This window comes from Antechinus flavipes, chromosome 2 (genome assembly GCF_016432865.1).
Source record: "Antechinus flavipes isolate AdamAnt ecotype Samford, QLD, Australia chromosome 2, AdamAnt_v2, whole genome shotgun sequence".
Classification (NCBI taxonomy): Eukaryota; Metazoa; Chordata; class Mammalia; order Dasyuromorphia; family Dasyuridae; genus Antechinus; species Antechinus flavipes.
Window position 1 is genome coordinate 263,198,434 of NC_067399.1, and position 72,089 is coordinate 263,270,522.

The window sequence follows — 72,089 nt, forward strand, 5'->3', positions numbered from 1 at the left end:
AAGCAAAATATAACAAAAAATAAATGAAATTTAAAATAAAATTTTTAAAAGATGGAATTAGATTTACATCTTGGAGGAAACTATAGAAAATGACCTGGGTTTGAATTATAATTCCCCTAATATATATATCTGATATATCTGGACCTAATTTTACTTATTTGTAAAATGGAAATAAAGGCTTTGAGTTGATTATCCCTTTCAATTCTATACCTACCATTCTATGATTTGTGATCCCTTGTGAAACAAAAGAGACAAGAGTTATGAATTTTATCTGGCCTTGTACTTTCTCAAGAGTTTCAGATAATTCTCTTGATATAATTCTTTTGTCATTTCCCACATTAATAGTGCATAAGTTTTCTATTTCTAATTTGACCCTATTTGCATTTTTATGGTGTTGGATTTTTTAGGACAAAAGATAGATGATGAGAAATGTTTCACACCTCCTTTTTTACAGAATTGTGTCTTGTCCTTCATTTCTTTACTTCTCAGGCCTCTATATTAAAGTCTTTGAATAATGTTAATGTTTATTTTGTTCTTTGCACTGTTTTAGTTTATTGTATCGCCATAAAATATTTTAACTTTTGCTTTCAGGTGCTGATTAAGAGAATGTATAATCAGGTATTCTTTCCTTTTTTGATTTCCTTTCCACATGTTTCTTTTTTGTTGCCTTTAACTAGACAATATACTTTTCAAGTTTTCTGCTTTATCACCAAATATTGACATAATTTTCCAAAGAATTTCCAAAGTATCTTTAACAGCTTTCAAGTCACACCTGTCACTGTTATTGTTACTGTATATTTTTTTGGATTTGTTTGGATTAGTAGTATCTTGAAAATATGTCTCAGTGCTACAAAACTACCATAATATTGTTCATGTAAATACTTCTTTTACTAATGGCAATCATGACATCTCTTTGACTCCAAGTCTTAAAAGAATAACATCATAAATATTACAATCAGATGATTACCATATTGAAAATGAGTCTTCCTTCATATGGTATTAACTCCCAGATAAAAGATATACTATCTATTGCCAGACTCTTTTCAAAGTCTTACTAGCCTTTTAAAAATATGGATTAACTCCATGCCATAATGAGACATATAAGTAGAATTTTTGTGGAGCATGATACTTTATAATTTGACAAAGTTAAATTGATTCTCCTCAAAACAGTCTCTATTATGAAATCTTCCCAATGAATAAAACTTTACTGTCACTTTAACATGAACAATAATCAACAAAATAGTAAATGTAATATGCCTTAAGCTAGAATGCAGAAGATGCTTTATGTTGAGGGGGGGAAAAGTTAGAGTTTTGTTCTCTGAATGATATCTCTTTTTTATTTCATTTATACAATTCAATAACTTGAATCTTTTAATAAATCATTTCATTGATCCTTGACTTGACACCAGAGAATACTTCATTACCATGTTTCTCGTGGTATATTCAGCTTCCCAATCTTCAGCTCTCGAAAAGTCACACTGTCTACTGTTTATGTTCTTGATTCCATATCAAAATAAAGAACAATATTTTTCCACCAAAATTTGCTTTATTTGGAGTATGATGTTTCTCATATTAACATTTTTTCCCTCATCACTCAAAGCCTGAATAATTTTTGATACTTCTTAACCCATTGTCTCCAAAATAAAAGAAGCCACCAAGTTCAATTGATTTTTGTCCCTGCCTCTCTGTTCTCACTACTACAAATGGAATTTAAGATTTTCTTTCTTCTCCCCTTATTTTTCTTCCACATCCCTATCTCTAGTGTCCTCACACTTCAGTTTGACTTTGTCACCCCATCTTATATCCCACCTATTGCTAAGGCCTTTCAATTTTATCATTATAATATTTCTTGAATTTACTTCTTCTCCCCTCTAATATTGCCACCACCCTGGTTCAGGCCCTCATTAGCTCATATTTGACTATATTTGGACTATAAAAATTGTCTATTAATCTTCCTGACACAAGTCTCTCCCTAATCTAGTCTATCCTCCATTTAACTGTCAAAGTGATCTTCCTAAAACTCAAGAATGACAATATCATCTACCACCACACCCATTCAATAAACTTCATTGGCTACCTATAACCTACAGAATCAAATATAAAATCCTCTGTTTATGATTCAAGGTTCTTCATATCATGATCCCTCATCTTTCCAGTTTTCTGACACTTTATTCTTATTTTCTGATACCATAAATTCTGTTATCTACTGACATAGACTTCCTTTATATTCTTCATATAACACACTATCTCCTAACTTCATGAATTTTCTTTGCTATTTCCCACATCCAGAATATTCTTCCTCCTTATCACCACTTCTTTAAGTCACAAATAAAATTCCACCTTGTTCACTTAGCCTGTCTCATTCTCCCTCCTTCTAATACATTCTCTCTGCTGATTATCTCTAATAAATACTGTAAATATTATATTGTCTACATATTGTTTTCCTTGTTAGATTGTGGCATCCTTGAGAGCAGGGACTGTCTTTTACTTTCTTTCTAACACTTAATTACAGTGCCTGGTACATAGTCAATGATTAATAAATATTTATGTATTTACTGCCTTTGAAACTATAATTTCATTCAAGATTCAGTCCATATGATATCTCAAAAGATGCCCATCCTAATTCCCTTACTTATTAATGTTTACTCTCTCTTCCTCAAATTATCATTGATATTTTATTTACTTAGATATTTACTCCTTGATGGGGTATTTTTACCCCTTGTAGGAAAGAACTATTTTTATTCTTATAATACACTCTTTATAATTCTTACACTCAACATATCCCACAAGCATTTAATTAAGTACCTACTATGTCCCAGATACATGATAGGCTGTTAAAAAAAAAAAAAAAAAAGCTTGCTGAATTGGATTGGGTAATAATATAACAGAAATCTGAGATCTGAAGGAATAATGAGTTTGTAGTTCAGAAGTACAGTGTTCCTCCCAAGCCCACAACAGGACTATCATGAACTATAAAACATGAGGCAAACTTTGACTATACATGACAGTTTTGAAATAGGAACACGTATGTCCAGAAAAAGCACAAAACTAGACATATTCAAACACATACTCTAGAATATACAAAAGAGAAAATAGAGTCATGAGGCCATGGCCATAAATTTTTAAATGGAATAAAGACTAAGAGAGAAAAAATACTTCTAAATATAAAATTATTATTTTATGGTCATAAATAATCCCCATGAGGAACAAAAACAGGAAGTATCTAAGGCAACTGATGTCACAGTGGGTGGATTGTTGGACCCAGACTCAAGAAGACGAGTTCAAATCCAGACTCAAAACCTTACAGTTTGATTATGAGCAAGTTACTGAATTTGTTTGCTAAAGTTTCCTTAGTTATAAAATGGTGATAATAATAGCACTAATCTTCCATGGTTCTTATGAAGATCAGATCAAATAATATTTGTTTTAAAAATGCATAATACAGTGACTGGCACAAAATAGGAGCTATATACTGCCTATTTCCTTTCTCTTCCCTTTCCTTCCTCCTATCTAAGGAAACTAATGTGATTAGAAAAATATTCTCAAGAAACTTGTCATACAAAATATATGAAATATGTGAAGGAGCCTGGGTGGAAATGCACCAATAATATAAATATTCTCAGAATTTTATTGATTTGATTTACCTGAATTTTAAAATGTGACAATATATATTTAAAGTAAAAGATACATAAATATAGATATCTACATGTGTGTGTATTTTAGATAGAGAGGTAAACAAGACAACAGAAGGAAAGGTCAATAACAGTGCAAATTGAGAATTAGGCAAACCAAAAGATAATTTCAAGAGCTCTTCATAAGAATGCCAAAACCAACAATAAGGTCTTTAAAAATACCAAATATGGGGGCAGCTAGGTGGCACAGTGGACAGAGCACCAGCCCTTCAGTCAAATCTGATCATTCAGATTCTGATATCAAATCTGATATCAAACACTTAACACTTCCTAGCTGTATGATCCTGGGCAAGTCATTTAACCCCACTTGCCTCAGGGGGAAAAAACAAATATGTAATACTTGTGGTAGTTATACTTTAATTATCAAAAAATAGATTTACATCCTTTTTAAAGGGAACAAAAATGAAAAGGGAGTCGTTTGTTTTTTATTAAGCAAATTACAATTTCCTAGAATGAATAATGCCAGAAGGATAATGTATTAAATTTAATGAGAAAGGATTAATAATTACTCATAACTTTCTCTTCAACTTGCAGTACTTGAAACTGATAGCTAACATCACTTTCTTGAACTTTCTATTTTTTTTTTCTGTTTCTACCCTTAACTTTTCATCCTTCTTCACTATACTATCTATGCTCTTCTCAATTTCATTCGTCTTCAGAGTTTGACTTTACTCTATATTTAAACAACTTCTAAATTTTTATCTCTAGTATCAGTATTTCTTCCAGTTTCATACTTATGTTTCTAGTTGACCACTGAGTGATTACTACTTGGAAATCTCTCTAGAACCTCAAATTTCACCTGTCCAAATACTGGCTTGTGATCTCCTTTGGAAAATAAGCTCTTTCTTGTTTCTTTCAATGAAAAAAGTTCATGTTACAAAGTCATCTAAGAGATCTTCCTAAAATTCCCAATTTGAAGGCACAATCTCTTCATCGCCACTTTCATCTCTTTGTTCCTGAATGTATAAATAACTGGATTCATAAAAGGAGTAAGAACTGCATCAAAAATGGCAAGAAACTTATCCAAGTGTGATGTAGGGTGTGGCCATGTATAAACAAAGATTAGTGGACCAAAAAACAAAATCACAACAGTGATGTGAGCTGACAGAGTAGAGAGAGCCTTGGAAGAACCACCTGAAGAATGCTTCTGAACAGTGACTAGGATGAAAATGTAGGAAATGACCAAGATACAGAAAGAACCCAAGGAAATGAAGCCACTATTGGCAGTGACCATGAATTCCAGTCTATATGTATCTGTGCAAGCAAGTTTGATGAACCGAGGGAGGTCACAATAAAAACTGTCCAATTCATTAGGGCCACAAAATGGCAGATTAACAACAAAAGCCAGCTGGACCACTGAGTGGATGAAGCCAATGGTCCAAGCAGCCCCCAGGAACACAGCACACATTTTTGGACTCATAATAACCAGATAATGGAGAGGCTTACATATGGCAACATATCTGTCAAAAGCCATGGCTATAAGCAACACCATCTCAACACCACCAATCAAATGAATAAAGAACATCTGAATGATGCAGCCAGAGAATGATATGACCTTGCGTTTTTTGAAAATGTCATATATCATCTTGGGGGAAGTGACTGAGGAAACTCCTAAGTCAATGAAGGAGAGATTGGCCAGCAAGAAGTACATGGGAGAGTGCAAGTGATGGTCAGAAGTCACTGTGAGAATGATAAGGGAGTTTCCCAACATGCTTGCCACATAAAATATAGAGGAGAAAACAAAGAGGAAAAGCTGGATATACCAAGAATTTGAGAGTCCCAGGAACACGAATTCAGACATCACAGTGTGATTGGCTCTGCTCATTGTCTTAGCAGCATTGCATCTATAGCCACCTTTAGGAAAAGAAGGGAGAATCACAATTATTTTGAATAACATTAATATTTCAGAATTCAATTCAACAAATATTTAGTAAGTGCCTAGTCTGTGTGACAAAGAACTAGTTCACATGATGAAAATTAAGTCTTGCCTCAACTTCTCACAGTAATATAGCACTTTCTCTCATGGTTACATGAAACCTTGAGGACACTGCCAAAGAATACTGTTTTTAATTAGCACCATAGCCTACTATAACATTTCTCCAGTTTTTGTGTAATATAGGACTGATGTGAGGAATTATCTGGAGGAAAAATTTGGGTAATGAAATAGAGCAGAATGTGAGAAGTAAAAGGAATTCTCTTTTTTTTTCAGCCGGTACTACTTATCTATCATAATGCACCTAAATTTTCTGAGCTTTGTAAAATTGGGAAAATAATAATTGCATAATCTACCTTAAAGCATTGTGAGAAGCAAACAAACATTTTAGACAAGTATACATGAGGACATGGTCCCTGGAGCCCCTTATTCTCTCTCTTTCTTCTTTCCCAATCTAAGCTGTCAAACTAAGGATTTCCAGAGCAGGTAATCATAACTCTGTTGCTATAACTTTCAACATCCCAAGAACAACACTGGTCGGGAAGATAAACTCCTTTTATTTCTTCTCACAGCTGTAACTGCTGAGACATAATCATTGTGCTTCCATTTAACAACTCAATCAACATGACAATATTAACTCAATCAAAAGCATTTACTAAACAGAATACAAGTCAAAAATAATTAACAATAACAATAATGATGATGATGATGATGATGATAGTAGATTAATAGTCACTACTATGTGCCAGGCACTGTGCAAAACATGTTTTATAAAAATTATTGCATTTATCCTCACAACTTACCTAGGAGATTAGTGCTATTATTATTCCCATTTCAGATGAAGAAACTGAAATAAACAGAAGTTGAAAAAATACCTTGCCTGGAGACACACAGCTAGTAAGTTTCTTAGTCAGTATTTGAACTCAAGTCTTCTTGGCTGTAGGACGAACACTCCATCCAGCTCCCTCTACATTCTATCCATAAACTGAACACATAGTTTTCCACCAATGTACAACATTTATCAGAGAAAGTGTTGATATACTTACAAAATCATTTAAGTAGCATAAAAAGGGAATGTGCCCAGAGAAACTCAAAACTTTGAACCATTAAACCTTAATGTTATTGCCTTTGCAGAGATTGTACAATAGTATTCTAATTGGCTTGGGCCATTCATATTCTGAGTATCTTCAATCACTATATTGAAGATTTTCAGGTCCATTTCCCTACTAGACAATAAATCATCTAAAGTATTGAAATGTTATGAATCTCTTAAAAAGAAAACAGAAACCATAAACCTGATAGATGAAGAGTCTTTCCATATCTACTACTTTGACTGGCCTCTGGGAAAGTAACATATGATCTCAGTCAAAAGTAGCTCCCCAAGCATAAGATTTTCACAGCTTTTCCTGGTCATCTCTAGGCTGAGTTCTGAAAGGTTTTCACCTCTTAAGTTGTAGAAGATAATGTAAAGAAAGAGATAGAACCTTTTCCCTTTAATCAGCTCTACTAAGTAACAAAACTTTTCATCCAGTTGGGTCTTCTCATTAATATCTCTCTTCTGAACCATAACTCAACTCAGCAATCAGCAACCAATAACAGGGCAGTCTCTGAAGTATTACTGTGATCCAACTCTGAAGTCTCTTTGTGCACCTATTTCTGAGAACCCTTCTTGGACTCATTAAAATGTGTATAATCTTTACCAATAATACAACTCCAAAATAGAGTCTTTTATGAAATGACTGAACTCTATCTCATAATAGAAACCAAAAATGGTAATAAGTATAAGGGTTTTCAAATTTTCATATTAAAACCTTCATGTCATTATTGTATAAATTAGATGTTAGAAAATAGAACACTAACTATCTTTATTCTGAATTTCATCTCAATGGAATGCTTGTTTAATGTTTCTCAAATAACTATCATTGAATCTGTAAACTGTCCCAAAGAGTCCCAAAGGGAGCCATCTTACACACATAAAATGTTTTATAACTAAGAAACATTATGTAAAATGTGAACTATTATTGTTTCTGTTGTTACTATTATTTTGCTCTGTTGGTTTATATAAGGATGTGGAGAAAAAAAATATCTGTTTTAATCTAGCAGTTACAGTCTAGCCTAGGGATCTAGCTTAGGGATTGTGAGATGATTCAGAATTATGGTCCAAGGAAGTATGGGGAATGGAATGACTCAAAGAAAAACAAGAATGCAAGTGTAGTAGATATGAGCTGCTCATATAGAGAATAAGGATAAGAACTATTTTTCATCATTTTTACTCTTCTACTTTAGAATTTTTCCAGTATTTTGAAGAGCCTCTCTATAAATTCTGATGACATTTAATATCTCAATGTCATTGTTTCTTAACCATATCTAATCCAAGAAACACTTTTATATCCATACTACTGTGGTCTCACTTTATAATTGCCAGTCACACAGAACTTTGCCACCTCAAAAATTCTCAACTCCATATCAAACTGTGCATACCCTTTGATCCAGTAGTATTACTACTGGGCTTATATTCCAAAGAGATAATAAAGAAGGGAAAGGGACCTGCATGTGCCAAAATGTTTGTGGCAGCCCTTTTTGTAGTGGCCAGAAACTGGAAAATGAATGGATGCCCATCAATTGGAGAATGGTTGGGTAAATTGTGGTATATGAATGTTATGGAATTATTGTTCTGTAAGAAAAGACCAACAGGATGAATACAGAGAGACTTGGAGAGACTTACATGAACTGATGCTAAGTGAAATGAGCAGAACCAGGAGATCATTATACACTTCAACAACAATACTGTATGAGATGTATTCTTTTTTTTTTAATAACTTTTTATTGACAGAACCCATGCCAGGGTAATTTTTTACAACATTATCCCTTGCACTCACTTCTGTTCTGATTTTTCCCCTCCCTCTCTCTACCCCCTTCCCCAGATGGCAAACAGTCTTATACATGTTAAATAAGTTACAATATATCCTAGATACAATATATGTGTGCAGAACTGAACAGTTCTCTTATTGCACAGGGAGAATTGGATTCAGAAGGTATAAATAACCCGGGAAGAAAAATAAAAATGCAAGCAGTTTATATTCATTTCCTAGTGTTCTTTCTTTGGGTGTCACTGCTTCTGTCCAGCCTTGATCAATTGAAACTGAGTTAGATCTCTTTGTTGAAGAAATCCACTTCCACAGAAATGAGGATGTATTCTGATGGAAGTGGATATCTTCGACAAAGAGAAGATCTAATTCAGTTCCAATTGATCAATGATGGACAGAATCAGCGACACCCAAAGAAGGAACACTGGGAAATGAGTGTAAACTGTTTGCATTTTTGTTTTTCTTCCCAGGTTATTTTTACTTTCTGAATCCAATTCTCCCTGTGCAACAAGAGAACTGTTCAGTTCTGCACACATATATTGTATCTAGGATATACTATAACATATTTAACATATATAGGACTGCCTGTCATCTTGGGGAGGGGATGGAGGGAAGGAAGAGAAAAATTGGAACAGAAGTGAATGCAAGGGATAATGTTGTAAAAAAAAAAAAAATTACCCATGCATATGTATTGTCAATAAAAAGTTATAATTTTTTTAAAAATTCTCAACTCCAAAGTTGTCCTTCCAACTGCAATCTTTCTCTTAGCAATTCCATATTCTCTCATTTCTCTGAGATCTGCTCTTCACACACATTGTCATTTCAAGTTGCCCACTCTTCTTCAAGTTCAAATTCTGTTTCTGTCTTCATTTACCAATGCACTCAATCACTATACTATGGTAGGCTGTTTCAGTGATTCATTGGTCATAATTCCAGAATCCCTCATCTCCAGACCTCATGTCATATTCAATGAACTAATTCTTAACTCTGAATCCCCTCCATCATCTAAAATCATGCAGATTTATTCATAAGAAATTTTAGCTGTATAATCTTATCTATCTAAGCCCTCAGTTTTGCTGTATCATTCTTCTATACAAATCTTATTACTTTGCTAGTTGATTCACCAAAAAATTACTATTACAAAGTAATACAATTACAATGTATTACAATACTTTTCATATTTTCCCACCCTCTAGCCCTACACACTTAGTCACAATTTCTCCACACTCAGCCAGTCAATGAGCATTTATTATCTATGGTGTTATAGGCACTATGCAAAGAATTTAGAAAACAAAGAAATGCAAAGTACAGAGCTTCCTTCAATAACTCACATTCATACAGAGGAGAGAATATATAAACAACTATGTAGAAACAAAATATATACGTGATAAATGGGAAATAATTAACAGAGGGAAGGCATTAGATTTTAAAAAGACTGAGAAAGACTTCCTGAAACCAAAAGAAGATGAGAATAAATAACCTTCTAAGCATAGAATAAAGAAAGATAAAATTCCCAGAACCAAGAGAAGATCAATCTTGTTGAAGGGACAAGCAAGGAAGCCCAGTGGCTCTGAACCAAAAAGTATATCATTAGGGACTAGAAGCAAGAGGTAGGGGGAAGGGAGGGGTGGTGGTGCCACAAGTATTAAGTATAGAGTTTATTGACAGGTAAGAAGAATGACATAATTAGATCTGGAGGCTGAAAGGAGGATGGACTAGAATAAGGAGAGTCTTGTGACAGCCAGACCAACTAGCAAGCTATTGCAATAGTGCAGACAATAGGGTGGTAGTGCTTTTAGAGGAGAGAAGGTGGAATATTCAAGAGATTTTGCAAAGATGAAATAGATAGGTCTTGGCAACATAATTAAACATGGGAGTGAGGGTGAAAGACAATAAGAAGGATGACACCTAGATTGCAAGCCTTTAGAGACTAGGAGAATGACAGTGCCTTCAACAATAATATCAACCTCTGGAAAGGGTCGTGGTTTGGGAGGAAAAAGAAGGCGTTCAGTTTGGAACATGTTGAATGTAAGATGTCTACTGGAGTTTAAGCTGTCTACTGAACATCCACTTCAAAATGTTTGATAAGCAATCAGAGATACAAGACTGGAAATGAGCAAAGAGCTAGAACTAAATAAGTAGATTTTAAAATCATTAGCATAAATACATTCACAACATAAAACTTTGCCACTAAATCACTAAGACTCAAGTCATCATGAATTGTCATAACTCATCTCAATGCCCGAAAATGTCTCATTGTTTTCAGCCATTCATCCCCAAATCTTTCTTCAACTCAGACTCAAATAGATTAGGCCATATTAAATATCTGTATTATATAATATACATATACATATATACAAATATGAAAAATACAAATAAAGAGAAAATAGTGATAGATATGCTGTCTCCCATTATCTCTGTTCTGTCTCTTTTGTTGATTTCTAGGCAAATTGGTTGCCTTATTGGATAGTGCTGGGACTAAAGTCAGGAAGGCCTGAATCCAAATCAAGCTTCAGACACTTAGCTCTTTAACTCTGGGAAAATCATTAGAACTATATGTCTCATTTTCTTCAACTGTAAAATGAGGATAATAATAGCACCTACCTCCAAAGTTTGTTGTGAGGATCAAATGAGATAATAATTATAAAGTACTTAGCACAATGCCTGACACACAAGAAGAAGAATACAAATGTTAACTATTATAATCCTTTTCTTGTCATTTCTGTAAGCTGTGTTCTCCATGGTTATGTTCTTGCCTTCTTTCTTCTCTCTAGAGTCTTCTACTTGGTGATATCATTTATATCTTGGCTTTAACTCTCGTCTCTGCATAAATAATTCCTAAAGAAAAATAATAATGAAGACTAGAACTCTAAATAACAGTGACCAATTGGGACTTCTGAGCATGTGATGATAAAGTATCACTTTTCTATCATTGACAAAGGTAGTGGACAGTACACACAGAATGAGACACACTTTCATACATATCCATTGTATTGGTTTATTTTGCTTCGGTGCATTTATCTGTTATGAAGAAGGGTTCTTGGAGAGGGGAATCATTGGAAAGTGTTAGTGAGGATTAGAAAAGGAAGAGGATTAATTTAAAAAGTAATGATTAGAAATCACATTATTCTGATACAAATGTAAATTTTTTTTAAATGTGAAATTGGGATAACATATATAAACCTCCAATCCTAAATTTTCACTTGAATCTCAGACCCATATCCCAAAATGCCTATAGAATGGTCCACCAATTTATCTTCTGTCAACTCACCTCCCAAACATCTGTATCCCAAACATTTGTGTTTTTACCATGTCTCATGTAGATTCATCTAAAGGCTATTGTCATAGCCCCCTAATTAGTCTCCCTATTGCATGTCTTTCCTTCTTCCAATCCATCCTGAACATCACTGCCAAATAAATTTTCCAAGTGTACAGTTCTATCCACATTATGCCCTTATTCAAAAATCTTAAATTGCTTTTTGTATTGCCTAATGAAAAGGGCCAAATTAGTTAGCCGATTATTCATTGCTCTGCAACCTGATTCCAAGCTACTTTTTCTGACTTTTTTCCCATCCCACCCATCACAAACTGGACCAAAGTAGACTAAATTCCATTTCTTTTACATATCCCACAGTCCAAGCTTTTTGACTTTGCTCAAAATGATCCTTAATCTTGGAAGATCCTACTCATCACCTACCTCATCTCTACTTGTTGAAATCATTTTAATGCTTAGCTCAAATACCATTGCTTCTGAAAAATTCTTACCCAATATTTCTGCCAGTAAATGATCTCTTACTCCTCCTCTAAATCTTCATAGTATTTTGCTGAATCTCTCTCATATACTAATTTCTTTCTAGTTTGCATTATACTTATTTGTTTACAGAGAGATAAAGTGAGATATTCATAGTTAGTAACTATTTTCCATAGTAGATAACAAGATCCTTGAAGGTAGAGAATAATGACTGCATATTTGGATCTTTCTCATTTGCTAACATATATTAGGTGCTTCCTTAACTTCTCTAAGTTTCAGTTTTCTCACCTATAAAATTAGGAAGTTGAACTTGGCAATTTTTAAGATATCTTACAACTTTAAATCTATGATCCTATGAACTAATAAAACTAACATGATAGGTAAGGTCCAGTGGTAGAAGGTATGAATGATTGAGAATTTGAATATCATTTGGAGGACAAGAGGGATCAATTGAAAGTTATTAAGGAAGGAGGTAACATTATCAAAGTAATGCTTTAGGAGATATAACAGGAGTAACATAAATTTTATTTCTTCTATCTCAAATACCTAACACAGCTGCTGGCATGGAGTAAGAGTTTAATAAATCCTTACAATTTAATTTGTTGATATAAAAGGATAAGGCTCTCTTTTTCACTAAAGTGAGAGAGTGAGAAATGAATAAGGGTAAAGGTTTAAATCAATTTTGAAGTGGCAATTAGAATGTGATGACAAAGAAGAGGAAGATTAGTCAACTCTCAAGAAATGGTATGAACCTCTTAAGAGGTTGTTATTAATTGAAAACTTGGGGGAAAGGTTAGGTTTAGGATTGTGAGGAATATGGAAAAGATTTAGAACAAAGATTGGATAAATGAAAAGAAAAATTTCAGAGACAAAGAAAACTAATTAGAAACAAGAGTCAAGTTGACTTTGGATAATGTGAATCTGTAGAAAGTTCAGTCATCAGGTTTTTATGATTTTCTCCAACATATTAGGCAGTGTGAAAAGGAAACAAAATTAAATTATAGCAAGGATCTCCTAGAATTGAGAATTGGCATGATAGGAAGTTGAAGGAGGAAAAGACTTTAGTAAACTAAACAATTCAGAGCTCAGTATGGACATAATTAAACATAAGGATGATGAAGCAGCTTACGAAGCCAAGTCAATACAAAACTGACATGCTTAATTAGGAGAATAGGAAATGACAGATATATCAGTGAAGAAGGGCAATAACTGAGGAGTAGAGAGTGGATCTGTGATGTCAACAGTATAGGGAACTTCCAGATGAAGGAATTCCCCCAACCAATGCATATCACCACCTTCTCTGCAACTTACAATATTTTTATTCATTTCTTTTATTTTAAATTTGATAAATAGAAAATAAACTGAAAAATCTATCTAAAACTCTGCAACTTGTAGCCTTAGAGAATTGAGTGATTTAGTGATTTTTCTAGGGGTTACACAGTCAGTATGTGTCAGAGGAAGGATTTGAAAGGTTTTCCTGGATTCAAGGCCACTTCTTTTTAGTATGTGAACTACCTCTCAAATGGGTAAGAAAGAATGGAAAATCCTAATTCTTGTTTAATTGTCAAATTTTGATTCTTACCATTTAATCCTGAAACATCTTCCATCAAGAGGAATCAGCTTCATTTTCTAAGAATGTTCATAATTCAAAATCTTCATTCTATCTTCCAATTGCCATTCTCAACTCTTGCTTTTCCTTCCCTCCACTGCATTATATGCTCTCAGAAGACAGGCCTACTCAGTTTGTCCTGTGCAAGGAGTAATCCTATCACTAAAATTATCTTGACATCATGGGAACATAGAATATCTTTCAGTCTGTTCTTCATGCTGGAGTATTTATTCTTGTCTTTCCCACCTACCACCTATTTGTACTACCTCTGAATATGATATGGTAGCATTGTCCAGAAGCTTGGGAAATTCCAAAAGCTTAGCTCATTCCATATGTAATGACCAGAATTAGTAAGAGATATATAAAGTGTTTCTATAAAAAGAAAGACAGCTAATTATCAGGACTGAAGAGAAATGGCCAGATGATGCTACAGAAAGTGGGATTGCTAATCTAATGTTGTTTGGCCAAGAATACTGTCTCCCAGGGAGCTGTTTTCCCCAGGTAATCAAATGAAAAGGCTATTAATAAAGCATAGCTTAAAAAAGTGTAAATGTGAAAAAGACTTGATCTTTTCTTGATCTATTTTGAAACCTTTATTTTGTAATGTGAATACTGAGGAAATTTTTTAAACTTTCACACCTTTTTCAACAGTATTTTATTTTCCCAAAAGATCGTTTTCAACATTCATATTTATAAAAAATTGTTTTATGTAACATTATTATATCATGTTATTGGCATAGCTGATATTTAGTCAAGAACATCTTGACTACATTTCAAACACTTACTACCATGGACAAGTGACTTAGACTTTGTCTTCCTCAGTTTCCTTACTTGTAAAATGGAGATAATAATAGCATCTATCTCCAAAGATATTTGAAAGGATTAGATGAAATAACATTTATAAAATGCTTAAAGTACTCTGTAAATGTTAGCTATTATTATAATTATCATTAACTATTATAAATCAATGATCCTTTCGTCTTAAAAGTATGGATAAGTTAAAAAAATAAATAAGTAAATATTGTTTAGTTGGACAAAGATGAATTTTTATCTCTGTGCTTTATCTGGAATTTGCCTTTCAAATATGGCAGCACATTCTCCCTGTACATACCTATGTGGCTACCTGAGGAGGATGATTTGAATAACTAAAAATAAGGAAGAATAAGGAGAAGTGAGGCACTTCGGTATGGTTCATTGGTCATGGAATAAAGAGAAGCTTCACTGCTTCTACCTATCTGTTAGTCTAGTGACATTAGGTACAATCAACAACAACCATGAAAATCTTTTTTAAAAACTTCCCTGACTCTTTCAAATTATATTTTCAGATGTGCTATATTGAGTTGTTGTTGTTATTTTACTTATAAATGTATTTAATTTCAATATAGAACTACTGTAGTGTACATCAGTGCTAAACAAAATTGTGAGAGAGAAAGTTAGTTTGCCTTGGTACAGTTTACTTCAAGATCTTTCTACAGAACTTAAAATCTAAATCTTTCATTCTAATGTCTCACAGCCCAATATAGATTACACAGAACATTCCTTCCCTGGAAGAACCAGTCTAAGAATTTTTCTCCTTTCTTCCTACCTTTCTCTCTTCCTATCATATCTTCCTGTATCCATCCCTTTTTCTCAGATCATCATTTTCTATTTTCTGAAGGGTTGAGTAATTACCTATGTTTAATCCCTCTTCAAATAGTAACCCTGAAGACAGTTACAATCTTTGCACTGACTTCTTTTTTCCGGGTTTACCAGTCCCATTTCTTCAACAGATTCAACAGATGAATCCAAAGTCCTTCTATCAAACTGGTTGCCTCCCTCTAGCCACCTTCTAGGTTGTCATTAGTATAGGGAGATGACCAGAAATGAATACAATAATCCATATTCAACATTACTAGGACAAAGAGACTATGACCTCTTTCCTATGAATTATGTTTCTCCTAATGTTGTTTAATAATATTGGATTAGTGCATTAAATTCCCATTATATGTCAGGCATTGTGCTAAACACAGGATACAACAAGAGACAAAAGAGGCCTCAAGGAGTTTACAATTCGATGAAGGAAGAAACATGCAAACAAATATATAAAGATAAGCTAAACAGGATAAACAAGGAATAGCTAACATAGGGAAAGCATTCAAATTAGCAATTATGATCTCAAAATAGGCAACAGCAAAAATAGACTCAAAAGAGATCAATTAGAAAACTATATTTTGCTGAAAGGTACTGACAGGGGTGTGAAATTGTGTTCCCTTTAATCTGTAAAATTAACACTTCAAAATTATGTACCCTTTGATCTGTAAAGAAGGGAGATTCAAGTCTCAGGCCCTCCTGGGAGACATATCTCCCCAGACAAGTTAAGTGATGTCAACCAACTGGGCCATTTGTAGGGCAAGCCAGATCTCTATTCAAATTCAGATTGAGAATGCCATCAAAGCAATTTGGGAGATCCTGTCTGATCAGCTCAGGCTGCCCCAGCCTCCTGCCAAGATCTGTTTACATAATAGGTTTCTGTTTACTCGTTTCTTTGCAAAATGTCCAAAGCAGGACTATGCTTTGTCCCTGGGTATAGCTTCCAGGACCCTGCCCACTGAGAAGACATTTCCCTAATAGGGCTTTGCCACTTAAAGAAGTCAGTTTCTCAGCAAAAGCTGACTTCTCATCCAACAATTAACTTCCATTTTTGCCACCTAAAACTCTTTGAGTTGTGAATTCTTTCACAAAAAAACCTGTGCCTCCAACCAGAAGGGGATTTTCACAACTCTCTGCATTGCCTCTAATCTCATCAGTACCATAGACAATGAACCCCTGCTGAAGTTAGTGCTACCCCTTTGAGATGGACATTTGAAGATGAAACAGGAGTTTGTACTCCTTTTATAGTTGAAAAAATTCCCAGCAATCTGTGGGAAAGAGACATATTACAACAGTTAAGATTACAAATGAGTACTTCAGTTTTTAAGGCAGGGCTGCTGTTGAAGGCCTGCCACACTTTCACCTGTTCCTATTCAATGGAAAACTGATACCCCATGTGAATAGAACAGTAGCCCTTAGCTAGTGATAACATTCAGGCCTTATTAGATATAGCACCGGAGCAACTTGGCCAAGGACACTTACAACCTTCTCTAAATCCTTGGAATTCCCATGTATTTGTTGTAAGAAAGAAATCTGGAAAATGGAGGATGTTGACTGATTTAAGAAAAGTAAATGAACAGATGGAAACTATGGGAATTCTTCAGCCTGAACTTCCATCTCCTACTCAATTGCCTAGAGAATGGTCTCTTTGAGTTATAGACATTAAAGATTGTTTCTATTCTATTCCTCTAAAGAAGGAGGATATGAAAAGATTTGCCTTTTCAGTGCCCAGCATTAACTTAGCTGAGCCTTATAAAAGATATGAATGGACAGTTTTACCACAGGGAATGAAAAATAGCCCTATTAAGTGTCAAATGTATGTTGCTGCAGCTCTTACTCCAGTATGAAAAACTTTTGGAAAAGTTGTGTTATTACATTACATGGATGCTATCTTGGGGTGTATACCTGAGAAGCAAATATTAGAAGCATGTCTACAAAAGACCATAGAAACACTAAGGAACTACAAACTGTATACTGCTCCAGAAACAAATCTATAAAATAAAGAAATAGTGGGGGAAGGATGGGTGGATGGGGAAGCAAAGGGTAAGGGTGAAGATTCATGGGTGGGGGGAAGTTAAGTAATAGTTAGCCAAGTTATGGAGCAGAATTTAATGAAAGAGTCAGCAGGGGTAGTATAGATATGTGTGTATGTGGGGTATATGTTGTGTGAGTGTGTATATGTGTGTGTATATCTACATATGTAAACATAAATATATATTTTCTTAACTGTAGCTTGCTTGAGGGTTGTGGGGGCAGATGAAAGGGGGAGGAAAGAATAAAGTAAACAAGCAGAAAACCAAAGAACAATTTAGAAGGAAATAAAGAAAAAATGGACGCTCATGAATATAATTGCTTATACTAATATATATACTTTCTTGATCTGGGAATTTGTTGCTATATATTTTGAATCCCCCCTAATGTTCTGCTAGGTACATGACAATGTTCTCTTTTCTTTTACTTTATTTTGTTTTGTATTTCTTTTCTGTTTTTTCAAATAAAATATATTTTTTTTAAAGATTATAATACAGTACCAAGAGTGACAGATTTGGAGTCAGGAGAACAGCTCTTAGCTCTGTTCCTTAATACTTGTGTGATCTTGAGCATGTCATCTCACTTCTCTAAGGCTCAGTTTCCTCATCTGTAAAATGATGTGATACAATTCTAAATCTATGTTCTTCTGATCCTGAGAGATTCATTTTAATTTGCATATTCTGTTACACAACCCTTATCTCAGTCAAATATAATTTTTATGTCATGCATTTGGGGTGGGGGCATATTTTAAAATAAATTATCTATCTTTCATTTTAATTAGGATATAAAATCATCCAGGCATTATGGATCACTTCTCTCTACTGTGACTCTGTCTCCATTCATTACTTAGCAACCTTCAACATTTTGACCTTTGGGGAAACTGCCATTACTCTATAACACAATTACCAGATCAAGCCAATCCCAGAATGGTTATTTCCAAATCTCAGCAAAATCACATGGTCACTAAAATTATTTTATTTATTTTCTGCCTTTCCTAATAGAGAAAAACTATACAAGATAGTTAAATTTTGTGACTTAGATCTATGAACATGTTCCTGATTTAAGTTTTATCATAGAAGAGATGAGATAGATATCATCATTACCTCTGTGAACCCTTTCCACCTGCATGTCTTTTTCTGCTTACCTACAATAAGCAAATATCATTTGAGTACCCTTAATAACCAAAGCAGCTATACTAAACACTGTGGGTGATTAAAATAATGTATAAAGCAGGATCCCAATCCTTAAATAATTTAGACTGCTTGTGATAACAATATGTATGTATCTAGCATATGCAAATACAACTGATAAAATGAAATGTGCTTAATGTCAAATGTTAAAGTCACACAGATAGCATGTTCTAGAAAAATTTAGGAAATTCCATAATCTCTCTCTTGCCCTTCTGGTTTGTAATTTATTTGCCCGTGGAATGGTAGAAAGTTAGATATAAGCTACCTGAATTTAAATGAATTGTCTAAAAATTGTTTTGCCCTTAGACTAGAATTTGTGCTTGAAAATCAGTTCTTCAAATGCTTCCATTGAAACAATAAGATTGCTATTCATTTCAATCTTCTTGAGCTTTGGGATAAAGTGAAAAAAGCCTCCTAAGTTTGAAGATATGGAACCTGAATTTAAATCTTTACTCTGGCACTTACTCATGGAGACTTCAGATAAATTACTTTATCTCTGTGGGTCTCAATTTCTTCATCTATAAAATGGGATATTGAAAAACACAAGAATTAAGCACTTACTGTGTGTTAAGCACTTTTTAGCACACTGTTTGACACATAATAGGAACTTACTAAATGCTTATTGATTGATTGCAAAATGTCCCTTCCACTCCTTAATCTTGTGACATTAGGTCTCTTAGTCACTAAGAACCTTTTTCTCCATGTTCCCCCAACCTATCCTCCTTTATTTTCCTTTCATTTTTTTCTCATTCTAAATCTTCAGCTCAGTTTTCATCAATGTATTTACATTGTTTCCTTTGCTCTCTCATTCAGTGTTTCTCTCAGTTCTTACATCCATGAATTGTGGTTCTTGTATTTATTTCTTTTGAGTTTTCAATGTTTCAACATTTGTCTTTGCTGAATTCAATTTTCAGATACATTATTTCTTCTGATAGCACCTGATATTGAGAGTGCACATCAAGTAATGATGTATTCCCTGCTCCTTCCCCATCCAATTTACACAAAGTTTTTGGAAAGCTAGAGATGTAGGAAACACTGGCATTTACTCCTCATCTTGGAAATAGACATTCATAAATAATCTGCATGAAAAGTAAATGCTCAGGAATTGGAGTCATTTTCAAAGGTAAAAAATTGTTTTATTTTATTTACAGCAAATTAAGCAGGAAAGATTAAAACTAGAGGAAATTTTCTATGTAAATTGTCAAAGTAATGTGAATAAACAGGGTTGAGTTTCTATTATCAGGTGAGGAGCATGGTCAAATGGTGGTAGGTATAGTAATATATGCTATTGGGTTATTGTAATGAGTGATCTATAATACATACTCTATTGGTAATCCTCAGGTATAAATAAATCCATGCTTTTCAAAGTATGAAAAGCTTTCCATTCAGAATTTCCACTCATTGCCTATTTTCTTCTGATTGCCTTAGGTAACTTCAGAGCTGGCTATATTGATGTAATAGATGAAACAAATCAATCTGTCGTTTCTGAGTTTGTACTGATGGGATTCACCAATTCTTGGGTGATGCAATTTATTCTCTTTGTATTTGCCTCTGGGTTCTGTTTGGCAAGTATACTGGGGAATGCTCTGATTGTGCTAGCAGTGGCCTCTAACACCCACTTACAATCCCCCATGTACTTCCTACTGGCCCACCTCTCTTTCATTGACATGATAGATCCTTGATGGTGAACCACAAAATGATTAGTGACCTTTTCAGGAAGCACAAATTCATTTCCTTTGGAGGCTGCGTTTCTCAGATATTCTTTATCCATGCTGTTGGGGCTACTGAAATGGTGCTTCTCATAGCTATGGCCTTTGACCGATACATTGCAATATGTGAACTTCTCCATTATCTGACTATTATGAACTTAAAAGTGTGCATTTCTGTTCTAGTAACTTGTTGGACAATTGGAATCTCTCACTCTTTCTTCCAATTGGCCTTTGTGATAAAGTTGCCCTTCTGTGGCCCTAACAAAATAGACAGCTTTTATTGTGATCTTCCTAGATTCATCAGATTTGCTTGCAGATACTTACAAACTGCAGTTCCTAATTACCACCAATAGTGGGTTCATCTCTCTGGGAGTCTTCTTCATTTTAATCATTTCCTACATTGTCATCCTGGTCACTATTCGGCAGAACTCTTCTGGGGGATCATCCAAGGCCCTCTCGACAAGGTCTGCTCACATCTCTGTGGTGATCTTGTTCTTTGGTCCATGTATCTTTGTCTATGTGTGACCATTTCCCACATTTCCAGTGGACAAATATTTTGCCCTTTGTGATTCAGTTACCACTCCTTTCTGAACCCCACTATCTACACATTAAGAAACAAAGAAATAAAAATGTCTGTGGAAACAGACAGTGTCTGTGGAGCAGATATGTTTTATATTGGTTTGTTTTTCTGTAATGTCAATATGAAAGGGGCTTGCAAAGATGTGTCCCACCTATCCTTCTCCCTCTTTTGTGCCAAATAGATGCTTCTGATTGATACTGAATATGGGTATGTTGCTTACTCTCCACTGTATATAATTAAATCCCAATGTAAAAACTACAATTTAGACATGGAGATGATACTTTTGACCTAAGATATTAGGCAATATTCCTCATTCAAGTTGGTTTCTGCCTTATTATACAGCCTAATTAATTAGAAAGGTTGGGGTTTTTTTCTCTCTGTTATCTTATCACTAGCATGATTTCTTTTTATTTAAACCAAATAATCACTCTTTTAGGAAATCATTTTTTGGGGGGAGGGGAAGATAGTTTGAAATATTTTCTTCTTGAGTAGATACAGAGTAAAGAAGTTGATTCTAGTTTTGAGAAATGTGGTTGAAAAGAAAAGGTAACTACAAGAAATATTTTAGGAGCCTTATTACATATGCCATATTATGTATAGGACATATTCATATGTGATACTATCATAAGGGCTAATTCAAAAAGTGAAGATTCACTTAAGGCAGTAGAAGTGTACTAACATGGAATGTGGTAACTTGTTATGTCTAAAAGGCCCCAGTTATACTTAATTAGGCTCCTCAGTCATCATCTTGTCAATCATCCAACCACATTTCTCATTATACCAGAGTCATGCCTTGAAAGATATAACTTTTTTAACCCCTGAAACTGCTCTGGGTTTCATCTTATCTTGGCATGGTTCATCAAATATAGGAAACCCCAGCCATGCATCTCAGCCATCTTCTCACTAACTATCTTGCAACCTTACGTCAAAATTATTGCCTAGAAGATTTAACCCTTTCAGTTTCAGAATCCCTATACTGTGGCTCCCATCATCTTGATTGCACCATGAGGCTCTCTATATCTGAGACCGCAACTATATTTCACTTTATGGCCTATCTATATTCTCTTCATATCACTCTGCATATGTATTTTTCACGTTTTCCCATCAGTACTGTTAAGGAGCCATGATCAAATCAATATTGCTATTGCTGCAGGAAAGATAAAGTCATACTTTTCTATGGTTCTACTCACCAGCTAAATCAAAATACTTGTCCCTGTCCATCACTTCATTTCTGTATTACCTCCCCTTATTAGAATGTCAACTGCTTAAAGGCAAGGATTATTTTTATTTTTGTGTTCACATACCTAGTATTTAGCACAGTGTTTGGCACATAGCAGGTACTTAATAAATTCTTTTTTTCTTGTACCTCTTGAAACAATGATAAGATAGGTCCTGTTTGATCCTGTATATATGCAGTCTCTATTCTTTGGATCATCCCAACTGCATAAAGGCTATCTGAAATTGATGGGTTTGTCTATTTTCAATACTTGTATAATGGCATACAACTCATTTTGCTGTGTTGGGGTATAAAGTGTAATAAATACATTAGAGATGCCCAATTGTGGGAAATATATGGCCACTTTATTTTGCTTGGTGGCATCAGTGAACACATTAGGGCCTTTAAGTGGATGTATTTTTGATTTTATAGGACAATTTATAGGGGGAATATCCAATACCATTGTTCATAGCATAGCAACTGGGTCAGGATTTTTCCTGCTCTTACATTTCCTAACAAAATAGTCCAGGTTTCCTAGTAGCTATTAAGTAATCTAACTTATCCTTGTCTATGTTAAGCCATATAATTCCTATTTCTCCTGTTAATTGGATAATTCTGAACAATATTTTCCTTGTTATTTCTGCTGTCATGTCAAAGTATGGTTCTAGTGAGCTTTTTGTCTTTGAAATATATAACCATTCGTAAATGTCATTGTTTGGATGTTTAAATTCTATGGGTTGTACAGGAGCTAAAATAACAGAGCCATGTAACTTTTTTGTGGAAGTATTGTCTGAGTGTTTGCTTTTGCTATTATTCATATTATCTGCTTTATTCTGTTAAGAGTTTTAGGAGTCTATGTCCTTCTGGAATCCAACCAAGTATCACCCTCTAGCATTTTATACAAAGGAAACATCAGAGCATTGGGTATACAAGCTCAGCGCCTAAGCCATGAAATGTCCCCAATCAATTTTTGGACCTGATTTAATGTGTGTACCTGGATCAGTCCAGAATTCAGGTGGTTTTGATATACACCCTCTGACTGAACAGTGAAATCCAAATAACTAAAAGGGAAGTATCTTTGAATTTTTTCTGATGATATTATCAAACTTAAGTGTTTTAATTCTCTTTCTGTCATTTGTAACATCTCCTCCAACACCTTAGGCTGAAGATAACCAGCCAAAATATAATCTATGTAATGGAGGATGACTACATCGGGATAATGTTTCCTTATCTTGCTAATAGCTTTATCAACATACTATTGCCATATGGTAGGGCTGTTTTTCATACCTTGTGACAATACCTTCCATTGAAATCTCCTCACAGGTCCTTGAAAATTGTATGTTGGTATTGAGAAAGAAAATTTATCCCTGTCCTCAGGGTGAAGAGGGATAGAGTAAAAGCAATCTTTAACATCTATTATCCATAAGGGCTGTTCCCTGGGGATCATGTTTGGGGATAGCAAACATCTCTGTAAAGAACCCATGTCTTTCAAAACTGAGTTTACTTGTCTCAAATCTATTAACATTCTCCATTTACCAGATTTTTTTCTTTATAACAAATACAGGGGAGTTCCATGGGCTATTTGTTTCCTCAATATGTCCTAATTCAAATTGTTCTTGTACTAATTGATGTAAAGTGGCTGTTTTTTCGTTGGTTGGGGCCATTGCTCCACCCATACTGGTGTCAGTATCCAAGTCATTTTTGGTACAGTGGAAGCCACAACAGCAATATCCCCTCCTAAAAATGTATAGTGATTTTTATTCCTAATTAATATAATATATCCCTACCTCATAAATTAATATGTAAACTATATATTATTAAAGGAAAAATGGTTCCTATCCTATCATCTTTTTGCCAATTTACTGGTTCAGGGGACATCAAAGCCTCCTTACTGCCTCTTACCTCTGCCACTCTATTGTTAGCTGAAGTCATAGGCCACCAAGGGGGCCATTGGGAAACAGCCACCACAGTCCTATTGGCTCCAGTGTCTATTAATCCTTTAAACTTGGTTATTCAAAGTAAGAGTTAGTATCAGTTGAGTGAATGTGATAGCCTTTGTAAAATGTGTTTGTACAATGGCCTCTGAATTTGGATCCATCTATGGGCTAATTCAAGATTATTATCTTCTGCTTTAACGGTACATTCAGATGAAATGACTATTCCTTGAGCTATACATTGTCCCTTGTTAAGATATGTTTCAATATTGTCAGTGTTAATCATAGTTACAGATACAGGCATTTCATATATTTGTATGACTGGGATAGTGGAGGATTTATAACAAGTATTTTTAGTTGTTTTCCTCTTTGATACTGTTGAATGGGCACTTCACAAACAGCATGAGGGGGTAGGTGGTAATAACCATTGCTCTGCAACAATCATCATTACAGTTCTCCCATAACAAAGCCTCTAATATCCTATCTACACCTCCTAAATTTCCCATGATCTTAGCTAAAGCATCCTGTAATCAAGCAACAAAATCAGTGAAGGGCTCCCCAGTTTTTCGTCTTATTTGGGTAAAGCTTTCCTTTTCACCCTTTTCTACAGGAATCCTGCTCCATGCTGTTCTGGCACATATTCGGAGATATGTCTCTTCAGTAAAGAGAATTTGATATCCAATGTCTGTATGAGCCCCAGTGCTGTTAAGTTGCTCAAAGTATAACTTCAGGCTTGCTCCTGGGGCAACCTAAATGGCAGCCAACCACGTCTGTTCTAAGTTCTGTCATCCAAAATACTGTCTGGCCTGGAGTCAACACTGCCCATGCGAGTGCTTTCCAATCATTAGGGCACAAAATTGCCCATAACATTGTTTCAAGTTGTAATATAACAAAAGATTCTATGGGCCTATATTTATGAATTGAGTCCTTAAGCTGGGTTAGAACTTCAAAGGGAAGTGGTTCGTGTCTGTGTCTTCTCTATCCTGAGTTAAAAGGGTCATCCTCCTCTATAACAGGATATAATTCTTCCCACACCTCTATGTCTTCTCCTTGATCTCTAGCCTTTTTGAAGTGAAGATAAAGAATATAGCTAATTATCTTTTGCTTTTTCTTCACTGTTACTGTGGTCTTTGTTTTATATTTCTGATCCTGCTTTTTCATTTTTTTACATTAGGAGAGCCTTTGAAAGGCTATAGGTCTGGATAGACACAAAAATAGGGTTGGGCTGAAGCTGGTGGGGGGCGGGGGAGGCCATTCAAAATCATCCCACTCAGGCTCAGAAGAGGAACATCTACTATTAAGAGATGGGCAAGTCTGTGCTCCAACTTTAAATTTCCTGATCTCCTTTTCTATTTCTTATTTCAGACTTTGTTTAATGAGATTATAAATAGTAAAATGATTTTTTTGTATTTCTCCTGGGCATTGTTTATCATAAGCTGTTAGCTGTTCACCAAAAACAATCCCTCTATCACAATTATAACAGCCTTCCTAACCATGGAGAAACTTTGTAAGCAATCTCCAGAAATTTCCTAATGTCTCCTAATTCAACTGTGTACCCCTACTCTTTTATATATTTATATATAAGTTTCTCTGTCTGAAGGAAATAGGGTGCCTATTTTCTGCCCCATTGGGTTACTTAACCATCTCCGCCACACTGTGGTCCAGAAAAACCGCAGTTCCTCAGGCTTTCCCTCTGAAGTCCTCGTAGAGGTTGTCTTGACCACGTAGCAGTACTGGACCATGAAATGGTCACTCTAGCGCTGTTCCAAGTTCCTGTCCCTGTTCCTAGGAGCTAGTTGTTGGGGCCATCTTTTAAGAGCTCATGGCAGATGAGTCCTTTGATCTCAGAGGCGAAATGAATGAGGCAGGAGACTCATAGAGTGTGAAAAGAACATCAGTTTATTATGTTGTACAGCTTTGCTGATATACATTTTTGCAAGCGTGATCAGTTCATGAACAGTAGACAATCCCCAATCACCATTCAGAGAAGCAACTTGTGGGCTTTGCATATGCATGGCATCTGCCAATGAGAGGAGAGCCAATCCAGCGATTCAGCAGCTCATTCAGAGGCAAGAGGCCCTGTTCAGGCATCCCTGCTCATTGAGCCATTGACTGTGATCCTTCAGCTCACACTCGTTCCCATGATGACAAATCACTGCTCCTTGCTCAACAAGGGAGTTTCTGCAACTTGGCAGAAAACTTATTGTGCACCAAAGGTCAAGTTGACCTCAGTACTCCCTCTTGGTAGAATCCCATAACCGAACAGGTCATGTGCAACTCTTTGTGACCCCATTTTGGGGTTTTCATGGCAGAAATACTGGACTGGTTTGCCATTTCCTTCTCCAGATCATTTTACAGATGAAGAAACTGAGGCAAACAAGGTTAAGTGACTTGCTCTTGATCATCATGAAGATGAGTCTAAATCCAGTGCTCTATCCACTCCACCACCTAGCTATCTGAAATACAGGATAATGATTTTATAATTTAAGTACTGTATAGCAACTGAGTTACAATAGGCAGTAGGAAATAATCAGTTCTTAGGATCCCATGGTAATTCAATTCCAAGAGATTTTCTAAAATAAATTAAAAAAAAAAAAAAAACAAAGGTCATTTGTCAAATGAATGAACAGTTTTATGATGGAAGACAAGGAAGGAATTTTGGTATCTGAAAGAATCTTTAATATAAATTAAGGTAAATAATATCTTTCACTTTAGGCAGTTTAAAGCAACCCTGCAGAATAGATAAAGTCAATATAATATAAAGACCAATCAAGTTGAAAAGATGATTTAAAAATTGGGCATTTCATAAAACTCCAAAGTCCCATAAAGTGTTTCTGTGCTTTTTTACCTCTATATTTTCCTTAGATAATTTCTACAATTGTACTATCTTCTCTTTCAATTCTACCAGAATCCTACTCATCTTCCAGCACTAAACTCAAGACCTATTTGCTTTGTGAAATTCCTCTTGAATAGAACAGACTTATTAATGATCCCAAACTGTGTGAAGTAGGATTTGAAACTAAGACTCCATATTCAGAACTCTTTTCACTCTTACACACTATGTCTGGTTTTTCACTGCATGATCTCTAAGGAACTATATATCTCTAATTGTTAGCAAAGTTTGGGAGACAGTACAGCTAACTTACTGAGGTAGGAAGATAGATAGCTGTTCTAGTCAATACATCTATGAAATACAATAATTTGTTTACCATATGTATAGTCTATAATGGAATAGAATGTTTCTGGAAAGCCTTAATCTGAAATACTTTTATCCATAGTTAAAACAGATCTCCTTTGTAGGGAGAGGGTGTTGATACTAGCATATCTGAGAACAATCTGATGAGTTGACATGCAATAGCAAAGGCATGGTCATAGTGGACACAGGCTTGCCAATATTCTGCAAGTACAGCCACACCAATAGAACAAACAGTTCTTCTAAGACCTATAGACCTGTTTCACTAATAAAGTTGAAGGGTTGAAGGTATGCAGAGATGGTGAGGAGTAGTATACTAAGATAAAGGAACTCTTGGAAATCATACTGTCCAGGGTAATAATGGTGCATAAACCTACAGGGAACCTTAAAGGAAAACTTCTAAAACTATGGGTCATAATCCTACACTGAGTCATGTAACTGAATATAAGAATCACAAAATTATGATTTATTATCAGTAAACATTTGATTTGTACATTTATTTTATATCCACAAAGTCACATAAAAATTTCTCTGGTGAAAAAGGATTGTAAGTGGAAAAAGTTTAAGAAGCCCTGCCTTAAAGCACAAAACACTGTGAGAACTGCATAAGGGTTTGGTTTCCACAGTTATGAAATTTGAATTAGAGATATATAGAAAAATGAAACTTAAATTAGAAAGATGAAACCTAAGAAATGGAAACTAGAATGCTAGGATGGAACAAAGAAATAAAAATTAAAAAGGGAAATATAATCAGGGATGGGGAATTGAGACTTGCAAATAATTGTAATGAAACATAGAGAACCACTTATTCATGGGAAGGGGGAAGCTAATAATGTAATCAGAAGAGGAGACTTAGACTCATATGGGCAAATTAAGCTCTTCAAATAAGGTAGCACTCAGTCAAAAGGAAATGTGAGGACTCTCCAAATAAAGTGAACACCAAGGGAGGAGTAATGATATCATCGGGGGTGGAAATTAACATTAGAGAATTAATCACTCCTAATAGATTGTGACCACTAGTACTCAGCCAATGGAGTATCAAGGGAAGGATCTTGGTATTAAAAAAAGGGACAAATATTGATTTCAAGTATTTATATTGGATACTACACCCACCTCTGCAGTTGTGTAATTAAAGACTTTAAACTTCACCCCACCCTCCCAAGTCCAATGTAGTAATTTCTCCCAACAACATAGTCTGGATATTGATATACTTCTCACATTATAATTTGTTTTCTTTAAATAATACATCTATAATGGGATTATTAAACTGGAGACATTGTAAAGCAATGACTTCTGATAAATAAGCATTCAGGATTAGGAAGAGACAGTTAATGGAAATGTGAAAGAGTACGTTGAGTGAGAAATCCATCTATAAGACACCCTATTCTAGGTTATCATTGAGCCTAAAAAAGATAATAGGTCAATGGCTTTTTGATTGGGAAGTGAGAATGGTCTCAGAATGGTAACAGTTCATAAGATGGCTGGGGTGGCAGAAAAGCTTGTGAATTTAAAATTCAGAGAATGGAGACTACAATCCTGTAAAAATTGGCAATACCAGATTTTTTTTAATATCCCTAATCATCTTGGTCTGTCACAACTGAGCATGCTTGATGCTGGAATGATATAGGATATCCAAGGGTAGAAAGAGAATAGAAAAGTTCCAGAATAGAGTCTTTCTGTATACCCATAAATAAGGAGGGTAGGAAATGAATGATGACCCATCAAAAGAGACTTAGAAGGAATAACCAGAAAAAAATTAACAAGGATGAAATTGAGAAGATGATGTGTTCTAGCAGTTGAGAATGGTTTTAGAACATACACAGAAACAGGAAGTAAAATTTTAAGTTCTTTGAATGGCTATTATTCTAAGGTGTCTTAAACAGAGAGGGAATGAAGCATTATGACATAAAACTGAAAAGAGTTTCTCTTTCATGCAAGAAGCCATAAGAAGATATCTCAGAGTTTTGAGCAGGGGAGATACATAGACATATATCTTGGGGAAATTACTTTAGCTGATCTGTGAAGGGATATCTTGGGGAAATTACTTTAGCTGATCTGTGAAGGGCAAAAAAAAAGTCTGGACATTAGATGCACAGGGATGAGAGAAAAACCTAAGTACTTTCTATGTTGTGCCCAACATCATCTTGTACTGTGGTATGTGGGAACTGGTTACAACAGGAGGCCCGCCAAAATCAGGAGAGAAAGCCCTCACACTATGTAGAAGATAGCTCTGACATTCATCATCCTTTAATTTATGAATAATCAAATAATAGTTGAAATTTGATATCAGATAGTTAAAAGTTTAAAAATACTTTTACATATTAACATCATGGGATTCTTACAACAATCTTATGAAGTAGAAACTACTGGCATTATTGCATTTCATATATAGGGAAACCAAGACTCAAAAGAGAAAAGTAGCTTGTGTAGGGGTGAAATATGACATTACATATGTCATAAAACTTCACTGATTGGCTTTGTTGAAATGTTCTTTTTTTTCTTTCTATTTCTTTTTATGGGATAGTTTGCGAGGTGATAATATTTAATAAGAATAATAAAAATTACCAAATATTTTTAAAGCTTACAAATCACTTTATATGTGTTATTTCACTGTATCTTCAACAAGGACCTGCCTCTTTCAGTTTTTTTTAATCACGTGAAATTGAATTATCTAGGAAATTCCAAATTATTTCTTTTTAATTCTCTGCACATTATTGCTTCCCAATCTTTCTTCAGAATCTGAAATGCAAGATATCATCTTAGGATTCTTCATAATAATTCAATAATTCTAGACTCATTCTTTTTTAATGTTTTTTATTCCCATCCCCTGCTATACTGAACTCTTCTTTATTAGAATAAAACAAAAACAAAAACAAAACTTTATATTGCTTCTTCCAACTAGCATCCTCAAGTGTCTTATTGTGATCTATTATTTTTTACTTTTTCTTTCTGAACTCTATTGACATTAAATCTTTCTTTTTAGTTGAAGTTAATACCTCACATCCTACTTAAACTAATTTCTATTACCTTCTGTGATTTTTTTCAGCATACAATTTAACCAACAAGACTTGCATGAATTAAATTCCTTACAACTCTTTTTAAAAAATCTCTCTTGCCTTTCAAAAGAGGAAGTTTTTTTTCACTGTCTTTGCTAAGAAGAAAAATACTTTGATCTTTTTTCAAGTAATTACTTCCCCTCCCCCCCCCCAAAAAAAGGCTTCTATTCAGAGTTAAAGTAACTATTCTAGACATAAGAAAAAGAAGAAAAAGTGTAACAGAGAGTAGAAAGGATTCAAGTATTTTCACTAAGGATTCAAAAATCCTCACCAAACATGAGGATTAAGTAACAGAGAGAAATAGGATATTAAAGTACAAATAAGAAGAAAACCTTAATGGCAAGCAACTTCAGTGTTATAGAGTCATGAGAAAAAAAAAAAAAACAAACATTTGCCCTATCCAGATTTCAAAGAAAATGGATACTCAACATTGTGTGACATTGGGCAAGTATTTTAATCTCTCTAGGTTATATTTTCCTCACCTATAGAATAAAAGCATAAGACTAATTGACCTAAGATCTCTTTTAGCTTTAAATCTAACAATCTATGATTTTAAGAAATGATTTTGATAAAATATAATGAATATTGTTTAATCTCTTAGGTCAGAAAAATTATCTTCTGGCTTATTATACAAAAGTTTAATTATGAATTTTACACAACAAGCAATATGTTCATATCCAATGTCAACCAGAAGTCTCTATTTGGCACTTTAGATCAGAAGTTAAAAAGTGAATGGGACATCAACTTTCTTAGCTATTTACATATTGACTTTACAGAAAGGAATTCCATTAAGTCCTCAGATTTTGGCAAAGTACATAGTTCAGTGCCAATGCTAATCACACCACAAAAAATTTAGGAAATATTTTATATTTTCTTGGTGCACACATTTCATAAACTCAAGAAAATTTGGTGTGTCGTATACATTAAAGTTCAATACTGCAGCCAGGATTCCATATCTCAATTGTAATTATTCCAAAGGCAGAAAAACCCTAAAACCCCTTAGTAATATAAGCAAGGCATTAAGAAATTACCTGAGAACTCATCACTGTCATAAGTCTTGATTTCATAAGATTCCATAGTTTCCCCATGGCCATCTTCATCTCTTTGTTTCTTAATGTGTAGATAGTGGGGTTCAGAAAAGGAGTGATAACTGAGTCAAAAAGGGCAAAATATTTGTCCACTGGAAATACAGGAAATGGCCATACATAGACAAAGATGCATGGACCAAAGAACAAGATCACCACAGAGATGTGAGCTGACAGTGTAGAGAGGGCCTTGGATAAGCCCCCAGAAGAATTCTGTCGAACAGTGACCAGGATGACAATGTAGGAAATGATTAAAATGAAGAAGCTCCCAGAGAGATGAACCCACTGTTAGCGGTAATTAGGAACTGCAGTCTGTAAGTATCTGTGCAGGCAAGTCTGATGAACCTAGGGAGATCACAATAGAAGCTGTCTATTTTGTTAGGGCCACAAAAGGGCAATTTTATCACAAAGGCCAATTGGAGAAAGGAGTGAGTGATTCCAATTGTCCAGGAAATGATCATAATAGATATGCACACTTTTAGGTTCATAATAGTCAGGTAGTGGAGGGGCTTACATATTGCAATGTATCGGTCAAAGGCCATAGCTATGAGAAGCACCATTTCAGTAGCCCCAACAGCATGAACAAAGAAGATCTGAGAAATACAACCTTCAAAAGAAATGAGTTTCTGCTTCCTGAAAAGGTCATTAATCATCCTGGGAGTTGCAATACATGAATCAATTATGTCAATAAAGGAAAGGTGAGCCAATAGGAAGTACATGGGGGATTGTAATTGAGAGTCAGAGGCCACTGCTAGCACAATCAGAACATTCCCCAGTATACTTGCCAAGCAGAGCACAGAGGAAAATACAAAAAGTATAAGTTGAATCATCCAAGAATCGGTGAGTCCCAGTAATACAAACTCAGAAACCATAGATTGATTTGCTGCATCCATTATTTAAATCAGTATGACTAGTTCTAAAGTAACCTAAAAGGGAAAAGAGTGGGGGGGGAAAAAAGAATCAGAAAAAGAGGAGTAATTGGGAGAATCTAAGAAATGTGCATGGGCTTTTATAATTATTGCCTCATAACAAAACTGTCAATAATAAAACATATATTAGGAATCATCATTGCTACTCAACTTTCTTCTCAAAACTAGGCATTGCTATACATGCCAACTCCTGCCCATAGTTCTCAAGCCCACTGCAACACAAAATAGACATTTATCCCTAGATTCATGAATGCTATTTTGACAATCATTTTAGAATGATTAACTCATGGATTTAGATATATGTTGCCCAAATTTAGTTTCACATATTTATAGAATTCATGTCAAAGAAAACTTGGAAATTGAATCAAGTTAAATGCTCTCATCTTAAATGTATGAAAACAGGTTCACAGTGGTTATCAGCCAAAATTTGACTTAATATATACTCATGATATGTATTAGTTCTACCCTTAAATAGACATTGAAAAGGATTTTTATCATGTTTACTCTTTAAATATGTGTTCTTTACAGTTTATTAGTTAGGATAATTGCAGTATAGAGGGAAATATGGCAAATCTGGTGCCAGAAAACTTACATTCAATTCCTAATTCAATCACAGCTATGAGGGGTTAGGTAATTAAATTAACTCATCTTTCCATCCTTTTTTTTAATCTACAAAATCAAGAAAGTATTATCTGTTTTACCTAACCATTAGCAGGAGTTCATAATAAATATATTATAAATTATATAAAATTTTAGTTCAAATTTTATTATCGTAACTATAAGTACTCACAATTTTATAGTGCTTTAAGGCTTTTGAAATGCCTTCCTCACAATGACCCTGTGAGGAAAGAAGTATAAATATTATTTGTCTACTTTTATACATAAGAAAAACTAAGGAGACTTGACCATGATGACACAAATATTCCAGACAACTTTCCATTTCTAATTCCCTGAATCCAAATCAGATCTTGTCTTATATACCCCAATAATATCAATTTTGTATTTAAGATCCCATACTACATGATGGAAATGATCCTTTTAATATATTTGACATAGAGAGGCACTTAATATCACCGTATTTCTTACAAAAATACTAAGACCTACAGATAGGAAAGGAAGGTTAGATAGATATTTATTTCATCTATTTGCCACCTACTAGAATAATATTCAATTCAGTCTTCATAAATGATTCCTCAACTCATGAAATTTCTACTTTCCATTTGACTGCCCCTCTCTAATCTGCTGTTGCTAAAACAATCTTATTTTTCCCATCTAGAAAGAGTCCAACTTTCTAGGTACTGGTTTGGTATAAACTATATGTGGGATTAATTTCCAAACTAAGCAAGTAAATGCAAGAATTTACTATGCCTTCCTCCTTTCTAAAGCTCTCCAAAACTGGAAGGAGCAGAAGTAGCCAATAGTGATGAAGTCAGGTAAAATTATAAAGAGGGCAAATGGGACAGAAAGTGAAAAATTAGGGTTGAACAACAGCAAAAGCTAAAAGTCTTATTTAGGAATTCAAAAAGAGTGAAAACTATAGAATAGAAGCTATAAAAATGAGGTATTTGACTACAGAAACTAAAAGAAATAAGAAACATTGAGTAAGAGATTGAGTGCCAAGGTAAGGAATAAAAAAAGTTAAAAGATAAAAATTAAGAGGAAGAGGCATAAAGAGAAAAGAAAAAAAATGACATCAAGAGGTAAAGGATAAAAGCTGATATAATGGGGGGAAAGAAACATTATATTATGGGCAAACATTACATAATTTAGATATAGCAATAATTTTTGAGGGGTAATACAGCTCCCTAATTTTAAGGTCACACAGTTAAAGTAGGGGGAAATTTTGAACTCTACAGGAGTACATATTTGAATAGAGATCCTATGTCTTCAAATCTAAGGTCCTATTCATTTATACTTCAAAATTCAGGAAGATAGAAATTAAGCTTAAAATTGCCTCACTATATGCCTTATAACCACTGGTTGTGGTCACATTATAAATTCTTTAAAGTTTGGACAATGTTTAGGCCTCTCTGTGTCTCCCCTAAAGTCCATCAGAGAATTTTTTACACTAAACAATAAATATTTTTTACTCCATAAACTGAATGATGAATGGAAGTAGAGGCAAACAAATGAGGAGAAAAGGGAAAAATCAATAGCATGTTAATTACAATACAGATTATAGGGGGGGAAAGAGCTACGTAGATGAAGAAAAGTTTACAAAGATGTTACTGGTAGCTGTTTTACCTGATTTATGAAGGGGCAGCCATATTTTCAGAGATCTAATGATATCAGAGAGATTAAAATTCTCTCTTACAATAAAATATCTTCTGAAAGAAAGGATTCTCTGTAGCTTTTCCTAATAGTAAAGGTGGGTAATTAGCCATTGCTGAGATGTGGGAATAACCATTCTGGGATTTACTTGACCTGGAATCATGCCATTAAAATAATGGTGGTTTTTCCCAAAGGTAAAAATGTTAGGAGGCTTCCTAAATAATGAAAGGAAAAAAAAAGAAAGAAAGAAGAGAAATGACTCCTGAGACTTGGCTGATTTAGTGAAATGAGAAGAAATTCATCTGGTGTTAAATAAGCCTCAATAAGTGGAGGACTAAAAAATAGAGTTGACTAACTGAGATAAGCATTGTGAGAAAATCATTGGTGAGAAAATTGGTGGACAAAAAATAACACAATATATGATTTAAAAGTAAATAAAAAGAATATCCACTCTGACCCAACATACATGACCAAATAACCCTTTTAAAATATCTCCAACAAATAGTATTCTCAAAGACTTCAAATATTTTAACTTCTCCCTTGTAGTGTCATTTCCCTTCAGCCATATAAAAGATTATAATAATAAGCAGTGAATTTGTAGTTCTAAATGACAGTGACCCAAGTGATGATACTGCAGAGATTAGAAACTGCCAACCTAAATTCAAATAAATATCTCCTAGAACTGTGGGTTTTTCCAGGGGAACCAAGGAAAGAGAATAAATAATAATAATAAATAATAAAGAGAAGAGGATTTTTCTTAGAGGCCTTTCATAATTTTCTTCACCAATTTAGTGATTTTTCTTCACTAATATCAATAAAGAATAATCCCTAGAGAACATTTAACAATGCAATCTAAAAATAATGATAATTATACAATTTCCAGAATTCAGGTGTGTACTTTATGCCATTTAATCTAGAAAATGAGAAAAGAAACTACATAGTTGTTTCAGCTTTAAAAAAAAAAAAATACCCAAAATGTGGAGTCAGCACAAATCGCAAGTTAATCTTAAAAAATCCACCCTAAATAAATTAGAAGCAAAATAATGTGTTGATGTTGAAAGATGAGCAAGATGATTTGGGTCAAGTCAAATGAATGAGCTCCAGTGTGAGTAGACCCCAACTTAGAAATAGGTTAAATTTATTTTCCAAGTTGGTTCAAATAAAAAAATAAAGAATATTAAACACTGCATAAGCATAAACACATTATCTAACATATTTATTGTTACTTTTATTTTCATCTATACAACATTCAAATCTATTGTCTTAAGCTCTCTCTCATCTCTAAACTTCTGTTTCTAAATCTGCGATTGAAAATTCCCAATTGATCCCCCTAGGAATTCAAAATCAACAGCTCTCTAAATCAAACTCATCTTCTTTCCGTACAATTTCTTTTTCTAGATTTTTTTCTTGTGGAAATTAGAAGTTCTTCTCATCGAGTCATTTAAGAGATTTTTCTGAAACACACAAGCTGGATTCACACTCTTTTCATTGCCAATTGCATCTCTTTGTTCTTTAGTGTATAGATGACTGGATTTGGAAGGGAGTCAGAAATGCATCAAAGATAGCAAGAAATAGTCTAGATGTGATGAATTAAATGACCATGCCTTGAAAAAGATAATTGGATCAAAAAACAAAAGTGCCTCAATGATGTGAGCTGAAAGAGTGAAAAGAGCCTTAGAAGAACCACTTGATGAATGTTTTTGAACAGAGACTAGGATGAAAATATAGGATATGATCAAAATGAGAAAGACACCTAAAGACATGAAGCCACTGTTGGCAGTGATCATGAATTGGAGTGGGTATGTATCTGTGCAGCCAAGAAATAAAGGAGATCACAATAAAAGCTGTCCTGCTCATTGGGGTCACAGAACAACAGGTTAATTACAAAAGCCATTTGGACCACTGAGTGGATGAAACCAATGATCCAGGCAGCAGCCAGTAGCATTGTGCACATTCTTGGACATATAATAATCAAATAATGGAGAGACTTACATATGGCAACATATCTATCAAAGGTCATGGCTACAAGTAGCACCATCTCAACACCACCAATCAAAACAATAAAAAACATCTGGGTGATATATCTGTGGGGAAGTGACAGAGGAAATCCCCAGGTCAATGAAGGAAAGGTTGGCCATCAGGAAGTACATGAGAGAGTGCAAGTGAGAGTCAGAAATCACTGTAAACACAATGAGGGAATTTCCCAGCATGCTTGCCAGATAGAACACAATGGAAAACACAGAGTAGAAGCTGAACATCCCAAGAATTGGTAAGTGCCAAGAACACAAACTCAGACACTGCAGTGTGATTCACTCTGTCCATTGATTCAGTCAGCAAGGCAACCTGTGAAATTTAGGAAGAGAATAGGATAAAGAAGAAGAGAATAAAGAGAGAATTCAAATTACTGGATATGATAATAGTGCCCAAGAATTCAAGTCAATTCAATAAACACTAGTCAAGGGCCAACAATGTGTAATACTATGGAAATCTGATAACACATCTTTAATGCCTACTATAATTCAGAAGTTTTTTGTGAGAAACATTTGAGTTGGGGCAGCTTGGTGGCACAGTGGATAGAGCACCAGCCCTGAAGTCAAGAGGACCTGAGTTCAAATTTGACCTCAGACACTTAACATGGCCTAGTTGTATGACTCTGGGCAAGGCACTTAACCCCAATTGCCTCAGCAAAAAAAAGAAAAGAGAAGCATTTGAGTTAATGTATACAAAGGTGTATATAAATAGAAAGGGATGTATCAAGATATTATTTATAATTTTTTTTATCTTCTCATATCATTGCACTCCTACTTCACATAAAAACAAAATAATTAGGTCTAGCCATTGGATCTTGTTCTAGAAGGTAGAAAGGGACTTATGAGGTAGGACAAAAAAAAAAATATTGAGATAATGAATCCCATGTTGTGGTAGCATTATCTTAATTCAATGCATATTTCCATTACTCTGAAACAAATTACCAAATTTTACATAGTAATAACTTCAAAAGATGAGATTTGGGTATAAGATTTTTTTATTCTCACTAATCTTGACCTAGCTATTGTTGTATATTCTTTATTAGAATTATTTATTAGAAATTAGAACAAGATGGGAAGTAAGGGTAACAGACAACTGGTCAGAAAAAGATGGCAGAGGTCTATTTGCTGGCACTTGGGAGAGGATTCTTTTTCCACACACTCTGATTAGAATCACAGTCCTAGGAGGCAGTTATAGGATGAAAGAGAGCACTAGCATACCCAAAGCTTGCAGCCACAGTGGAGCAGAGATCCTACTCATAGTGCCAGAGCAAAAGAAAAAACAGTGTTTATGGTCGTTTGTAGACAAGAAAAAAGACCAGGAAAATAGTAAACACACTATACTACTTGTAAGAATTGAAAACATACAGACCATCAGAACTAGCCCTAAAAAATGATATACAAAACCCCTGAGGCTTGGGACACTAAGCCTTCCACCCTGGAATCAGAGGTTAACTTTAGCAAAGAATTAAAAGTAAAGAATTAGTCTGGGAAAATGAACAAACAAAAGAAGAAAAATATCTCAATCCCAGAAAGTCCTCTTGGAAGATCTGACTGAAAAAAAAAAAAAACTCCTTAAAATTAGAATTTGGCAAATGAAAAATAATTACTTATGAGACATCAAGAAACAATAAAGCAAAACCAAAAGAATGAAAAAAAATGGAAGGAAATGTAGAATATCTCATTGGAAAAACAACTGATCTGAAAAATAGATCCAGGAGAGATAATTTTTAAAAGCTAGTAGGGAAAAAAAAGGACAAATGTTGGTAGGAATGTGGGAAAATCAAGATACTAATCATTGTTAGTGTGAACTGATTCAAATATTACTTTCAGTCAGTATACTCTTAGTCTTAATCTCTAGAAAAAACACAGTATGCTAGAAAGTGCACTAGCTGAGAAATCAAAAAACCCAGGTTCAAGTTCTTTTATTAATACTGTTAGGATGACTAAGAGTACCGTGTTTCCCTGATAATAAGACCTATCCCAAAAATAAGCCCTCCCCTTACTGTGTAAGATTCCTCTAAAATAAGCCCTCCCCCGAAAATAAGCCCTATTGAGATTGCTACTGTAGTGAAGGTGATCCCCTGCGCTACACGCTACATTATGGTACCCTCTGTATGCACCGCCTCACCTCCCACTCCTTCCCCCTCCCCAGGTGAACGCACGCCGCGCTCCGAGCTGCATCCAATCAGAGCTGCAGCAGTGAACGCGTCATCCTGTTCTTCCCCAGTGATTTGCTTGCTAACGCCATTGAGAGCAGTGCCACGGAGGAGAGCTGAGGCAGGACAACATAAAAACCTGCTATGTAAGCGGGAGTGAGCGGGCATCATGGAGGATAAAAGAAGAATTCAGGGAGCATGATGGAGGATAAAAGAAGAATCAGCCAGCACTCACCACGCTAAAGAAATGAAGAACTTCCTTGCAGAGAGAAGAATAGATCAAGTAATGATTCCTGCAGGAATGACTGCCTATCTCCAGACCCTTGATATTGCAATAAACAAATCATTCAAGGACCATTTGCACATGGAAGTCAATGACTACACTGAAAATAGAATGGAAAGAAATCAGCATGGAAACTTTGTGAAGCCCTGTCTGCAAGAAGTCGTGACTTGGGTGAAGAAGTCATGGGATAAAATTACTGACAGCTGTGTCGCCAAGGCACTAAGAGCAGGTTACCTGGACAAGACATGTTCATTTAAAGAGAGCTATATTGCTGGACATGACAGATTGAGTCCACTTCTTCTGAAGGAAATAGAGGCACAAGACATCCAGGATGGAATTCAGGGTATGGACACTTATGACGATGTTGTTGAAGAAGATGACATGATCATTATTGAATAAAGGTACTTTTTTTTTGTTCACATTTACCTGTTTATTAAAGTTGCTGTCAATGTTTATTAAAATAAGCCCTCCCCTGAAAATAAGCTCTCTGATGTTTTTTCTGTCCAAAAAATTAATAAGACAGTGTCTTATTATCGGGGAAACACGGTATACTGTGGGATTGTGGCGGGAAGTGCATCAAATATCAGGAGAGCATTCTTTAGTTTATTGGAAAGAGTCCTACATCTGGGTCCTGATTCTGAATCAGCTACTACTGCCTGTGGAACCTTACACATGTTGCTTAATCTCTCTTGCCTTCATTTCCTAATCTACAAAGCAGTGGCCTACATCATCTCTTAAATCCTGTGTAGTTTTAGGTCCTATGATGAATCAATCAATCCATCAACATGTATCAAGTCACTACTATGTGTCAAACATTTTACTAGGTGTTTGGAGTACAAAATAAGGCAAAAGACAGTCTCTTCCCAGAAAGACCCTCCAATCTAAAAAGGAAAAAACATACAAATATATACAAACCAAGCTATATACACAATAAATAGGAAATAATTAACAGACAGAAGGCACTTCTTATTAAGAATGGTTGAAGAAGCCTTCCAATAAAACATGGGATTTTATTTAGAATCTAAAGGAAGTTCATTGCACAATGAATTCCTTGTTGCCTATTTATACAACATAATTTAATTCTGTACAGGTTTTTTAATTATTCCGTGTCTTAATCTTTTATTTCTCCAACTCTATCTTTATACTTTTTGCAAAATAGAATTTTGCTTTATTATATAGTCCAAGTTATAAAACAGACAATAAATGGATGGATTGATTGACATCTCTGTTTTCTAAAAGTTATTTTGTAGATTGTTTATTGTGTCTCATCATAATTTTGTACCTTATTCCCTTATTCCCCAACCCCACCCCTTCAAAAGAAAGGATTTATTTTCACATCATTCTTTATTATTATTTATTAATAATATTATTATTTCCAAGCAGATCAAATACAAAGAGAAGAAGTCTGTATGATTAAAATTTGTTTGCCAAGATATTTAAAGATTTTTCAAACAGAGGATACCTTGACACTAATATTATATATTTCTATCTGAGGAGTAGATAGCCCTTATCTCCTATGCTCTATGAAGCCTTGGCAAGTGCCAAAGAGGATGAAATGATAGAGGAAAAAAAGAAAGGAAGGAAAAAGTAAATGTGATGAGAATAAGGAAATGAAAATTTAAAAATAAATTTCAATGAGGCAAAATGTCTATAATAATAATGAGGGAGAAAAAAGACCTAAGAAATTGGCGGGGGAAAAAGTGGTAAAAGGTTCCAAAAAACATTCAACTTATAAATTTAGACACTGTCTTTAAGGCTTCCTAATGAATCAATAAACATTTATCCATTCTTTAGCATTGAATGTGCCTTCCTAATACAGGACTAAGGGCCAACTCCCAGTTATAAATAACTGCTCTTTAATCCAATTCTAAGCTTTTCTTAAGGAAGCAGAGAGATAGCATCTCCCAAACTAGATTCTAGTCACTGCTATCCTGGTTCATTCCATTTTTATTAATTCACACTACTGTAATAGATTCCTTAATGGTCTCTCTGATTCCCCCTTTCTATCTAAGAGATACAGTCTTCCTAAGGAGAAATTCTAATCACATCATAAAACTTCAATAGTCTCTACTCCAATATCAGCTGAATAAAATTCAGATACCTTAAGAAGAAAGAGGAGCAGAAGCCAGGACCACGAATCTGACATTCGAAGTTTCTGTCTTTAAATCTTGGTATCCTTATCATTATCACAATGACTTGGAACATTTTTGTGGATTGGAGGGGGCAATAGGAAAAGCACCTGTCTTTTTATCTAGATTGGAAACTACTTTCAGTAATATAGTTTGGTTAAGATGTATAAGAAACAGAATTCACCAGTGTCTGGAACAGAATAGATATTTTAAAATGATTGATAAGTTTTGACTTGTTTACATAACTCCAATACACATCTTCATGACTCCAAGTCCAAGGTTTCTGTCCATTTGGTCACACTGCTTCTTGACTCACACAATTTAGGTATTCAATGAATACTTGTGGAGTTGAATTAAAATTAGCTTAAACACTACTTTTAGAAATGAAATAAGCAGTAGCCTTTTTGCATAAATTGAAGGGGTGGGGATTTGTTTTGTTTTGTTTTATTCTTTATTATAGGGGAGGTTTGCACATGAAGGAAAAAGTAATCAGTGAAAAATAGAATTAAAGCTCCAAAAAGGAATTGAATTGGTAAATCACTTTCAACAACTGATTAAAGCAAAAGGAGATAATCTCAAAGAAACAGATAGGAGAATTAACTAGGGAAGACGTTACCTCCATGGTTCTTTCTGTAAAATAATGAGAAAGTAAAAGAAAATGGGAAAAGAGATGGCTAAATATTGAGGTGGTATGGTGTGGTAAAGGTGCAAAGTGGAAAAGAAGGAAGCTCTTAGTAGATGGTTTCAGTTTTCTTAATAAAGTAAAAGACAAGATCATCTACAAAGTGTTGGGGAAAGTAATATAAAAGGTTGATAAATATGGAAATCACTTAGAACTACCACTACAGGTATGTAATTAAGGTTTATAGGAGATGAAGAATAATTAATAGTAATAAGATTTTAGTTGAGTTGGAATAGGGCATTAACATTTTGTTGGCTTCAGAAACATTAAACAGTAGGATTAAACTAAAAAAAAAAAAATCCAATGAGAGGACATTGCCACTTTCATTGCAGACAAAGGAAAAATCTAGAAATCATTACATTCTACTTTTCAAAAGAGCTTATCATAGAAATGGTCAACCATGAAATACAGATAGCCTAAGGTAGCAAGTTAAGATGAACAAAAAAGATAGGAAAGAAAGAATGTAGAAATGTAGAAAATGTCTACATTTCCTTGAGAAAAAGAAAATTCCATTAATTTTCGAGGAGATAGTTAAATTATTTTAAAATTTCTATCATTGTTCTTACTTCTCTGTCACATTTATAAGGAGATGAAATTATTTTCTTTTCAGGTATGTATGACCATGTCTCCATAGCATGGAATCCTTCACACTGACCCTCCCTTTATGTATTTGTATGTATTTGTATTATGTATGTATATTATGTAACTTCTTCTCTCTGATGATTCTTTTCCTTGAAAAGTCCAATTCCAAACCTGGCTCCACTCCCAACCATCATTGTCCCATGTAATGAGTGATGTTGTTCCCAGCATCATCTATTCACCCTGAAACATGGAGATCTGGCCAATATGACCTTCTGCTGATACAGTTTATCTGTTGGAAAATTATTCCTATGTCTCTCACTTACCTGTTATATCACAGGACCTGTTTCAAAAACTCAGCCTTCTAACCATCTGTAGGAAATAGAAGCACTAAGAGCGTTATAAAATTCTGCTATGTGCAGAGAGACAAATTAACAGCCAAGTGATACTGTAGAGAATAGTTTTACCAACTTGATATCATTTCACCAAAGGATTTGTCTTCTAGGATTCTGCTGTTTTCCCATAGTAACTAGGAGTAAATGTTAATAAAGGATAACTAGGAAGAGATGTGAATATTCCTTATGAAAGAGGCCCTTTCACCCTTTTCTAGACCAATTTATCAGGAAAGATATATATGGGAAACATGAGAAACAAACACATTTTCAGACTTAAAATGAAATCAGTTCCTTTATTACACCAGATTTCATCTGGTTTCTAGCAATGAATTTAATCAAGTAAAAGAAAAAATACATAGAAATTCCAGATAAAAGATTAATCCTACATCATGGGGTCTGTAGGATGAATCACATAAGAAGTTAAAAGAGATTTATGTTCATCAAATTGGGGAAAACCCCAGTATAAGAACTTTCTCCACTCACCCTAGAAACAGATCTATATTATACAAAAATTTTGGACTCATTTTTAGTCATTTCCCTCTCCAAACCTTCTTTCATAGAAGAGTCAAATGCATTTTACTAAAGCCCAAGTCTGATCATATCGTGGTTAATAAATTTAAATGGTTTTTGAATGGTTCTAGGATAAAATATAATCTCTCATTCCCCTTCCAGTCCAAACTGTATGCTGACAGATAATCCTCCTAATGTGAACTCCATATCACTTCCCTTTTTAAGGGTGTGACAGTAGATAAAGCAGCAGATTTGGAGTCAGAAAGATCTATGTGGGAATTCTGCTTCAGACACTTAGTAGCTGTGTGACTCTGAATAAGTCACTTAACTTCTTTGTGCCTCAGTTTCCTCACCTACAAATGGAGATAATAATAGCACTTACCTCCCATGATTTGGAGATTACTGAAATAATATATGTAAATACTGGATCTCCCACCTCAGCAATGTGATTCTCAAAAGACATTTCTTATTTCAGTCTTTAGAGCAAGAAGCTAAAAAGCCTTCCTTCTAGGCTTAGTTTAGGTGTCATTTCCTACAGGAAATTTTTCCTGATACATTGAGTTGTTAGCATTTTCTCCCTCTTAAAATTATATATACTTATAGTTTTATATATTATAATAATCACATTGTAGTTTTTAGAGAATTTTATTGTTTGAACTATTTTCTGTCTTCTCAAATGTAGATGGGATGAAAAATTGTCTACTAGAAATTGCTAATCAATTAGAATTAATATAGAAACTTGAAAGAAGTTTAAGAAGTAGAACAGGAGAACATTTAGATTAATAATTTATATACCATTATGAATTGTGTGTACAAGAAAGATGCAGAGCAAAGATTATCAAATATAGGATTCTAAATTTAAAGTCTTGGAACCTGAGTTCAAATCCTAACTGAGAAGAAGAAAGGAAAGAAGGAAGGGAAGGAAAAAGGAATGAAGGGAGATAGAGAGGGGGGGAAGAAAGGAGGAAGAAAGAAAAAGTACGCTTAATCTATATTCAGACAATATTAGTTCTTTCTTTGGAGGTAGATATTATTTTTTATCATGAATATATTGTATTGCTGAGAATAGGTAAGTCATTCACAATTCTTCATCATATGATCCTGCTGTAACTGTATAAAATGGTCTGCTGGTTCTGATCATTTCACTTTGCATCAGTTCATGTAAGTCCAAATTTTTCTGAAATCATCCTGCTTGTCTTGGAACAGAATACTATTCCATTACAATTATATGTGAGAGAGGACTGGCAAGACTTACATGAACTGATGCTAAGTGAAATGAGCAGAACCAGGAGATCATTATACACTTCGACAATGATATTGTATGAGGACATATTTTGATGGAAGTGGATTTCTTTGACAAAGAGACCTAACTGAGTTTCAATTGATAAACGACGGACAAAAGCAGCTACACCCAAAGAAAGAACACTGGGAAACAAATGTGAACTATCTGCATTTTTGTTTTTCTTCCCGGGTTATTTATACCTTCTGAATCCAATTCTCCTTATGCAACAAGAGAACTGTTCGGTTCTGCAAACATATATTGTATCTAGGATATACTGCAACATATCCAACATATAAAGGACTGCTTGCCATCTAGGTGGAGGGAGGGAGGGGAAAAAAATTGGAACAGAAACGAGTGCAAAGGATAATGTTGTAAAAAAAAAATTACCCTGGCATGGATTCTGTCAATATAAAGTAATTATTAAAAAAATGTAAAAAAAAAAAAAAAAAAAAAAACAATTATATGTGAAAAGTTGTTTAACCATTTCCAATTTATGGACATCCTCTCATTTTTCAATTCTTAGCCACCACAAAAAGAACTGCTGTGTGGCAGAAATAAGATGGCTGAGTAAAGGCAGGGATTCATTGAATTCTTCCCCAAACCATTCCAAATTCCTTTACATAATAACCCAAAACATAAAAACTTTAGAGCATTAGAACACACAAACAAGATGGAATGAAACATTCCAGCAAGACAATTTAGAAGGTCAATAAGAAAGGCCTATGGTAAAGGGTAGAAGCCAGCATACAGTACCAGCACAGGTCATGCAGTCACAGTGCCAGCAAAGCAGGAAACAACCTTGGACTCTGAATGAGTTGCAGTACTGGTGATTCTTAGCCTTCTCAGAACAGAATGACTTGGAAGCTCAGCAGGAAAGGTGAGAGGGCTTTGGGAAACCAGAGAGGCCATTGCATAGGCTTTGCTAGTAGCTTCTAGGGCCCTCAGCTCACAGAAAATCTCTTACTTGACACTGAGGAAGAACCCTTTTGCTTCAGCACACTAGAACTTACAACCACAGTGGAGCTGGGAGTCTTCACAATTCCAGAGCATGAAAGGAGTGCTTGTGGCAATATCCACAGAAGGATCTCTGAAAACAGCTTGGAAAAGTGCACCCTCCACCCTGGAAATGGAGCCCTAATTTGACAGAGTTAAAAGCTCAGTAATAGGCTGGAAAATGAGCAAATAAAAGAAAAACATTCTGTTACTATGGGGAAAACTACTATGGAGAAAAGGAAGATCAAAACACACACTCAGAAGGAGATAACAAAAGTAAAGCTCCTACATCCCAAGCCTCCAAGAAAAATAAGAACTGATGTCAGGTTGTGAGGAACTCAAAAAGGATTTTGAAAATCAAATAAGAAAGATAGAGAAAAAATTGAGAAGAGAATTGAAAGTGGTGCAAAAGAAAATGCAAAAAGCTAATGAGGAAAAGAATGGCTTAAAAAGTAAAATTGGCTGAATGGGAAAGGAAGTACAAAAGCTCACTAAGAAAAACAATTCCTTGAAAATTAGAATTCAACAAAGGGAAGATCATGACAGTATGAGGAATCAAGAAACAATATAACAAAAGAATGAAAAAAATAGAAAATAATATGAAATCAGGAAAAATAACTGCCTTGGAAAATAGATCCAAGAGAAATAATTTAAAAATTATTGGTCTACCTGAAAACCATGATCAATAAAAATGAGCCATCATCTTTCAAGAAATTATGAAGGAAAACTATCTTGATATTCTAGAACCAGAGGGTAAAATAAAAATTGAAAAATTCCACCCATCACCTCCTGAAAGAGATCTCAAGAGAGAAAATTCCAGGAATACTTTAGTCAAATTACAGAACACCTAGGTCAGGAGAAAATATTGCTAGCATCCAGAAAGAAACAATTTAAGTGTAATGAAGCCACAATCAGGATAACACAAAATTTAGCAGCTTCTGTATTAATGGAGGATAGCAATGGAGCTAGGATTTAACCAAAAATGACTTGTACAGCAAAACTGAGTATAGTCCCTCAAAGGGAAAGGTGAGTATTCAATGAAATGGAGGGTTTCAAACATTTGTGATGAAAAGGCCAGAGCTGAATAGAAAAGTTAATTTTCAAATACATGACTCAGGAGAAGTATAAGGAGATAACTTTCTCATTATTATGGCAGTTAGGAGTATATTTATACAGAGGGAACAGATATAAGTTGAATATGAAAGAATCATATCTTTAAAAATAAAATTAAGAGGTGAGAGAATAATGCACTAAGAAAAAAAGGGAGAAATGTAATGGCATGAATTATCTGTCATAGAGACAAGAAAAAGGTTTTACAGTGTAAGAGAAGAAGGGGAGGAGAGAAAATGAAACTTACTCTCATCAGAATTGGCTCAAAGCGGAAATAAACATATACACTCTATATAGGTATAGAAATCTAGCTTACCCTTCCTTCAGGAAAATAGGAGAAGGAATAAGAAAGGAGGGAGGGTGATAGAAGAGAAAGCATATTGGGGGAAGGGATAGCAAAACACTTAAAGGAGGGTTAGAGTGAAAGGAGAGAGAGAATAAAAAGGGGAGATACATTTAGCAATAGGTACTGGGAAAGGAATTTTGAAGTTGGTTTCTCTGATAAAAAGATAAATTCATTTATCAAGTAAATAGGGAACTGAGTCAAATTTATTTATTAAAAATAGAAGTCATTCCTCAGATGATGAATGATAAAAAGATATGACCTATGCCCAAAAGGCTATAAAATCATGCATGTCTTTTGACCTAACAATACCACTATTAGCCATGAATCCCAAAAAAAGATTTAGAAAAATAAAGGAAAAAAGGAAAATGACCTGTACATACACAAATGTTCATAGCAGCCGAAAAAGCCTATCAATTGCAGAATGGCTGAATAAATTGTGGTCTGATGGAATACTATTGTTCTAAGAAAATGATTAGCAGGATATTCAAAGAAAAAAACTTCAAAGTTCTTCATGAACTCAAGCAAAGTGAAATGTACTATGTACAAAGTAATAAATAACAATATTGTGATATGATCAGCTGTGAATTGTTTTGCTATGCTCAGCAATACAATGATCTAGGACTACTCCAAAGGACTTATTATGAAAAATGCTATCCATATTCAAAGAAAGAACTGATTGTGTCTGAACATAGATAGAAGCATACTCTTTATTTTTAACCATAATTTTTCTTGAAGATCGTTGTTTTTTTTGGTTGGGAGGGAGGTGGAAGATCTGCTTTCTTTCACAACATGACTTTTATGGAAATGTTTTGCATAATTTCACATGCATCTTCTTAAATGTGGACAGGAAGAGATTCTGGAACTCAAAAGTTTTAAAAAACAAATGTAAAAAAATGTTTTACATGCAACTGGAGAAAATAAAAATATTAAATTTTTTTTAATTTTTGAAAATTGATAAATTTTTTATACAAATAGGTTCTTTTATCTTTTTTTTTCTTTGAAATACAAACCTAGCAGTGGTTTTTGCCAAGGAATGCATACATTTATGGCTTTTGGAGTATTGTTCCAAATTGCTCTCTGGAATGATGGGATCAGTTGACATCTTCACCAACAGTACATTAGTGTTATAGTTTTACCACAATCTCCACAACATTTATTTTATATGTCATATGAGTCAATATGATAGATATGAGCTGGTACCTCAGTTTTTTTAATTTGCATTTCTCTAATTGATGGTGATTTAGAATATTTTTTCCATGCAACTATATGTAGCCTTGATTTTTTTTTTTGTATAAAAACTGCCTGTTAATATCCACTGACCATTTATTAACTGGAGAATGAATTATATTCTTATAACTAATTCAGCTTTTTATGTATCTGAGAAATTAATCCTTTATCAAAGATGTTCTCTGTAAAAAATAAAATTTCCATTTTCTGCATTCCTTCCAATTTTGGTTACATTACTTTTATTTGTGCTACATGTTTTTTCTTGATTCCCCTAGTTTCTGTCTCTGTGTTGTCTAATCACACTCTCTGTATCAATCTGTGTGTATTTCTTTCTATCTCTCTGTATTCCCACAAACTCTCTTCATTACTTTGTTATATATATGATATCATATCATGTTTATATATATATATATATGTATATATATATATCAAAAAATAAAATTTAAAATAAAATAAAAAGAAAGATGGAATTAAATTACATCTTGGAGGAAGTTAGTGAAGTGTCTTGCTCATTTGAAGTAGAGAAAACATTGAACTTAAAGAGAAAATGGACTGAGTTTGAATGTTAACTCTGTTATTATCTACCTGACATATCTGGGCCTAATTTTCCTACTTTGTAAAATGGAGATAAAGGCTTTAATGGGATGATTCCTTTAGCCCTATAGCTATCATCCCATGATTCAAGTAATTTGTGAACCCCTCTGAAACAAAAGAGACAAGAGTTTTGAATTTTATCTGCCCTTGTCATTTCTCAAGAATTTTAGGTAGTTCTCTTGACAAAATTATTTTGTCATTTCCTATATTGATGGTGCATATGTTTTCTGTTTCTGACTTGATCCTGCTTGCATTTTTATTATGTTGGACTTCTTAGGACAAAAGATAGAGATGATGAGAAGTTTTTCACAATCTCCTATTTACAGAATTCTGTCTTGTTCTTGATTTCTCTCCTTCTCAGGCTTCTATATTAAAGTCTTTGATTAATGTTAATATGCTTATTTCATTCTTTACACTGTTTTAGCTTCTTGTATCACCAAAACTCAAGAATGACAATGTTATTCACCACCACACCCATTTAATAAACTTCAGTGGCTGTCTATATAACCTCCAGAATCAAATATAAAATCCTTTGTTTATGATTCAGGTTCTTCATATCATGTCCCCTCGTCTTTCCAGTTTTCTGATACCTTATTCTTGTTTTGTGACACTACATATTCTGTTATCTATTGACATAGACTTCCTTTATATTCTTCATATAAAACACTATCTCCTAATTTCATATAAAACACTATCTCCTAATTTCATTCATTTGCTTTGCTATTTTCCACATCCAGAATATTCTTCCTCCTTATCACCACTTCTTTAAGTCACAGTAAAATTCCACCTTGCTCAGTTAGCCTTTTTTATTCTCCCTCATTCTAGTGCCTTCTCCCTTCTAATCATCCCCAGTTTATCCTATAATAATATTTATATTATATTATTATATATATAATATTATATTGATACATAACTGTTTACATAATGTTTTCTTCATTAGATTGTGGTATCCTTGAGAACAGGGACTGTCTTTTACTTTCTTTCTAACACTTAGCACAGTGACTAGAACATGGTAGATGTTAATAAATATTTATTTATTGACTGTCTTTGAATCTATTATTTCTTTCAAGGTTCAATCCATATGAAATCTCAAAGGAAGTCCATCCTAATTTCCTTATTTATTAGTGTTTGCTCTCTTTTCCTCAAATTATCCTTGATATTTATCATATTTGCTTAAATATCTACCCCTTGAAAGAGTATTTTTATCCCATGAAGGCAAGAACCATTTTTATTCTTATAATATACTCTTTATGACTCTTATACCCAACACATCCCACAAACATTTAATTAAGTTCCTACTATGTCCCAAACACATGATAGGCTTTTAATAAATGCTTGCTGAATTGGATTGGAAAATAATAGAACAAGATTCTGAAATCTGAAGGAATAATGAATTTGTAGTTCAGATGTAGTGTCCCAGACTATCATGACTATGAACTATGAGATGAACTTTGCTATACATGAGAATTTTAAAAAGGAAAACCTATCTTGTCCAGAGAAAGAGTAGAATAGTCTGAGATAGAGGGAAGCGTATGTAATGAAACTTCAAGAAAGGTAGTCACTCAGACAGTTTCATGATAACCTGACAAAGGTAGTTATGGATCTAGAGTTTACCCTGTTTGCTGCTGTGCTTATTAAAAGTTATTAAAAGTGATGTAGCTAGAAGTGATTAATTATATCAGGAAAGCATCAATCATTACTCCAATTTCTGACCCAAAAGCAGGGAGGAATGGGAATGACAAAAATCAACAATAAAAAAGAAACTCACATCCTCAGAGTCCTCCCAATGAGGGGGAAAATGTATGACTTCCTCAGAGACACTTTGCTTAAAAAACAAAACAGAAAATTAGAAACATGCAAACACATACTCCAGAATCTATAAAAAGTAATTTCAAAAAGTTCAGAAAATATAGTCATAAGGCCATGGCCATAAATTCTAAAAATGATTGAAGATTAAGAAAGAAACAAGACTTTTAAATATGAAATTATGGTTGTATAGTCATAAATAATCCCCATGGGAAAGAAAAATAGGAAGCATCTAAGGCAGCTAATGTCACAGTAGATGGACTACTGGACCCAGATTCAAGAAGACAAGATGAAATCCAGATTCAAAACTTTAATGTTTGATTCTGAGCAAGTCACTGAATTTTATGTTCGCTTCAGTTTCCTTGGTTATAAACTGGGATAATAATAATGCTAATCTTCCATGGTTCTTCTAAAGATCAGATAAAATAATATTTATAATAAAAATTGCATAATACCACAATAATGCCACAAAGTAGGTGCTATGTAATTGTTTCTTCCCTTTCTCTTCCCTTTCCTTTCTCCTATCTAAGGAAACTAATGTGATAGGAAGAATGTTTTCAAAAAATTTTCATATGAAATATGTGAAAGAACTTGGGGGGGAAATGCACCAATAAAATGAACATTCTCAGAAACTTATTGTTTTGGTTTACCTTAATTTTCTAATTTAACAACATACATATGCATATATATTAAAAGAAAAAGAGACATAGAGATGGATATCTATATGTATGTGTTTTTAGATGGAGAAGTAAACAAGACAAGAGGAGAAGTCAAAAACTGTGCAAAGTCAGAATTAGGCAAACCCAAAGATAATTCCAGGTGGTCTTTACAAAAATGCCAAAACCAATAATAAGATCTTTAAAAATACCAAATATATAATACTTGTGGTAGTTATACTTTAATTATCAAAAAATAGATTTACATATTTCTTAAAGGGAACAAAAATGAAAAGGGAGACATGTTTATTAAATAAATGACAGTGTTCTAGAATGAATAATTCCAAGAGAAGAAAGGATAATGTACTAAAGTTAATGAGATGAATTTAATAATTACTCATAACTTTCTCCTCAACTTGCAGTACATGAAACTGATAACCAACATCACTTTCTTGAACAGTTCATCATCAAAACATTCTCTTGCCTTCCTATTTATTTTCTGTTTCTACAATTAACTTTTCATCTTTCTTCACTATACTGTCTATGCTCTTGCCAATTTCATTCATCTTCAGAGTTTGTCTATACTCCATATTTAGACATCTTCTAAACTTATATCTCTAGCATTAGTATTTCTCCTCATTCCATACTTATGTTTCTAGTTGACCACTGAGTGACTACCACTTGGAAATTTCTCTAGAACCTCAAATTTCACCTGTCCAAATACTGGCTTTGTTAGCTACTTTGGCAAATAAGCTCTTCCTTTTTTCTTTCAATGAAAAAAAGTTCATCTTATAAAATCATTTAAGAGATCTTCCTAAAACTCCCAATTTGAAGACACAATCTCTTCATAGCCACCTTCATCTCTTTGTTTCTGAATGTATAAATGACTGGATTGAGAAAAGGAGTAAGAACTCCAGAAAAAATGGCAAGAAACTTATCCAAGTGTAATGTGGGTTGTGGCCATGTATAAGCAAAGATCAGTGGTCCAAAAAACAAAATCACAACAGTGATGTGAGCTGACAGAGTAGAGAGAGCCTTGGAAGAACCACCTGAAGAATGCTTCTGAACAGTGACTAGGATGAAAATGTAGGAAATGACCAAGATACAGAAAGAACCCAAGGAAATGAAGCCACTATTGGCAGTGACCATGAATTCCAGTCTATATGTATCTGTGCAAGCAAGTTTGATGAACCGAGGGAGGTCACAATAAAAGCTGTCCAATTCATTAGGGCCACAAAATGGCAGATTAACAACAAAAGCCAGCTGGACCACTGAGTGGATGAAGCCAATGGTCCAAGCAGCCCCCAGGAACACAGTACACATTCTTGGACTCATAATAACCAGATAATGGAGAGGCTTACATATGGCAACATATCTGTCAAAGGCCATGGCTATAAGCAACACCATCTCAACACCACCAATCAAGTGAATAAAGAACATCTGAATGATGCAGCCAGAGAATGATATGATCTTGTGCTTTTTGAAAAGGTCACATATCATCTTGGGAGAAGTGACTGAGGAAACTCCCAGATCACTGAAGGAAAGGTTGGCTAGCAAGAAGTACATGGGAGAGTGCAAGTGAGGGTCAGAAGTCACTGTCAGAATAATGAGGGAGTTTCCCAACATGCTTGCCACATACAATATAGAGGAGAAAACAAAGAGGAAAAGCTGGATATACCAAGAATTGGAGAGTCCCAGGAACACGAATTCAGACACCACAGTGTGATTGGCTCTGTTCATTGTCTCAGCAGCATTGCATTTGTAGCCACCTTTAGGAAGAGAATGAAGAGGAAATCACAATTATTTTGAATAATATTAATATTCCAAAATTCCATTCAACAAATACTTAGTAAATGCCTACTCTGTGTGACACAGAACTAGTTCACATGATGGAAACTAGGCCTTGCTTCAACTTCTCACAGCAATATAGCACTTTATCTCATGGTTACATGAAGCCTGGAGGACACTTCCAAAGAATACTGTTTTTTATTAACACCATGGCCTACAATAACATTTCTCCAGTTTTTGTCTGAGATAGGACTGATCTGAGGAAGGATATGGAGGAACAATTTGGGTAATGAACCAAAACATAATGTGAGAAGGAAAAGAAATGATTTTCATTTCATTCATATATTCATGAATATATTCTGACAATTATTTTAGAATGACTAATTCACAGATTTAGATATATGTTACCCAAATTTAATTTCATATATCTATAAAATTCATGAGATTTTAGAGTTGAAAGACAACTTGGAAATTATATTTAGTCCAATACTTTCATCTTTTTTCATCTATGAAACAGGTTCACAGAAGTTATCAGTCAAAATCTGACTTTATATATATATAGCTCAAGATATGTGTTAGTTCTACCCTTAAAGAGACATTACAAAGGATTTTCTCTATGTTTGCTTTTTAGATAAGTGTCCTTGTAAAGTGTATGTTAGAATAGTTGTGATGTAGAGGGGAAAAGGGCAGAATTGAAGTCAGAAAACTTACATTCAATAACTAATTCAGTCATAGCTAAGAGGGATTAGGTAAGTAAATTAACTCCTCTTTCCCTCTATTTTTTAATCTACAAAATCAAGAAAATATTATCTCTTCCACCCATTAGCAGGTGGTTCATAATAAATGTTTTATAAATTACATAAAATCCCATTTTAAATTTTTTTATTGTAACTAGAAGTACTTACAATTTTATAATACTTTAAGGTTTTTGAAATTCCTTCCTCCCAAAGACCCTGTGAAGAAAGAAGTATAAATATTATTTCTTCAATTTTATACATAAGAAAAACTAAGGAAACTAGCCCATGATGACAGAAATATTCTAGATAAGTTTCCATTTCAGGTGCCTTGAATTCAAGGCAAGTCTTGTCCTATCCACCCATTTTAATATTATCAATTTTTTAATTGATTTATAGTAATTATTTAAGATTTTATACTATATGATGGGATGTATCTTTTTAATTCACTTGACACTAAATATGACTTTATTTGTTATAACAGTGCTAAAACCTACAGATAGGGAAGGAAATTTAGGTAGTCATTTATTCCATCTATTTACAACCTACTAGGATAACATCAAATTTGGTCCTTATAAATGATTCCTACAATTCATGAAATTTCTTCTTTCCATTTGACTGTCCTTCTCTAATCTGCTATTGCTAAAATAATATTTTTTCCCATCCAGAAAGAAATTTTATAGGCAGGGGTTTGGTATAAACTATGTGTGAGATTAATTTCCAAACTAAGGAAATAAATGCAAGAATTTACTATGTCTTCCTGCTTTCTAAACCTCTATAAAACTGGATAGAGCAGAAGTGGCCAATGGTGATGGAGTCACCTACAATTATTGGGGGGACAGACAAATGTTTGTCATTGGGACAGACAAAATGAAACATGAGACTTAAACAAAAGCAAAAGCTAAAAGTCTGATTTAGGAATTCAAAAAGAGTGAAAACTACAGAATAGAAGCTATGAAACTAAGGCATTTGACCACAGAGATTAAGAGAAACAAGAAACATTGAGTAGGAGATTGAATGCCAAAGTAAGCAATTAAAAAAAAAAAAAGGTAAAAGATAAAAATTAAGATGAAGAGGCAGAAAGAGAAAAGGAAACAAAAAAAGAAATGACATCAGGAGGTAAGGGATAAAGTTGATATAATGGGGATATAATGTTTCTTTATACTATGGGGAAACTTTAATAATTTAGATGTGGAAATAAGTTTTTGAGGTCAGGTAATATAGCTTCCTAATTTTAAGGTCAAACAGTTAAAACAGGATAAAATTTTGAACCCTACAGTAGTAGATATTTGAATACGGTCCTATGTCTTCAAATCTACCCATTCATTTTTACTTCAAAACTCAAGAAAATAAAAATTAACCTTAACATTGCCTTAACATATGTCTTGTGACAACAATCACATTATAAATTCTCTAAAGTTTGAACAATGTTTAGTCATCTCTTTATGGCCCCTAAAGTCCAACAGGCACCTTTTTAAACTAAACAACATTTTTTACTAAATGAAGTGAATGTTGAATGGAAATAGAGGCAAACAAATAAGGAGGGGAAAAAAATCAATAGCATAGTAAATACAATACAGATTATAGGGAAGGAAAAAGAGCCATGTAGATGAGGAAAGGTTTACAAAGATTTAGTGCTAACTGTTTTACCTAATTAATGAAGAGTAACTCAGCAACATTTTCAGAGATCTAATGATAACAGAGATTAAAATTCTCTCTTACAATAAAATATCTTCTGAAAGAAAGGTGTCTCTGTAGCCTTTCCTAATAGTAAAGGAGGGTAATTAGTCATTGCTGAGATGTGGGAATAACCATTGTGGGATTTGCTTGACCTGGGAATCATGGAAAACAATGGTGTTTTTTCCCAAAGGTAAAAATGTTAGGAGAGTTCCTAAATAATGAAAGGAAAGGAGAGAGAATGAGAGCTAGTTGACTTAGTGAAATGAGAAGAAATTCATTTGGTGTTAAATAAGCCTTAATAATCAAAGGACTAGCAAGATAGAGTTGACTAATTAAGATAAACATTAGTGAGAAAATCGTAAAAATAAAACAATATATGATTTGAAAGGAACTAAAGAGAATATCCAATCCAACCAAATATACACGACACAAATATCCCTTTTAAAACATCTCCTACAAGTAGTATTCTCAAAGATTTCAAATATTTTAACTTCCTCCCTTATACTGACATTTTCCTTGAGCACAAAGAGCCATTATAAAAGATTACAATAAGAAGAAAGGTGCCTAATTTATCGCTCTGAATGGCAGTGACCAAGTTATGCTGCAGAGATAAGAAACTGCCAACCTGAACTCATGTAACGAATAAATTATCTCCTAGAATTGTTAGTTTTTCCAGAGAAATCAAGGAAAGAAGACATTACTAAAGAAAAGAGCATTTTTGAAGACTTTCATAATTTTCTTCACCAATTTAGTGGTTTTTATTTAGCATTATGAATAAGGAATAATCCTTAACATTAACAATGCAATCTCAGAAATGTAATGATAACTATACAATTTGCAGAATTTAGGTGTGTGTTTTATACCATTTAATCTAGGAAATGAGAAAAGAAACTACATGGATATTTCAGCTTGAAATTTAAAAAAAGACCCAAAATATGGGGTTGGCACAAATCTCAATTTAATCTAAAAAAAAAAAATCCATCCTAAATAAATTACAAGCAAAACAATGTGTTGATGTTAAAAGATGAGTAAGATGATTTTGGTCAAGTCAAATGAATGAGCTCCAATGTGAGTAGGCCCCAAATTACAAATGGGTTGATTCTAAATTTATCTTCCAAGTTAGTTCAAATGAAAAACTAAAGCACATTAAATACTGCATAAACATAAGCACATGCTCTAATAAACATAAACACATGATCTAATACATATTTATTGTTAGAGTTATGTTTTCATGTATACAACATTCAAATCTACTGTCTTAAGTTCTATCCAATATCCAAACTCCTGTTTTCAAATCTGTAATTGAAAATTCTCAATTGATCCCCCTAGGAATTCAAAATCAACAATTTGCTAAATCAAATTCATCTTCTTCCCATACAATTTCTTTTTCTAAACTTTCTTCTTGTGGAAATTAGAAGTTCTTCTCAAGTCATTTAAGAAATTTTTCTGAAACTCACAAGCTGGATACATTCTTTTCATTGCCAATTGCATCTCTTTGTTCCTTAGTGTGTAAATGACTGGATTCAGAAAGGGAGTCAGAATTGCATCAAAGATAGCAAGAAATTTGTCCAGATGTGATGAATTAAATGGCCATGTATTGAAAAAGATAATTGGATCAAAATACAAAATTATCACAATGATGTGTGAAGCCAACAGTGGTTGGCAATGACCACGAATTGAAGTCTGTATGTATCTGTGCAGGCAAGTTTGATGAACCGAGGGAGATCACAATAAAAGCTATCCAGCTCAATGGGGCCATAGAAGGTCAAGTTAATTACAAAAGTTACTTGGACCACTAAGTGGATGAAACCAATGATCCAGACAGCAGCCAGAAGCAATGTACACATTCGTGGACACATAATAATCAAATAATGGAGATATGGCAACATATCTATCAAAGGCCATAGCTACAAAAAGCACCATCTCAACACCACCAATCAAATGAATTAAAAAAACATCTAGTTGATAAAGCCAGAGAATGAAAGGACTTGGTGTTTTCTGAAAAGGTCACATATCATCTTTGGGAAGTGACAAAGGAAATCCTCAGGTCAATAAAGGAAAGGTTGGCCAGCAGGAAGTACATGGGAGAGTGCAGGTGAGGGTCAGAAGTCACTGAAAACACAATGAGGGAATTTCCCAGCATGCTTGCCAGATAGAACACAGAGAAAACACAAAGAGCAGAAGCTGAATCTCCCAAAAATTGGAAAGCGCCAAAAACACAAACACAGACACGTCACAGTGATTCACTTTGTCCATTAATTGAATCAGCAAGACAATCTGAGAAATTACCTGTAGGAAGAGAATAAAGAGAAAATTCAGATTACTGAATATGATAATGGTACCCTAGAATTCAAGTCAATTCAATAAACACTAGTTAAGGGCCAACTATGTGTAATACTATGAAAATCTTATAACACATCCTTCGCTACTTACCATAATTCAGAAGATTTTTGTGAGAAACATCTGAGTTAATGTATACAAAAGTGTATTTAAGTACAAAGGGATACATCAAGCTATTATTATTTATACTATTTTTTTTTCATTTTCTCATACCACTACACTCAAACTTTATATAAAAACATCTAATTAGGTCTAGCAATTGGAGCCTTTTGTAGAACATAGAAAGGTAATCATGATATGAAAACCAGACAATAAAAAAATGGTAAGAATAATCAATCCAATGATGTGATAGTATTATTCTAATTCATTGTATATTTCCATTAATCTGAAACAAATAACCAAACTTTATATAGTAATAACTTCAAAAGGTGAGATTTGGGTATAAAATTTTTTTATTCTCACTAACCTTGACCTAGAACCTTGTTGTAATATATTCTTTTTTCAGTTTTACAACAAGATGGGCAGAAAGAGCAACAGATGACTGGTCAGAAAGAGATGGCAGAGGTCTATTTGCTGGCACTTGGGACAGGACTCTTTTTCCACACTTACATTAAATCATAGTCCTGGGAGGCAGTGCTAGGGTGGAGAGGAGCACTAGCACACAAATTGCAGCTACAATGGAGCAAAGACCCTTCTCATAGTACCAGGACAAAAGAAAAAACAATGCTTATGGTCATTCATAGACAAGAAAACAGGCCAGGAAATTAGTAAACACACCATACTACTTGGAAGAATTAAAAGCATATAGACCATCAGAACTAGCCCTGAAAACTGATATACAAAACCCCTGAAGCCTGGGACACTAAGGAGTCTCTTAGTGGACTCTGCTTGGGTCCACTCTGCTTAGTAGAGTCTGTTTCCACCCTGGAAGTAGAGGTTAACTTTAGCAAAGAATTAAAAGTAAAGAATTAGTCTGGGAAAATGAACAAACAAAAGAAGAAAAATATCTCAATCCCAGAAAGTCTTCTTGGAAGAGCTGATTGGAAAAAAAAAAAAACTCCTTAAAATTAGAATCTGGTAAATGAAAAATAATTGCTTATGAGACATCCAAGAAACAATAAAGCAAAACCAAAAGAATGAAAAAAATGGAAGGAAATATAAAATATCTCCTTGGAAAAACAACTGATTTGAAAAATAGATCCAGGAGAGATAATTTTTAAAAGCTAGTAGGAAAAAAAAAAGGACAAATGTAGGTGGGGATGTGGGAAAATTAACATACTAATCACTGTTAGTGGAATTACAAACTGATTCAACCTTTTTTTAGAGTCAGTATACTCTTAGTCTTAATCTCTAGAAAAATATATAGTATGGTAGAAAGAACATTAGCTGAGAAATCAAGAATCAAGACTTAAGCTCAACTAACTGTTATTAACACTGCTAGGATAACTAAGAGTATACTGTGGAATTGTGGTAGGAAATGCATTAAATATCAGGAGAGCATTCTTTAGTTTATTGGAAAGAGTCCTACATCTGGGTCCTGATTCTGAATCAGCTCTTACAACCTGTGAAACCTTGCACATATTGCAATCTCTTTTGCCTTCAATTTCCTAATCTACAAAGCAGTGGCCTACAATATTTCTTAAATCATGTGTAATTTTAGGTCCTATGATGAATCAAAGGATCCATAAACATTAAGAATCTACTATGTGAAGCATTGTACTACGTGCTTGGGGTACAAAATAAGACAAAAGACATTCTCTGCCCTGAAGTACCTTCCAGTCTAAAAAGGCAAAAACACAAATATGTACAAACCAAGCTATATATACAATAAATAGAAAATAATTAACAGATAGAAGACACTTCTCATTAAGAAAGGTTGAGGAAGCTTTCCAATAAAACATGGAATTTTAGTTGGAATTTAAAGCTCATGGTACAATGAATTCCTTCTTCCCCATTTATACAGCACAATTAAATTCTGTACAGATTTTTAAGTTATCCCATGTCTCAATCTCTTATTTCTCCAACTCTACCTTTATACTTTTTGCAGAATAAAATTTTGCTTTATTATATAGTCCAAGTTATAAAACAGACACTTAAAAAAATGGTTGGTTTGATTGACATCTCTGTCTTCTAAAAGTTATTTCTAGATGCTCTAAATCACTATTGATCAGAGAAATGCAAATTAAGACAACTCTGAGACACCACTACACACCTCTGAAATTAGCTAGGATGACAGGAAAAGATAATGACGAATGTTGCAAGGGATGTGGGAAAACTGAGATACTAATAAATTTTTGGTGGAACTGTTGATGGATCCAGACATTCTGAAGAACAATTTGGAACTATGCTCAAAAAGTTATCAAGCTGTGAATATTCTTTGATCCAGCCATGTTTCTACTGGATTTGTATCTCAAAGAGATCTTAAAGGAAGGAAAGGGACCAGTATGTGCAAAAATGTTTGTGGCAGCTCTTTTTGTAGTGGCAAGAAACTGGAAACTGAGAGGATGCCCATCAGTTGGAGAATGGCTGAATTAGTTATGACATATAAATGTTATGGAACATTATTATTCTATAAGAAATGATCAGCAGAATGATTTTAGAGAGGCTGGAGAGACTTACATGAACTGATGTGAAATGAGCAGAATGTACATGGCAACATCAATATCATATGATGATCAATCTGATGGACATGGCTCTTTTCAACAATGACATAATTCAGATAAGTTCCAATAATCTTGTGATGAAGAGTCATCTACACTCAGAGAGAGGCCGATGGGAAATGAGTGTGGACCACAAAATAGCATTTTCAATCTTTCTGTTCTTGTTTTCTTGCATTTTGTTTTCTTTTTCAGCTTTTTTTCATTCTTGATGCAATTTTTACTGTACAGAAAGTTAAGTGTATAAATATGTATACATATATTGAATTTAACATATATTTTAACATTTAACATGTATTGGATTACCTGCAATCTATGGGAGAGGAATGGGGGGAAGGAGGAAAAAAATTGGAACACAAGGTTTTACAAGGGTCAGTGTTGAAAAATTACCCATGCATATATTTTGTAAATAAAAATTTTAATAAAAAATATAATAAAAATAGCAGCAAAAAAATTAAAGTTGAATGTTGACTTAAAAAATTAAAAAGTAAAAGTTATTTCTTAAGTGGCTTATTGTTTCTGGTCATGATTTTACACCTTACTCCCTTATTCCCTACCCCAACCCCTACCAAAAAAAAAAAAAAGAATTTATTTTCACTTCATTCTTTGTTAATTAATAATTATTATTTCCAAGCAGATCAAACACAAAGAGAAGTCTGTCTAATTAAAATGTGTTTGCCAAGATATTTAAGGATTTTTCAAACAGAGGGTATCTTGACACTAATATTACATATTTCTACTTGAGGAGTAGGAAGTTCTTATGTCCCATGCTCTATGAAGCCCTGGCAAGTGCCAAACATTTTTCAATCTTTTACTAATTGAATGTGATTTCCTAATACAGAAGTAGGAACCAACTCCCAATGATAAATAGCTGTTCTTCAATCTAATTCTAAGATTTCCTTAAGGAAGCAGAGAGATAGCAAGTACCCCATTCTCCAAATCAGATCCTGTGAATTTCTTCCCTGGCTCATTCCATTTTTATTAATTCATATTTCTGTAATAGTCTCCTTAGTGGTCTTCCTGATTCCCCCTTTCTATCTAGATACTGTTGACATGCAAGAAACTCTAATCACGTCAGAAAACTTCCTATAGTCTCTACTCTAACACCCACCATCTACTGAATAAATTCAGATACCTTAAGGCACTTTTTCCACTTAAGTAGAAGAAAGAGAGGCCAGGACATAGATTTTGACATTCAAAATTTCTATCTTATGTAGATACCAAGATTCATTGGTATCCACATTATTATCACAGTGATTTGGGACATTTCTGTGGGTTGAAGGAGGGTAGGAAAAGGACATATGTTTTTATCTAGATTAGGAACTATTTCCAGTGACAAAATTTGGTTAATATCTATAAGAAGCAGAATTTAGCACAGTGTTTGGAATGTAGTAGATATTGTATAATGATTGATGACTTTTGATTTGTTTACATGACTCCAACACATATCTTCATGAATCCAAGTCCGATGTTTCTATTCATTTGGACTACTTCTTGACTTATACAATTCAGGCATTCCATGAATTCTTGTGGATTTGAATAGAAATTAACTTAGACACTACTTTTAGAAACAGAATAAGCAGCAGCCTGATTGCATGAATTGAGGAAATGGGGTTTTGTTTTGTTTTTTGTAATGGGGAAGTTTGCACATGAAGGAAAAGTAATCAGTGAAAAAAAAAGAGAATTAAAGATCCAAAAAGAGGGCAAATTGATAAATCACTTGGAACAACTGATGAAAGGAAAAGGAGAAAATTTCAAGCAGGGAAGTTACTTCCATGACTCTTTCTCAGACATAATGAAAAAATAGAAGAGAATGGGAAAAGAACCTGCAAAATATCGAGGTGGTATGGTGTGATGATGTGCAAAGTGAAGAGGAGGCTCTTAGTAGATGGTTTCAGATTTTTAATAAAGTGGGAGACAAGATCACCTATAGAATGTAAGGGAAAGTAATATGAGAAGCTGACAAATATGAAAAAGACTTAGAACTATCACTATAAGTACATAACTAAGGTTTATAAGAGATGAGATTTCAGTTGAGTTGGAATAGGATAAATTTACAAAGAATCTGGCATTAGGGTTTTGTGCCTTTCTCCAAAAACATTAGACAATAGAATTGGACTAAAAAATCCAATAATAGGATATTGCCACTTTCATTGCAGACAAAGGAAAAAAATCTAGAAATCATTAGAGTCTACTTTTCAAAAGAGCATACTGTGGAAATGGTCAGCCATGAAATACAGACAGTATAAGATGCCAAGTTAAGATGAACAAAGAGCATAGATATTCTAAGGAAAGGGGAAAGGCTAGACATTTTCATTGAAAAAAAGAAAATTCTGTAAGTTTGGGGGAATTAATTAAATTAATTTTGATTTTTATCACTATGTTTATTTTTCTGACACATCTATCAGGAAATGAAATCAAGTTTTCTTTCCAGATATGTATGTCCGTATCTCCATAGCATGAAATCCTTCACATTGACCCTCCTTTTATGTATTTAACTTCTTTTCTCTGTTGACTCTTTTTCTTGAAAAGTCCAATTCCAGACCTAACTCCACTCCCAACCATCATTTAACATGTAATGAGTGATACTGCTCCCAGCATCATCTAATCACCCTGAAACATGGAGATCTGGTCAATATGATCTTATGCTGGTATGGTTTATCTGTTGGAGAATTATTCCCATGTCTCTCATTTACCTGTTATATCACAGGACCTGACACTATAGCTGTGCTGAAGGGGTTCCAAAAATCAGCCTTCTAACCATTTGTAGGAACTAGAAGCACTAAGAATATTATAAAACTGTTATGTGCAGAAAGACAAACCATTAGCAGCCAAGTGATGCTGTAGAGAATTGTTATGGACCAGAACTTGAAACAAGGTGGTAAGTCAGTGGAATTGATAGAGACAATAGTTATCTAATTTAGCATGGTGCTTAACAATTCTCTAGTTCAGTACATGCACTTAGTACTTACTATAGTTCTACAAGATTAACACCTTTAATAAGAGACCATATAAGCTCGGACAAGCTCAGACAGAATGAGAATAAGGGAAGACCAGAGAAATGGTGGCAGGCTGTCCTCCTTCACAACCAACCAAGCCTCCAAGTGGAGGAGACAAGACTTTAAAGGAGACAATCAAGGATTTGGACTTCAACTTTTGGCTGCACTTGTGGTGATTACTGAACTGAAACTAAGGCTGCTCCCAGTAGCCCCCCAAAACACCTGCTCCCAAAGAATATTACATTTTAGAGAGGATATTACAGAGAATGATTTAGCCAGCCTGAGATAATTTGACCAAAGGACTTGACTTCTAGGATTCTGCTGGTTTTCCCATGATAATTAGGAGGGAAATGTTGATAAAAGATAACTAGGAAGAGATGTAAATGTTCCTTATAAAAAAGACCCTTTGACCCTTTTCTGGACCAACTTAGCAGCGAAGATATATCGGGGAAACATGAGAAACAAACACAGTTTCAGACTTTAAAATGAAATCAGTTCTTTTATTACACCAAATTTCGTCTAGCTTCTAGCAATTAAAGAAAAAAATACATAGAAATTCCAGATAAAAAATTAATCCTACATCATGGGGTCTATAGCATGAACCACATAAGTAGTTAAAAGGGGAATCCCCCAGCATGAGAATTTCCTCCCCTCATCCTAGAAACAGATCTATGACTTTGTACAAAAATTTTGGACACATTTTTACTCTCTTCCCTCTCCAATCCTTCTTTTAGAAGAGTAAAATGCATTTTACTAAAGCCCAAGTCTGATCATGTCATGGTTAATAAATTTAAATGTTTTTTGAATGGTTCTAAGATAAAATATAATTTCCTAGATAAATTGTCATTCCTAACTATTCCCCTTCTAGTCCAAACTGTATGTTGACAGATAATCCTCCTGATGTGAACTCCATATCACCCCCTTTTTAAAGATGTGTTGGAAAGCTGGCCCAGGCCCTAGGCAAGGAAACTAGATTGTGAAGGAGCAAAAAAAGAATTTGGGCTTTGACACCTGGCTATTCTTGTGGTGAGTACTGAAAAGAAGTCTGCTCCAAGACCTCCAGAAAACCAATGAGAACATTATATTTGGCATCCAAATGTGGGACTAAGGGTTTAAGTCCAGACTGACAAGATCTCTGTAGAAAAGTCTCCAATCCTGAGTTTAGTGAAAAAGTCTCCGTGACCCAGAAATTAGGGTGAGTACAAAAATAGACAAGAAGGAAACTTTATTAAGGGCAAAAGTAGTGTTTCAGCTGAAATGGGACAAATGTTTAGAAAGGAGCCTTTTCCACTTCAAGGAAAATGTGTCAAAAGCTTAGTTAAACTCATAAAAAACCAAGGTTTGATTGCTTGATAAATGCATACCCTGTTATTGAGGAGTTTGACTCTTCAGGTCAACAAAGGAAAAGATACACTCCTTTTATCTGGAAAAAATCAAGGATTTGAAAAAGGATTGCACTCTTTATGGGGCTACATTGTCTTATGTTAAGATGGTGTTAGAGAATTTGGTTTATGAAATTTTAACTCGTAGTGACTGGAAATCTATAACAAGGACATGTTAAGAACCTGAACAAAACTTGTTGTGGCTTTCAGAGTATAGTGAACTATTTGGAATACAAGCTCAATGAAATAGGCAAACTGGAGTTAATATACAAATCACCTTTGATCAACTAGCAGGTAAAGGTCAGTATGCAGAAGCTTCAGCACAGATTAATTACCCTTTGATAGCATATGAGGAAATTGCTGCTGCTGCTACTATCAAAGCCTGGGGCTCCCTCCCTGGAAAAGATGGAGGGAAAGCCTTTACAAAAATAGAGCAAGATTTTGCTAATGAACCTTTTGCTAATTTTGTGGGATGTCTGCAGACAGTTGTCATACCAATTACTGGAGAAAATGCAGCTACAGGAATTATGATAAGACAACTGGCTAAAGAAAATGCTAATGAGGTTTGTAGAAGAATAATTCTAGGACTACACAAGGATGTTCCTTTAGAGGACATCATAAGACGCTATGCTACAGTAGGCACAAATGCCTTTTATACCCAGGCTATGACACAGAACATGGAAAGACAGGGTCCCTCTTGGCAAAGGACTTCCAGAGAGACTCATCAATGCTTTCAATGTAGTAAAGTAAGACATCTGAAAGTTCAATGTAGGATAGAGACAGATTGAGAAGACAGGGTGAGAGAACAAGACCCAAAACCCTATGTACAAGATGCAATAAGGGCTTTCACTGGGCTTCAGACTGTAGATTGACCCAGGGAAATGAGAGGTGGGTCCCAGCTCCAAGACCTCAAACAAAAAACAGGTGGAGCATGATGGCAGCCGAGTTTACACACAGAATGTCTTTAGAAGTTCAGAATTCTGAGGTGATCAATCTTCAGAGAAGCAATCAGTTGGGAGAAAGGGATTACAATTGGGGAGAATACAAGCTTTTTAATCCAACAGAAGAACAGTGTCCAATATAATCTCCAGATGATATGGAGAGATCCAGAAAGTGGTGAATCAAAGGGACCAGATAGGTTAACTGCTTGGGAGAGTGTTTGCTTGTATTTCTACAGATGGAGAAGGAATCAGATGGGTGCCAACGAGCACCTGGAGAGAGATAGAAAAAGAGGAAAACTTCAAAACAAAGGAGAAGACCTAAGAAACATCTGACACTGAAAGAGATAATGAGACTATTACAGAACTTCAAAACCAGCAGAATCATTGGATTCTCTGAGACATCATAAGACTGATAAAGGACTTCAAAATCTTCAGGAATCATTGGATTCCCTGAGATGAAAAATTGTTGATTAGACTCACAGAACTTCAAAACCATCAGGAATCATTGGATTCTCTGAGACATGATAAGACTGATACAAGACTTCAAAATCTGCAGGAATCAATGGATTCCCTAACACAAGATGAGACTATTGCAGGATTTCAAAACTTGCAGGAATCATTGGATTCCCAGACACATGAAGTAATAGATAATAGATTGGTTTTGGATTATTTCTAGGACTTATGGACATGTATATTTTCTCATATTGATCCATGTTGTTTGTCATGTAATACCTCCCATTTTGATGGATTTATGTATACCTGTTTCAAGTGAGACTGTTCAGAAACCCACTAATCTGGTTTTCCCAGTTTCTTTTGATGTTTTCATCTCCCTGCCTGAGACGTCAGGGAGGGCATGATCACCTCATTTTTTGGTGTTTTTACCCCTTTTTTGAGGAGTCAGGGAAAGTGTGATCACCTCCTTTTTTGGGGTTTTCACCTCCTTGAGAAGTCAGGGACGGTGTGACCACCTATGTGCTAAAACAAAAGAAAGCAGGAGATGTTATGGGCCATAACTCTTGTACTTAAAACAAGGATTACTACAAAGTGCTAATTCAGTGGAATTGGTGATACAATGGTTATCTAGTTTAGCATAGTGATTAATAGTTCTCTCAGTTCAGTATGACTGATATAATCTTACAACAAATAATCGTTACCTAGTGATATAATGATTGGTTTATATTCAAAATAGAGCATATAAAGCTGCAACAAACTCAGCCAAAATCAGAGGCAAAGACAGACTCAAAAGGGCTTGGAGAGTGACTCAGAAGAGCCAGACAAGGGGGGACTGAGAGCTAGATTCACTCATTTCATCTCACACCACTGTGGTGGCTGATCTGGCCTCCTGCAATTCCCCCACTGAGACCAAGGCCAATCTGAAAGACTCTCCAGAAAGCTGGCCCAGGCCTAGGCAAGGAAACTAGATTGTGAAGGAGAAAATAAAGAATATGGACTTTAACACCTGGCTATTCTTGTGGTGATTATTCTACTGAAAAGAAGGCTGCTCCAAGACCTCCAGAAAACCAACGAGAACATTATAGGGTACTATACTTAGCGTCTTGGAATCTGAGTTCAAATCCTATCAGGGTTAAAGGAAAAAAGGGAAGGAAAGAGGAACAGAGGGAGAGAGGGAAGAAAAATGGAATAAAAGGGGTATGAAAGAAGGAAGGAAGAGAGGGGGAGAATAAGAGAGGGAGGTAAGGAAATAGAGGGGGGAAAGGGAGAGAGGGAGCAAGAAAAAGTATGCTTAATTTGTTTTCAGACAATATCTGTCTTTTTCTCTGGAGGCAGATAGCATTTGTGATCATGAGTCCTTTCAGATTTTCTTGGACGTTGAACTTCTGAGAATAGATAAGTCATTCACAATTTTTTATCATACAATTCTGCTGTTACTGTACACAATGATGTAGTTCTGCTCATTTCACTTTGGATCAGTTCATGTAATTCTTTCACGTTTTTATGAAATTATCCTGATTGCAGCATAATATTCTATTACAATCATATACCAAAACTTGTTCAACCATTTCCCAGTTGAGGGGCATCCCTTCAGTTTTCAATTTTTAGCCATCACAAAAAGAACTGCTATGTGGAAGAGACAAGGTGTCTGAATAAAGGCAGGGATTCATTAAGCTCTCCTCCAGATCATTCTAAATTCCTTTAAATAATGACTCTAAACAAACTTTAGAGCATCAAAACTCAAAAAAAAAGATACAGTGAAATATATATCGGCTGAAGACAACTTGGGAGGTCAACAGGAAAGGCCTGTGACACAGGGTGGAAGCCAGCACACAATCCTAGCACAGGTCATGCAGTCACAGTGCCAGAAAAGCAGGAACCAGCCTTGGTCTCTGAATGAGTGCAGTACTGGTGGTTTCTAGCCTTCTCAGAACAGAATGACTTGGAAGGTCAGCAGGAAAGGTCTATCAGTAGGGTGAGAAGGTCTTGGGAAATCAACAAACCAGGAGTGGTCATGGCATAGGCTTGGCTAGCAACTTCTAGGGACCTCAGCTCACAGAAAATCTCTTGATTAGCACTAAAGAAGGACTCTTTTGCTTCAACACACTAGAACTACAGTTATAGTGGAGCTGGAATACTCTTCACAATTCCAGCGCAGAATGGAGTACTTATGATCATGTCCACAGAAGGATCTCTGAAAACAACTTGGAAAAGTGCACCCTCTACTCTGTAACTGAGCCTTATTTTAACAAAGAGTTAAAAGCTAAGAAATAGGCTGGAAAAAATGAGCAGATAAAAGAAAAATATTATGTTACTATGAAGAAAAATCAAAACACACATTCAGAAGAAGATAACAAAATTAAAACTCCAACGTCCAAAGCCTCCAAGAAAAACAAGAATTGGTCTCAGGACTTGGAAGTGCTCAAAAAAGGATTTTGAAAGTCAAATAAGAGAGATAGAGGAAAAATTGGGAAGAGAATTGAGAGTGGTGCAAAAGAAAATACAAAAAGCTAATAAAGAAAAGAATGGCTTAAAAAGTAAAATTGCCCAAATGGGAAAGGAAGTACAAAACCTCATTGAGGAAAATAATTCCTTAAAAATCAGAATTGAACAAAGGGAAGCTCACAACTTCAAGAAAAAATAAAATGAAAGGTAATAATTTTATGAGAAATCAAGACACAATATAACAAAACAAAAGAAAGAAAGAAATAGAAAATAATGTGAAATCAGAAAAAGAACTGACTGGGAAAATAGATTCAAGAGAGATAATTTAAGAATTATTGGTCTACCTAAAAATCATGATCAAAAAATAAGCCATCATCTTTCAAGAAATTATAAAGGAATGCTATCCTGATATTCTAGAACCAGAGGGTAAAATAGAAATTGAAAAACTCCCCCTATGACTTCCTGAAAGAGATCGCAAGAGGAAAAATCTCAGGGATATTATAGTCAAATTCCAGAAAACTCAGGTCAGGGAGAAAATATTGCTAGCATCTAGAAATAATTCCAGTGTAGTGAACCCACAGTAAGGATAATATAAGTCTTAGCAGCTTCTACATTAATGGATTGGAGAACTTGGAACATGATATTCCAGAAAGCAATGGAGTTAGGGTTCAACCAAGGATAATTCATGCAGCAAAACTGAGTATAATCACAGAGGGGAAAAGATGGATATTCAATAGATAGTCATCAAAGCATTTGTGATGAAAAGGCCAGAGATGAATAGAAAATCTGATTTTCAAGTACAGGACTCAAGAGAAATATAAGGAGGTTGTCAGGAAAAGAATATCACAAGGGAATTAATAAGGTTTATCTGCTTACATTCCTACATGGGAAAATGATACTCATAACTCATTAGTATTTTCTCATTATTATGACAGTTATATAGAGTGTATATATACATAGAGGAAACAGGTGTGAGTTGAATATGAAGTGATAATATCTTTAAAAAATAAAATTAGGGGCACCTAGTTGGTGCAGTGGGTAGAGCACCAGCCCTACAAGTTAGGAGGACCTGAGTTCATATCTGGCCTCAGACACTTAACACTTCCTAACTGTCCTAGTCCTGGGCAAATCACTTAACCCCAATTGCCTCAGCAAAAAAATAAAATTGAGGGGTGAGAGAAGAATGGACAGAAAAGGGGGAGAAGTGGAATGGCATAAATTATCTGCCATAAAAGAGACAAGAAAAAGGTTTTTATAGTTGAAGGGAAGAGGGTGAGGAGAAAGGGAGTAAGTGAAACTTAGTCTCATCAGAATTGGCTCAAAGAGGAAATAACATACACACTCAATATAGGTATAGAAATCTATCTTATCCTTCAGGAAAATAGATGGAGAAGGATAAGGAAGAAAGGAAGGTGATAGAAGAGAAAGCTTACTGAGACAAAGGCTATTTGACCAGTAGCAAAACACTTTTGTGGATGGTCAGAAGAGAGAGAATAGAATAAAGAGGAAAGATACATTTAGCAATCGTTACTGGGAAAGTAATTTTGAAGTGGGTTTCTTTAATAAAGAGATAAATTCATTTATCAAATGAATAGGAAACTGAGTCAAATTTATTTTTTTTAAATAGGAGCCATTCCCCAGTTGATAAATGATCAAAAGATATGATCTATGTCCAAAGAGCTATAAAATCATGCATGTTCTTTGACCTAACAATACCACTACTAGGCATGAATCCCCAAAAAACCTTTTTTTTAAAGGAAAAAATTAAAATGACCTAAATGTACAAAAATGTTCATAGCAGCTTGAGGGGCCCATCAATTGTGGAATTGCTGAAAAAATGTGATATGTAATTATGATAGAATGTAATTTTTCTAAGGAAAATGGTGAGCAGGATGAAAAAAAAAATCTTAAAAGTTCTCCATGACTCAAGCAAAGTAAAATGTACTGTGGATAAAGTAATAACCATGTGGTGGGATGATAAGCTGTGAATGATTTTGCTATTCTCAGCAATGATCCAGGACTACTCTGAAGGACTTATGAAAAAAATTGCTATCCATACTCACAGAAAGAACAGATTGTGTCTGAACACAGATTGAAGCATATTCAGTTTTTTTTTAACCTTAATTTTTCTTGAAGGTTGATTTTGGGTTGGGGGGGAAAAGTGGGAGATCTACATTTTATTTCACAACATGACTTACAGAAATGTTTTATGTAATTTCAAATGCACTTTCTTAAAAGGAGGTCAGGGTGGACAGGGAGAGATTCTGGAACACAAAAGTTTTTAAAAACAAATGTAAAAAATGTTTTACATGCAACTGGAGAAAATAAAAATATTTTTTTAATTTTTAAAACTATGATAAATATTTTTATACAAATAGGTTCTTTTCCCTTTTTAATAAATTTCTTTGGGATACAAAACTAACAATGGTATTGATATATATCAAGGGGATGCACTCATTTATGACCTTTGGGGCATTGTTCCAAATTGCTTTCCAGAATGGTGGGATCAGTTTATAACTTCATCAACAATACATTACTGGATGCCCATCAATTGGAGAATAGCTGAGTAAATTGTGGTGTATGAATGTTATGGAATATTATTGTTCTATAAGAAATGACCAGCAGGATGAATACAGAGAGGCTTGGAGAGACTTACATGAATTGATGCTAAGTGAAATGAGCAGAACCAGGAGATCATTATACACTTTAACAACGATATTGTATGAGGATGTATTCTGATGGAAGTGGATTTCTTTGACAAAGAGACCTAACTGAGTTTCAACTGATAAATGATGGACAGAAGCAGCTACACCCAAAGTAAGAACACTGGGAAATGAATGTGAACTATTTGCATTTTTGTTTTTCTTCCCAGGTTATTTTTACCTTCTGAATCCAATTCTCCCTGTGCAACAAGAGAACTGTTCGGTTCTGCACACATATATTGTATCTAGGACATACTGCAACATATCTAACATATATAGGACTGCTTGCCATCTAGGGGAGGGGGTAGAGGGAGGGAGGGGGAAAATCGGAACAGAAACGAGTGCAAGGGATAATGTTGTAAAAAAAATTACCCTGGCATGGATTCTGTCAATATAAAGTTATTATTAAATAAAATAAAATTTAAAAAAAAACAGTACATTACTGTTGCAGTTTTACCACATTCCTCCACATTATAATATTATTTGTCATATGAGCCAATCTGATAAGTATGAGG

At 34.4% G+C, this 72,089-nt stretch overlaps 2 protein-coding genes and 4 pseudogenes across 3 annotated transcripts; 1 reads left to right on the forward strand and 5 right to left on the reverse strand.

Annotated features, from left to right (window-relative positions):
- Window positions 1-4,578: 4,578 nt before the first annotated feature.
- Window positions 4,579-12,065, reverse strand: LOC127549157 (olfactory receptor 4F3/4F16/4F29-like). The gene is made up of 2 exons (XM_051976990.1): window positions 12,030-12,065; window positions 4,579-5,520 (listed from the first exon to the last, which is right to left on the reverse strand). The coding sequence occupies exons 1-2, from the start codon at window positions 12,063-12,065 to the stop codon at window positions 4,579-4,581; spliced, it is 978 nt and encodes a 325-aa protein (XP_051832950.1).
- A 4,148-nt stretch (window positions 12,066-16,213) lies between these two features.
- LOC127546623 (olfactory receptor 4F3/4F16/4F29-like) lies at window positions 16,214-21,172 on the forward strand (annotated as a pseudogene).
- Window positions 21,173-24,671: 3,499 nt separating this feature from the next.
- LOC127546624 (olfactory receptor 4F3/4F16/4F29-like) lies at window positions 24,672-32,520 on the reverse strand (annotated as a pseudogene).
- Window positions 32,521-36,149: 3,629 nt separating this feature from the next.
- Window positions 36,150-36,997, reverse strand: LOC127549169 (olfactory receptor 4F3/4F16/4F29-like; annotated as a pseudogene).
- Window positions 36,998-51,945: 14,948 nt separating this feature from the next.
- Window positions 51,946-53,193, reverse strand: LOC127549160 (olfactory receptor 4F3/4F16/4F29-like). 2 transcript variants are annotated; one of them, XM_051976995.1, is made up of 2 exons: window positions 52,292-53,193; window positions 51,946-51,958 (listed from the first exon to the last, which is right to left on the reverse strand). In XM_051976995.1, the coding sequence occupies exons 1-2, from the start codon at window positions 53,191-53,193 to the stop codon at window positions 51,946-51,948; spliced, it is 915 nt and encodes a 304-aa protein (XP_051832955.1). The 2 variants fall into 2 exon arrangements, with proteins under 2 accessions (XP_051832955.1, XP_051832954.1); XM_051976994.1 differs by lacking the exon at window positions 51,946-51,958 and having other exon boundaries at window positions 52,255-53,193.
- Window positions 53,194-57,044: 3,851 nt separating this feature from the next.
- LOC127546625 (olfactory receptor 4F3/4F16/4F29-like) lies at window positions 57,045-57,911 on the reverse strand (annotated as a pseudogene).
- Between the last annotated feature and the right edge of the window lie 14,178 nt (window positions 57,912-72,089).

Coding starts and splice junctions, on each gene's coding strand:
- LOC127549160 (XM_051976994.1), bottom strand. CDS start 53,193: ATGAACAGAGCCAATCACACTGTGGTGTCTGAATTCGTGTTCCTGGGA.
- LOC127549157 (XM_051976990.1), bottom strand. CDS start 12,065: ATGGGAAAAAAGTCAGAAAAAGTAGCTTGGAATCAG. Junction 5,521..12,029: donor AAAAAGTAGCTTGGAATCAG/GTTGCAGAGCAA, acceptor AATGCTGCTAAG/ACAATGAGCAGAGCCAATCA.